The following is a 60,948-nucleotide window of genomic DNA, read 5'->3' as shown; positions in this document are numbered from 1 at the left end:
TTTAAGAGATTAGCCAAACATGGCCATTCTTTGACAAGAACTCTTACGATCAATCTTGGATCCCGAGACTACTACACACTCTAAACTCAAACGGATGTGGTGGATGATGATGTTGGAGTGGTGGTGAAGTGGTGTTGAAGTGGTGTTGAAGTGGTGGTGAAGTGAGAGAGAGGGCTGCCAAGGGATGGATTGCAAATGAACCAATCACCCCTATTTATAGCTGGAAACAGGCCTTTTACACGGCCCCGTGCCCGAAGGGCACGACCCCATGTCCTCTTCTTATATGTCTTCGTTTAATGAGCTGTGTTAATCTGTAATTCCGTCTGTGTTGGATCGTCGTTGACCCTGAATGAGTCGATCAGAAGAGTCGTTTATCTAATTCAAAGGCGGAATCGATGAATCAGACGCTCAAACTAAATATAATGCTTCTTATATTGATTCTTGACAATGTTTACAACCTGGAAGCAATTTGGCAGCACTTCGTTACACTTTCAGATCCGTTGCCAAATGAACTAACCTGTGCACTATATATAGTGGATCTGGTTCGCTTATAGTGACATCCAAATAAGCGAACCTGAGTGAATGATGTGGTTCGCTTATGTGACCATGTCATATGAGCGGACCTGTTGTGATTTGTGTGGTTCGCTTATGTAACGCCTCAAATTTTTCCGCAATTTATTATTATTTTTATAAAAATTCGCGTTCAATTTCTATTTTCAGAATCACAGTTGAAATCAGATCAAGAGATTGATTTAAAGCAGAACTACGCGCATTACACGTTTTAACGCAAACAACGAACGAACATAACTAATACCGAGTATCGGCATCGATTTACGTATTCTGAACCTAAAACGATTTTGTATGGCATTTTATAAAGTTCGGTGTGAAAACAGGTCTTGAAACGCATTTGGGCCACTAACAGGCTTTAGGCCCAACTCACACTTAACCTAGTTATATAATCATCTCTAACCTCTTTCCCCTTCAAAGAGAAACCCTAGCCCCCATGACCCATCCCTGCTCTCTAGTCCGGCGACCGGACTTGACCTCCGACCGACCTCCGGTTTCAGGCAAACAAACACCCACAACCATCTCCCTCACTCAAAACCCCATCTTGGTTCGATTGAACGCTCGACCACCACCTGGTGATGGTGGCGGCGGCGAAAACGCAGAGAGAGAAGAGAAGAGAGAGCAGGAGAGAAGAGAGAGACGACGACATTCACGTTTCAGCAGCGGCCGGCGACGATTGTCGCATATCAGTGACGGCGGCGGCGGAGTTCTGTCTCGGTTTGGATTCCGGTTCTGCAGCGGGTTTGAGTCGGATCGGGATCATCGAGGTTAGTGTTTGGTTCTCGGGTTCCGGTTCAGGTCATCGACTTTTCGATCTCCGGCGATGGTGGCGGTAGAGGTGGTTATCAATCAGATTTGGCTCAGTCTCGAGTTCGGGGCACGACTGTCATGACTCGTTTCAACGCAGCTTTGGTTTGGGTTTGGCACAGACAACGACAGGCGATGGCGGTGGTGTTCCAGCCGCTCTGTGTCAGCTGGTTCGGTCTCGGGTCAGCCGGTTCAGTCTCGGTTTAGTTCAGGTTAGTTCTGCTTCAAACTTTGGTCTTTGTTTCTATTCGAGTCTCGTTAATTCCTTCGTTTTATTCAGCAGGTTCGGATCCTGTTACAATCGGATTCGGTTCGGTGTTCGGGTCAAACCTGGTCAAAGCGGGTCAACCAAGGGCTCGGTGCGGTCCAGTTACAGATTCGGGTTAACCACGAGACGTGATAACTTAGCGACGCGAATGTTTATAAAACAATTATTGTTTTGTATTTGATTATCACGTAATCGTATTAAATTAAATTGTTATGAAAATACACATAAATACTCATTGTTTTATTAATGTTGAATTTTGCCAAAAACATTGACGACTTGTTTTGTCGGGATCGTCCAAAAACAGAGTAAACTCTGCCCGGTTTTCGTAAAAAAATCCACGAAACAATACGTGTTTAATATCAAAATGATTATTATATTGATTCGTTTTCTTTTATAACCAAATCTCTAAATTTATAACATAGATGGATAATTCTTTTTATAACAATAAATTTTTATATACTAAGATAAAATATAAAATACGAAATCCAAATTATGCAAAACATAAATATTAGGATTATTCTTTTTCAAAACCAATAAATAATAACGAATTCGTGATATTTTAAACATCTAGGATAAACACTCATTCGTTCTCTTGAAATTCCGTTTACTTATGCACCATCGTTTGCCCTTATAGGGTGACCTCGGTGTTCCGTCCTCCTAAACTCGTACCCTCATCAACGATTGGATAATCGGAAGAAATTGCAATATTGTGAGTATACTCATATTCCCCCTTTTTACTTTTATCACTTTTGGGGTGTAACATGTTTATCTATCAACAAACTTACACATGAACATTTTGCTTAAACACATGAACATTCCTATAACATGCTTGTATACGTGATGGCTTGATGCTTTAAACTTGGATTTATCTTATGTGTTGAATTTATCATTAACTTCGTACGAGCCAAAGCGTGACATATGTAGCGCTATAGGATTAACGACCCGCCTCTTTATCTTCGGTTATGTCATGAGCATATTGCGTTTCCTTGGTTTGATATGTTAGACACATACCATGTTTAGATGTTTATCTTGAATCACATGCTTGCTATGAGGAATTGTTTAAAACTTATCTTTTGCTATGGATGTATCAAACTTGTATACTCGCCTTTGCTTTTGCATTGAATTGTATTTTTAAACATGTTACAGGTTGATGATGACGATGCTATGAAAAGAAGTAGCGTTGATGCCTAGATACACATATAGACGTTTAGGTTTAATATGTTGTATCAATTTTGCTTATGTTGTTATGTATTACTTTTGGAACTTGTTGTCATTTGAGTTTATGTAATGTTGACTATTTGAAGTTATGAAATGAAATTGGGATTATTTAAATATTGTCACAAATAGCGTTATGAAGTCTCTAGCAATCTTCACACTTCGTCTCATCCCGATGTTTCCGCCATTGGTTGGGGTGTGACAGCTTATATGGACAATGTCCATGTAAGCGGACCTCCTTGCTAAACCACCACTTTTCGTTTCTCGAACCTCGTGCACAGGATATTCTAACCTATCCTAATCTATTACATGATACAAGACGAAGTCAATAGACGTATTTCACTAACAGACTCCCTCTCGGATATTGACGAAGTCTTCAGTGACCATTCTCTGATATGCCACCTCTTCAGTCTTGATCATCTTGCCATCTCGTTCAGATTGTAACAATGTAAGTATCCTTCAACCTTTCTCTTTGATCATCTTCTCTCTTTGACTTTTTCACCAAGATCCCATCATTAGCTCTATCATCAACTTTTCCTTTGTCAGCTAGCTCCCCCTCTCATCAAGCTTCCGTGCTTTTAGGGATCAACACCTAGCTTTCCAGCTACAAGCTCATTCTCTCTTTCAGCTTGTCATCAGACTCCCCATTAGACTCGGCTCTAGGGATCGTAGTCTGGATCTTTCCTGCAATCACTCATACAAATGATAAGTAACAACATTTTGAAACCATTAATCAAATTCTCTAATCTACTCCCCCTATCAATAAACTCAACAGATATGGCAGCATTAAAGAATCCAACTTCCTCACAGTTTATCATCCAAGTCCAAACTAATGACCTTGGAGATATCACAAACTGTTTTTGAACTTTTCTAGAAATTTCAAGTTTCAAATTAATGAACTTGTTTTATTTTCAGAAACACAATCAGCTTACTTAGATTTTGAAACTCAGCAACTCAGACATCGGTTGTCGAAAGTAAAGCAGAAATCAAAATCTTTTTGTATTTTCTGAAAATATAAAGCAGTGAGTAGGGTTCCTACGGAAAGTGTGTTTTTCCTAGAAAGTCTAGGAAGCGATCTTGTCCATCCGATTGGTGTTTTTAAGGGTTGAGATTAAATCAATGGCAATCTTGTAATAATTAACTATATTTAATAGATTGTTTTAAATGAGTAGGGGTAATTTCGTCCTTATGTGTGTTTTAAACCAATCAAAAATAACCGCCAGAGATCACATCTCCTTAATTCACGCCAATTTCCCTCTCTCTCTTTCTCTCTCTAAACCCAAATTCGGAAACCCCAAAATCATACCAAAAATACCTAAAATCATGGATGAAGATAAGAGATTTTCCTTGTTCCATATACGTATGATCAAGCTTTCATTGTACTGCGTGTTTTACAAAGCGATTACGGGTGATTCTTGTTTGTAATTGACGGTATTTTGCTGGTTGCAGGGAAGAGATTCAAAAAGCAGGAAACTTTGGAAAGGATAGATAGCAGCGGAAAAGTTACCGGAAGCCGATCGAAAGCTGGGGCGAAATCTACTGATGTAAAACACATTTGTATGAATCTGCTTGCTGTTAAAACACAGCTGTATGAATCTGAATTGCTGTTAAAACACAGCTGTATGAATCTGAATGATAAAACACATTTGTATGAATCTGCTTGCTGTTAAAACACAGCTGTATGAATCTGAATGATAAAACACATTTGTATGAATCTGCTTGCTGTTAAAACACGGCTGTATGAATCTGAATGCTAAAACACATTTGTATGAATCTGTTTGCTGTTAAAACACAGCTGTATGAATCTGAATGCTAAAACACAACTGTATGAATCTGCTTGCTGTTAAAACACAACTGTATGAATCTGAATGCTAAAACACAACTGTATGCATCTGCTTGCTGTTAAAACACAATTGTTTGAATCTGAATGCTAAAACACAACTGTATGAATCTGCTTGCTGTTAAAACACAGCTGTATGAATCTAAACGCTAAAACACAACTGTATGAATCTTCTTGCTGTTAAAACACAACTGTATGAATCTGAATAATAAAACACATCTGTATGAATCTGCTTGCTGTTAAAACACATCACCAAGAACAAACTGTTAAAACACAGTATCAAGAACATGCTGATAGATTCCAGCAAGAAAACGAAGGAATTATTGATATTACGTGAGATCAGAAATCTAAAATAAAAAATTCCGAAATTTATGGATAGTTGGTTATTGAAGATAATTTTCTAAAATAAAAATAGATTGTGAAAGTACATAAATGCCCTTTTAGATAAAATCCTTCAATGCCACATGTCGCGTTCTTATTGCTTCCTAGACTTTCTAGGAAAAACACACTTTCCACCCAACTCCTACTCTAAAGCAGTAAAGAAATATATACAAACATATTTACAGATAATATTTTTGTTTGAGTATGCGTCAGAGGATCATATCAGTTTTTGACAAGTCACAAGTACCGTTGAGCTTAGTTACACATTAAGAATTAAACAATTCACTTAGATTGTCGATATACTGATCCACTTAAATTTTCATACAAATTTCAACTGATTCAGGATACGAATTAGATGTTTTAAGAACTTAACTCATTCATGTGTCCCACCTCTTGAATATACTCCCGTATCCAGAATCCCAGATATTCAGTCTTACAGGTGAGTATACCACAGATGATATTTGTAAGGGGTTAGGTGCGAAACCATGAGAGCTCAGGTCAGAACTTCCGTTCAGCAGAGAGATGACGGCTCGACTTTTGGTATGTCCCCTTTAGAGGATCTTTTAGTTACAACAGCAGCGACTATCAATTTTATTGTTTCATCAGCTTGCTGAGGGCGATGATGCTGTGTTTCAAGCATTTTGCAGAAAGTATTATTCGGGGACTAGGTCAGTACTTCAATACAGCAGAAGTCCCGGAATAATACCCCAGATATCACTGAGTATAAAGACCTAGTATCTCAGAATATGGGACCTTTCAAACGAGATTTCAGGGGTTACCTATATATTCAAGTAGTGTTCCCCACAAAATAAGCAAGTGTTTGAATTTAGGTTTATATCCCGAAAAAGTTTACTAAGTGTATAAAAACCTATCGACATATCATCAGTGAGACTGTTTAACACTATTTATTCATTACAATTCTTTAGCATACTGTAACTGTCTACTGATGTACTATCATTTCCTCTTTTTTACGCAACAACTCAAATTTTTGAATTTTATCATGTTTTTGGCTTTTTCAAATTTTCTAATGTTTTTGTATTTTCTGACAAATTTTCTCCCCCTAAAATGCAAAACCATTAAAAGAAATTTGACAAACCGATACTGATAGCTTTGTCTCGCCATCCATTTTCTGCTTAAAGTGCTCTGATTTGCAGAAAATCTATTATCAAGTACCCCCATGATTTACAACCCATTGATTTTGACAGTTAGAAAACCGTGCTTCAATCTGTGACAGTAATCATGCTTGTTCAGCCGTGAGGGTTTCGGCGTAGTCCATCCACACTCCCCCTTATAACAAACTATTTCCCCATTATGATTTCAAAACACTTAAGTTTGTTTTAATCAAAATGATTTTTCCGGAAAATTAGTTTTGTGTGTCATTTCACAAATTCGGGGTTCTTTCATCACATTGTTTTCCTTTAATTATTTGACAGAAAGAAAAATCAAGTACAACTTAATGTCCTTGATTAGTCTTTTGTAATTCGAAATATCACCGAAGTGAATTTCTCAAGAAAGATGCCGATACCTGTTCCACACTTACCAACCTGGGAACTCCGGCAAGTCAGAAATTCAACCAACCAATTTTGACACCCAAGCCTGACCAGTCTTAGGCGTATTTTGAGCTTTTCTCTTTTCTTCATAAAATTCTTTTACTCCTTTTTCCTCACCATCAGCCATCTTACTAAAAATATGTTTAACATTGCTATTAAACATTTTTCCAGTATCAACACCTTTTGATTTTCGGTTCGCGGCTTGTAATGGTGGAAAATCCTTATCATTCATTAAAGGAATTGTTTCTTCCTTTTTTATCTCAACTTGTGGCTCATCTGATTTTGTGGAATCAGATTCATTGCCCAAACTTGGCTTGTCTGACTTTGATGAGCCAGATTCATCGCCAACAACTTTCTTTTTCTTCTCTTTTGTCCTCAGATTTGCATCTGACGAATTCGGCTTCCTTGACTTTGCATTTGAGTGAAGCGATTCATCAGTACTCTTATTCAATCTGTCCGGTAAACCCGAGGATAAAATTCTTTCCAAATACTCTTGTGCTTTCTTTCTCTTTTTCCTCAGTCTGTCTTCTTGCCCCTGTGAAAGCTTCACTTTCTTTTCCAGAACCTTCTGTTCTTTGGGCTTGACAATGACTGGTTTCTTCACCATTCTTTGAGATTCAACCCTCGATCTTCCCATCGATCTCCTTGGGCAATCTCTGGCAATGTGGCCTCTGATATTATAATTATAGCATCTTCTCGATTCAAACCTCCAATTCTGACAATTAACAGCAATGTGTCCTCTAACACCACAGGTGTAGCACACTCTGTTATCATACCATTCATTTCTTTCAGTCCAAACCTTCAGATCATAACATTGTTTAGCTTGGTTATACTCATTTCTCCTCTTCAATGCTGGATTTGTCTTTTGAGCACTGTGGTCAAACCTGCACCACTTATTACTAACACTTTGTGAGTTTTTATTTTTAAATTTTTGTGTTTTTTCATAACGATTGGATGACTTATCTGATCAGCTTTTATTTTCATTTTTAGACTTTTTCAAATTTTTATCTTTTTGTTTCTGTTCTGCACTCCTCTTAACAGGTTTTTGCTTCGAGCATTCACCTACTTCAGTAGATTGCAAAACAGTCTTTTGAAAATTTTCTTGTAAATCTAAAAATATTTTTCTTTTCTTCTCTTTTTCATCATCAGATATTTCATCACAATCTTCAATTTTGACTTTGTCAAAATTTGTGACCTTGTCACTTATTGGAATAGAGTTGATTGGTTTTGGACAGGGAAACTTCAAACTATCTGATGAAGTCACAAAACCTTTCAACTTCTTTTCAAGTTCACCAATCTTGTTTCTTGAATTTTCAGCTTCGTTTTCAAGCCGAGATATTCTTTCAAGATGTGACTTGATTAATTTTTCATTTTCAATTTTAACATTTTCAAAAACAGACTTCTCATTTTCCAAAACTCTTATTTGATCTTGAAATTCTGTTTCTTTTTCTTTTAAAAATTTATTTTCTAATTTGATCCAAGAAACCTTTTCATTTTCACTTTTAACTGTTTCTTTCAAAATTTTGTTTTCTGATGATAAACTGTTCAAATCATTTAACAGTTTATCATTTTCAGATTGCAGCTTTTCACAACTCAAGCGTAACTCCAGAATCTGTTCATTATCGGCCTTTTTGCTATCATCATCACACTCTTCATCAGACGAGCATGAATGATCAAAAACTGGAGCTCTTTCTGAATCATCATCTGAAATTTTTCCATCTTTTTTAGATTTATCTGCGTCAGCTTTAACTTCTCCAAAAGCTTCCTTTTTTATATCTTCAACCATCTTTTTCACCCTTTCTTCTGTTCTCTTTTTGAATTCTACCACCTTCGGTAGACTTGCTAAACAAACTTCTCTTATCTTTTTCTCCAAATCCGGCAAATACTCTTTATCAGATAACCTTCGTGTGTTGAAAGTTCCCTCACTTGGAAACAAATTGGTTACCGCATCAAAATCCACTTTTGACGGATCAACTACTGGATTTCCCAGTGGATCCATGTAACACTCCAACTCTTCATTCCATCTATTAGCTCTTTTTGCTTCTTGAAATGGTTCATTCAATTTTCTAATCTCCCATCTCGCACTGTCTCTTCGCCACCAGGCATCATGATCATCATTAGCCATGTCTTGAAATTCTGGAAATACTTTGGCGAAATCAGATTGCACTAATGAGCAAACTTGAACAAATGAGCGGACCAACAACTTTGACCAAAAGAGCGAACCCTTATTGGACCAAATAAGCGAACCTTGTTGAGCTGTTCAAGCGGACCTCCTGATAAGTGTTCGTTCGAGCGAACCTGCACTTGTTCTTTCGAGCGGACCGTATAAGCGAACCGGATGAGCGAATCTAACACTTTACCAAATAAGCGGACCAAATAAGTACGAATAAGCGGACCAAACTTGTTCTTATGAGCGGATCTACTCGTTCAAATAAGCGAACCTAAAGGTTTGTTCGAGCGGATCTAGCTTGTACTGTGACACTAAAAGCGGACCTCTGAAGCAAATCTAGGTAATTTGGAACGAACCAAATGTCACAAAAGCGGACCTTACGAGCGAACCTATCTCTTGTCCGAAAAAGCGAACCTGGAACCGAAGGTTGTTTTGTCCATTTTGTCCATTTTTAGTTCGAATTTTAGTCTGAAAGTTTCAAGGATTTGTTATTGTAGGTCCCCTTGAGTCTTATGGATCTTTCAGAGTCAATCCGATCAAGAGTGCGGAATCCTCTTGATCAGAATTAGCAGAAAACGTGTAGGAACAGAAATCAGCAATCACTTTCAAACCGGACCTTTATTGATTAACTATCAAACTGATTACAATCAATCAAGATCCCTCACAAACCCTAATTTCGTCCAAGACTTATCTCTCACGAAATTCTATCTCTCACAAATACTGTTTTGACTGATTAACTGATCAACCTAAACCCTAAAGCCTAACCTTGTTTATATAACACAAGGTTTACTAATTTGACTAGGGTTTCCTACATGGGCAAGGCCCAATTCGTCCCCCCTACATCCAATTGGGTTTAGTTTAGCCCAAACTCTATAATCTCACTATTACAAAGCTAAACCCGCTAACTGTTTATCGTTTAACTAATTACAAGATATCCAAAGACCAAATCTAAGCTGTTGTCACAAATATGCACCAACAAACTCCCCCTTGACAATAGCTTCATAAAAACTTTGTCTTGAGTCAAAACTTTGTCTTCGGTCTTCTTGCAATCTTCAAGTAGTCTTGCACTGTCTTTGGTCTTTGGATAGCTTCAGCTTCAATAGCTTCTGTCAGCAACAGACTCCCCCTAAGCTGATGCATCCAATCACCAAATCTTCAACACGTTAGCACTTGAGTAAACTCCAGTTTAGCATTTTCACAACAAACTTCAAACTCTTCAATCTTGTCTGCAATATAGAAAGGAGGATCTACCATGCATCCAATCAAACTCTCATCTTCACACTTCACAGCAACTTCTCAGCAACAAACTGCTTCAATCTGTATACTATAAAACAAACATCTCGAGAAACTATAAGAATTTTTCAACAAAGTTAAACAAATTATTATTTTTCAAGAGATAGTGAAACTAAATATAATGCTTCTTATATTGATTCTTGACAATGTTTACAACCTGGAAGCAATTTGGCAGCACTTCGTTACACTTTCAGATCCGTTGCCAAATGAACTAACCTGTGCACTATATATAGTGGATCTGGTTCGCTTATAGTGACATCCAAATAAGTGAACCTGAGTGAATGATGTGGTTCGCTTATGTGACCATGTCATATGAGCGGACCTGTTGTGATTTGTGTGGTTCGCTTATATGGACAATGTCCATATAAGCGGGCCTCCTTGCTAAACCACCACTTTTCGTTTCTCGAACCTCGTGCACAGGATATTCTAACCTATCCTAATCTATTACATGATACAAGACGAAGTCAATAGACGTATTGCACTAACAGTATGCACTCACGGCCCTGTGTGTTAGAGGCACGACCCGTGGTCTTGTACTTGTTGTACTATAGGAGATTTTGCATCTCTGGGAGTTGACCACGGCTTGTGTCCATGGGACACGACCCCGTGTATCTTGTCTGCTTCTGTTTGTCTTTTTCTTCATGTACTCTAGAGTGGGGCATGGTCCCATGCCTTGGTGGCACGGCCCCGTGCTTGTCTTCTGATTTGTTGTTTTGGTCTTGGGGTTGGTCTTGGGGTGAAGCTTGGAGGGTCGGTATGATGTGTCACCTTCTCTTCTTTTGTATTTATGTTGGTTTTTGTCGTTAATTTGTTCCTTTTGTACATTTAAGCTCTTTTAATCATGAAAATCAAAAGCATACAAAGAAACACACTTTTCCAACATTAGTACATAAAATGGTTGATTTTATACCTTATTTGATATAATTTATATGTTGCATTTTGTGCATATCATGGACCATGGCACAACAAGAGAAATCAAAATAAAGGCCAACAGATTATGTCTTCATTGACCCTAGAAGCACCGCGGACATCATCTATGAGCAATGTTTCAATCAGTTCAATCCTGAGGATAAAGCATGCCTTAAGTCGGTTGACTATCAGCTCACAAGTTTTTGCAATGAAGTCGTCTTCCCTCTGGGATAGATCACCTTTGACGTTACGCTCACTAACGGAAAGCATTCAAGAACCGAGGAGGTCACTTTTAGGGTAATGCCAATAAGCTCTAGGCATGATGTGTTAAAAGTAGTTTAACTAAATTAACCCTAAATTAGACACTAAGTAATACTCTAGACTCTCTAAAAACTAAACTACTGACAAGAAAGTGAACCTATCGACCTAGCAAAGCTAAAGTAAGTCTGGATATCGAATCCATGAGACTCCTATTGAAAACATGAACTAGACTTGAGTACTTATCTACACTACTGATTTTATTTGTTTTAATTGTATTGAGGGGGTTTCTAACAATCCTAATGCAATTAGTTAAATGATTAATTAAAGTGAGCTAAGACACGAACTATGACTGTAGACGAGATCAGATGATGGTAAAAGCACTACCTATGTCAAAATCCTACACATGAATTACAAGTTTTCTATCGGTGATGGAACTATTGTGGAACCAGGATCTAAATGTGCTAAACTCAAAGGATTTACCTAAATGATTCCTAAGAGTTGTTAGGACTACCGGTCATGTGGATTCCCTCATGGGTTTCCAACTATAATAATGAAGTACCCGCTAGACAGTCTACCTCACAGCGCAAAAGTCTCAATACACTAGAAGTGCATGAGGTAACTATTGGAATCTTGTTCAGACTTGATAGGCAAGGAATGGCAAGCAAACTAGGGAAATCTCCTCACAAAGGCTTTACTTATAGAAACCTAACAATCAAGACAAACCGACAATCTCTCACCTCACGGATATCAAGGATGGTTGAATACCTAGATCTACTTAGGGGCTGTTGGGCAACTTCTGAATGGTTAAGTCCTGAACCAGTAAGAGGTCTGAACCGTTAAGAGCCAGTATAATGCTTAATCCTTTAGAGGCAAATTCTGACCATTCAGATTAGAGGTCTTAACCATTTAGACTCTCTATAATACTTAACCATTCAAAGGAAAATGTCTGAACCATTTAGACATCTACACACGAAACAAACAGTCTGAACCATTAAGTGATGAACTAGTAAGAAGTCTGAACCATTAAGAGTCTTATTAAGAGGTAAACAAACAGCCCCTTAGCTTATAATTATCTAACCTATGGTTTACTACATCTAGCAAAGCATTTAACAACCTAGAACACAGTAAACGATCTAGCATGCACCTATAATTAAAAGACGTTCAACAAAGCACATGTAAAGTTTGATAATCATACATTGAATTAATCTAAATACGTGTATACATCAAATCAGGAAAACAAAGTCTTTTACTTCACAATTAATAATCCACAAACATATTCCAAAACCAAAAGATCACAAGTCAATAACGTGTATTCATCATAACCTAGCAGTTCTATGAAGTTTAGCCAAATATCATAATGAAAACACAAACATAAGTCATACTAGGTTTAACAGAAATGTTTGAAATCAAAGGAAACACATAAAACAAAGAACCACAGGGTAACATCCGAGGAATCTCGATCCTGTTCCTTGAAATCTCAATCCTAGCTCCCTCGTTCTTCAACATCGCCTCCTAGAACTCCTAGTTCGTCCAGAGTGCAGGTTATGAGCTATCAAACTCGTAATTAGGTTTTAAATATCAAACTTGGAGATAAAACAAACTTTTCATGATTTACAAGCCCGTCGCGTCGCGCGACGGGTGTTACTCAAGTGTGTTGCGTAGCGCGATGACAATAAAGTAATTAACCATAACTCCTTGAGGGCATTTTAGTAATTTTTCTGGTAATTTCTGACTCTCGACGCGACAGGGGTCTTTTCAGCATTTTTTTATTCGTTTAATCTCCGATTCACTCGCGATGCATTCAGAAGCTCGATTTACTTAGTTTTCGCCCATTTTCACTTCTTTTTTCATCCGGCATCTGCAAAACACAAAAGACTAAGTTCCATGTGATATCTCAATCAAAACGATACAAAACTCTTCGAAAATTATACAAACAGTACATTGGAAATAGATGTATTTTGCAATACATCAAATATCGCCACACTTATCTTTTTTTCGTCCCTGGAAAAGAATTATGCTATGGAATCATAACCATGTTTAAATCTGGTTTCAAAAACTAGGTTACTTCACTTTTAAATCTAATAATGTATTAACCGTGATTGCATGTATACTTGTCCACTTAAACCCAAACACCGGTTTGTAGGCCCCTTATCATGTATATTTAGTTCAGATGGGTCAGTCAACCTAGGGTCTCACACTAAGGAAGCCACAGTTCATCCTAATCCCGCCTCAAGCTTATGAAACAAAAAGAAGAATCACTGGACTGTTCCTAACTGTCTTATGTAAAAACCAAAATAATTTAATATCAAATTTTTCTCTTTTTTTTCTGGTGGGACTACAATGAGCACTAGACATATTTTTTTTTCATACCTAACTTAGAGGTTGTTTCGATCAGAGTCACCGTCCCCAAGGGAAACAACATATGCTTGAATATTCTTTCGGTGTTTTTCTAACTTAACCTAGAGGGATTTCGATCAGAGTCACCATCCATGAGGGATATTCCATAGGCCTCGTCATACACATCTAGCTCATCATTTAATGGATCACATTTTTTTGCTAGTTATTGAGTGGGATTATTATTCCACAACACATAGTCTAAGTAAAACTAAGCAAAAGTATAGAAGGATAGAGATACAAATATCATAGAATGTTACTAAGAGAAACAAAACACAACAAACAAAAAAGTACTAATAATAATAGCAGTAAGCAATCACTAGAATAAGGTGGTAAATAAATTAAGATACTAACAATCAAAAGTGCTATGAATCAAGAAAAAGTATCGATAACCCTTTTGAAAATACATATCCACTCACCTAAAAATGTCTACATGCTAAGATAACGATAAGGCTAGTGGGTGCGGAGTGCTAGAGTGGCACCCATAGCCACATTGCCCCGAACACCACCTCCTAGGAGCTATTGAGGATTTCGCCACCCCACTAATGAGCGCCAACAAGTATGAATTGGTAGGGGCCACAATTTGCACCAATCAACATTTTCTTTTTTTTGTCCTCCTTTCTTGTTTTTTTATTTCTCTTATTTTTTATTAACAGGTAAGGGGCTTTAAGCCGCATCATGGTTGTTATGCATATGACTTTAAAGTCGCACTATCTATGTGACATTGACATGGCGCCTTAACTACCTGTGAGACTTTATTCCACACTACCCAGCCCTTTAGAAGTGCATAACACTTAAGAGTCCATAATCTTAATCTCTCTAACCCCACTCACCTAATTTATCATTCAGAAAAGAGTAAATTCCTTTTGGAGACCTATTTTATTAATATATATATATATATATATATATATATATATTAATGTTATGTAACGTTCCTTATTTTTCATTTTTCATGTAACTCGCATTTTTCCATGTAATTCCTTGTAATTCGAGACTTGATCATATCACTTTTTATATTATTTTCACCTAAATATTCTTGCATGATACATAAATAATCACGAATACAAGTTTTTAATTCAAAACCGAGCTATACATCGAGATTATATTTTCTTTGAAATGTTAATTCATAAGTTTTATTATTATACATGCTTACATACACCTTAAAACATGCAAAACATGCTTAACATTGAGCTTATTACATAAAATATCAAACTAAATAACCTCAAGGGCTGAAAAAGAAATTTTGAGGATTTTCATGATCCTTGTGACCGCATACTAAACCCTTTGCGGTTTGCAAGGGGTGTCGCTGGCAGAATGTTCATCAGCTCGCGAAATTTGAACTTCTCCTTCCTTTTAACCCCAACCACCTTCATTAACATCCCAAAACCTAATCCCCGTTATAAATATCAACCCCTAACACCTCCTAAACACTTTCACCACCTCCAAATCACTTCCAAACACACTCAAATCTCCAAGATCTTCAACTTTGGGCAGAAAGTTCTAAGTCCAAAACAGTGAGTTTTGGTCATTTTCTTGCACTTTTCCTTGTTATTTTCTTCTTCTTCCCTACACATGGAAAACCTCGAGGAATATTACCTCTTGTTTACCAAGGTAAATAAAGATGGTAAACCACCATTTTTGAGGTCCAAGTTAGGATCTTTAGTATACTTTTCTTACTTGTTTTTCTTAACTTTGTTTTTAAAACTCTTGCATAACAAACCAAGTCACCAACTAACTTCTATGTTGAGGGGCTTGTGTTGAGGTTATGTTCTAGAAACTTGAGGTTCATATACCTCCATTTATGTTCTTGAAAGCCTCTAAGTAAGCCTTAATAACAATGTGAGTGAAACCACACCAAGTCTCCAAACTCACAATGTTGGAAGCACTCATGTTAGGTTATACCTCACTTGATTACTTAGAAAAATAAATAGTTGACTTATGTGTTTCATTTCTTGTATTCATGACCATTCAAATCATCAACTATGTTGATGATTTTGTGGAATGGTGAAACTCTTGATGTTAGTGGATTATCCTACCTCTAATGCTTGACAAATACTTGACTATACATATAATAACTTATATATAATACTCATCCCAAAAACCAAACCATAATATTAACCAATCCATGGTTAAATGTTATGTGTTAAGGTGGGAAATGTCTTAGTCTTAGATTCCATATTTTTGGACTTATTAGTGTTTAACACTCATGAAAAACACATACTAATAATAGTGTCCAAATAAGTGGCTAAGCAAGATATATTTTATCTCTTTTCATACTCGTAGATTTCCGATAACATTCCAATCTTCTAAATCCATATACTCATACATCTTTGTTTACCATTTTAGGGTGACTTCGGTGTTCCATCCCTCAAACCCACTCACTCGTATTGTGGAAAATTCTTCGCAAACCGTGAGTTCATACTTGACCCTTTTACGCTTTAAACACTATTTGTGTTGCAACATGTATCCATACTAAACACACATACGGACACATACATGCAAACTTGTTTAAACACTTAATCCGTATACGTGCTTATTTGTTATGATAATTGTGATTACATGCTAGATTATGCTTATGCTTAGACATCTATCATTAATCTTGCAAGCCTCCCTTAATATGTATAACGCTATATAACACACCGCCCATTTTGTGAGTCATTGTTAAGTTATTCTTTACGGCCTTACTTACTTCGGTAATAAGGTTACACTAGTGCCAAACTTTAGATTGATATTTAGTCTATTGCATGCTAGTATGTTACATGATTTAGTATGTTATAAACATGTAGATTTGAGACTTATTCTATCTATGCTATGTAGACAAACTAGGATGCTCACTGACATAATTTGTGTTGACCGATATTTTATACATGTTGCAGGAAACGTTTGATGATACTATCGCAAGAAACTACTTCGGGTGGATTTAGATACTCACCTAATTTAATTATGCACTTTGATGTTTTTAGTTATGAAATTTTCGCTTGTTGTATTTCCTTTTTGAACAATGTAACGTGTTATTCACTTATATGGAAATGGAATTTTGAATCTTAATGTATATCGTAATTTAGTGTTATGATGTCTTTGAGCAATCTATTACGTCTCTCCTCGATGTTTCCGCCATCGGTTGGGTTGTGACATATTATATGTATTTTATATTTATATATAATCTACAATATGTAAACACACATTTACACACACATTCTCTCTACCCCTCATCACCACCACCCCCACCACTACCACCATCCATCACCACCACCACCCCTACCATTACCACCTTTTACCGCACCACTAAATCCCCACCACCGCACAACCCACCTACCACCTGCTTACCACCACCACACCTACCACCATCTCCCACCCACCAACCACCACTGGATCAGTTATGGAGACTACGTGTGCGATTACGTGGGTGCTTGTGGTAGTTGTTGCTGTTGTTGATGATGCGTTTATAGATCTGGATTTACAGGTTGCGTTCGCCTGGATTTTGTAGATCTTGTTGTTGTAGGAGAAAGAAGTTGGGCTGGGAGAGATGAGATGAAAGAAGTTGGACAGGGAGAAAGAAGTACGGCTTGTGTAATGAACCTTGAAGCTTCAATTTGTTTGATGGAATGGTTTATTTTTAAGGGTGTAAATAAGGCATAATGGCTCGGGATCTACCCGAAATTGAATCACGAAAAAGCTCGAACGAGCCAATCCTTAATGAGCCCGAGCTCGAGCTTTACATACAAAGATCGTTTAGACTCGTGAACCCAAACAAAATTTATATTATTTTTTTATGCATGTAATTTTGTCCATTTGAACAAGTTTGGTTTTAACCAATAACATTGGCGAGCCAAGCTTTGGCTTGTTTAAGCTATTGAAACGAGCTCAAGTTAGGCTTTTAGCTTGTTTAAAACTGTTCTCAATTCACCTCAAGCCAAGCCGAGCTAAACTCTTCCTCTTGGGTTTTACTTTCGAGCAGAGCTCGTGCCTCATAAAAGCATAATGAACCAAGCGTGAGCCTAGTTAGGATCAAGCTCAGCTTGACTTGTTTACACCCCTATTTATTTTTGGGTTTGCGTGGAAGGTTGCATGAAGAAGACAAGACCAAATATGCGTGTTTGTGTAGCTAGAGGAGAAAGGGACTATAGAACTTCAATTTTTTTTTAATAAATATTGCATTATAGTCTTTTCATAAAAAGTCATAATTAATATTAATAATGTTATAAATTTGTAACTCTAATAGTTACATAATAAAAATTCAGGTGCTTAAATAATTAAAATTTTAAATAGTTAAAAGTAAGAGTAAACTTTCGTTTTGCTCCCTGTGGTTTGGTCACTTTAACGGTTTTACCCCAAACCTTTCAAAATAGCCATTTTACTCCTTGATGTTACTAATATTTCACCAATTTCCTCCCCGCCCTAAACGGCATCCATTTTAGTCGTTAAATTTAGTCACATACCCCTCACATGAGGGGCATTTCAGTCCTTTTCCTTCCAAGATATTTTATACCCTTTATTTTAAAACTCTCACTTATCATAATCTGCCATGAAGACTCAAACAAAACAAAACATATCTGCATCTTGTGGAAGCTTAAAAAAATCCATGGGCACCCCCACAACCACCAACCGTCGCCATCATCGCCATCACCACCATCAACGACTTCCCCCGCCCAGTCCACACACACTCTCTCACCACCCACAGCCACCACCTGCCGCCATCACCACCACAACCCGCACCGCCACCGGAAGTTGCAAATCTCGTGGCCGGAGTTAATACTATAGGGGTCTTCTCAGATCTGATGAAAAAGGGGCTAGTGTATGCTCGATTCCGATTTTGTTAGTGTTGGTGACGCGTTTGGGTTAATACACTTCCGTTTTGTGGTGGCGCGTTCCGGTTCTTCCACCTCGACATCCGGTGCGCGTTCCTCTGGTCATGGCAGTTCACATTCGGGTCCTCACCGGAAGTTGAGATCAGATCCTCGTGGTAAACGTCCCATGGTGATTCAAGATTTATTGAATCTTGGAACTTTTCTTAATAAAAGGTTTTATTTTTGAATGGAAGTTAGGGTTTTGAATGTGATGGGGAAGAAGATGAAAGGGGGTAGCAGATAATGGGTTGTTAGGGTTTTAAATGGGAAAAGACATAATTGCCCTTCAGGTGATTTGCACGTGATATGGTTTAACTGCTTAAATGGATGAGGTTAAGGTGCGGGGAGCAAAATCATGAAGGCCTTCAAAAATCAGGGAGTAAAATGGCTATTTTAAAAAATTTAAGCCAAAACCATTAAAGTGACCAAACCACATAGAATAGAACAAAACGAAACTTTACTCAAAAAGTAAATTTACATCCAATTTATATCTACACAAATGTCAATAAAAAAAGAGCAAGGACCAATTTTACATAACCATATTACCTACCACCTGTTACATTATACATCACCCGATCAACACACACCCCTTTTCGTCCTCACACAAACCCTAATTTAGAAACCTTCAACCTCTCAATCCATCAATGGCGGACAACGACCTAAAACCTAATTATTCCTCTTCAGAAGACGAATCAGAAGAACCTTCCGGCACCGAAGATGAACACTCATCCGATACCGAATCAGATCAACCCCCAAATTCACCACAAAACCCCCAAAAAACCCTAATTTCACCGGAATCAGAACAATCCGGTTCCGGTACCGATTCCGACTCCGATTCACCCGCAGTTGCTGATCCAAACATCAAACCGATCCGTTCAATTCCAATGGAACCAGAAGAATTAGGTCAAAAATCCGAATTGTTACCAGCTCAGGCGAGGAGTAAGCGGCCGGCAGTGTGTTCTCCGGCGACGGTGAACGAAAAGGAAGCGAAGAAACCGAAGAGTAATCATTCGATCGAAGAGGAGTCGAAGAAGCAGCTGTTTCAGAGGCTGTGGAGTGAGGATGATGAGATTGTGATATTGAAAGGTATGATTGATTATAAAGGTGAGAGTGGTGAGAATAATGGTAATGTTATTGGTGATACGGGTGCATTTCATGAGTTTATTAAGAAGTCATTACATGTGGATGTTAGTAGAGCACAGTTAGTTGATAAGATTAGGAGATTGAAGAAGAAGTATGTGAATAATGTTAGTAAGGAGAAAGATGGTAAAGATAGAAGCTTTAGTAAAAGTCATGAACAAAGAGGGTTTGAGTTGTCTAAATTGATATGGGGTGGTAGTAATAATAGTAATAATAACATAGAGGGTAAGAAGAATAAGGGTCAAAAGAATGGGAATGTTGCTAGTGCTAGTGCTAATGGGTTGGATGATGATCATGATAAGGAAGGTTTTGTGTTGGAGGGTGAGAAGGGGTTGGATATATCGCGGTTTGTTCGGTATGGTGGGAGGAATGAGAGTCCGGTATTGCCGGAGGAGATTGTGAAGGCTGGGATGGAGTTGGCTGAGGGTGCAAAGAGGGTGGAGTTGGAGGAGAGGTGGAGGAGTTTGAAGAAGGAGGAGCTTGAGATTTATTTGAGGAAGATGGAGTTGGTTAAAGAGCAAGCTTTGGTAGTTCTTGAGGCTGTTAATACATCAGGAAGTTGAGGTAATTTATGGTTTTATGTTGATTAATTGTGATGTGATGATGGTATTTATTTAATAAGACTTTGTAGTTGTATTTTAGAAATATGTGTTTAATCATTTTTATTTTATGAGTTTTGTAACTTGATTTTAGTCAATTGAAATATATAAAATAACATGTTTAATGCTTCTGTTCATTGTTAGGGTTGTATATTATATCCCTTACCATGATGAGAGTTATGTTGATTTAGTTTAACAATTATGGTAACTAGTGCTACCCACGCGCGTCTCGCGGCGGGGCAGACCAATTTTTAATAAAACCGACGGAAACATATATGGAAATTATTAACCAACCGAGTATTTTATTAACCTACCCATTACCCACATAACCCCGTTTCCTTATATATGTATAGACCAGTGGTATTGGTTTGGTACGGTACCGTCATGTGATATAGCAACCGAAAGTGCAAATCCAAATATTAAAGTCGTGATGTTCCAAAAAAAAGACATCACCATATCTTGTCTAGAACCATACAAACAAACAACGATGTTGGTTATAATAATACAGATACCAGTCCTTCCAGTAGGAGTAAGCAATGGTTTGCAAGGCAATTTAACAGATAATAAGGAGTGAATGGGTCAAATAACCAACTCTAAAGTAAGAAACCAACTCTTCCATGCTCATCAGTTGGTACACCCAAAAAGCTACCACTAAATTCATCAAACAACAACTTACAAATATAGATGTGGAACTTTTAAGTTAATGTCTACTGGGAATTTTATCCGATTATGTATGAAGTAAGAAATCATAACTCCTGGAACTAACATATCATTAACTTGCTAATTCATACATAGTCATGAAGCCACTTCCATCTTTATAAAAAAAAAAAAAATTCCAAAGGCTGCAGCCAAACTTAATTTCCACTCATGTGCAAAGTTTCTGCGATCAATAACCAAATAGGAACAAAACAAAGGTCAGGCATACTTGCAAACTTTACTATACATGTAGATTTGTGTATATATATATATATACACACGAAATCAAAGAACTATATTTAACTGAGGATGCCAGAAGAACTTAATCAAGTCTTGATCTTACCAAGGAATTAAAACGGATTCAATACTCAATCGATCAATTCAACATATGAGTAGGGTGCGGCTGAGTTAAGCTCCCATGTTAGTGACTTCCAACACCTTCAATTCCATCTTTCGGATCAATTTTGCTTCAAAACAATATTCTTTGCAATGCATAAAATGTGAATCTAACATTCTACTCTCTCTATCTCTATCTTTATCTGTTTTTCTGTATGTAGTCTAAGTTCTTTGAACCAATTCATTTGTTCCTCTTCCATTTTCCAATATGCAAAAAAAGAAACAAAGTGAGGTCTTTACATGATTACGATGGTTTACCGTCGGCAATCATAATTCTGGAAGATAGTTAAACGGTAGCCATGTGTTTCGTGAAAGCAAAGACAATATATTGGTTTATCGGACAACAAAGGATCAAAATAAGGTTTATCTTGCATAATTAATGATTTGTGTTAGTATAGGCTTATCTGTAACAGGTCAATTAGACGATTTTCCTACTTCAATTGTGCCAATTCCATTAAAGCAACCACCTTTCATTTGTCACCCATTGAAAAAAATACAAGCCATTGAAAAAATATATATGTATTATAACACACTATTTAAATAAACCGGATGACAACGCTTAAGCGTTACGAGTCAGGTAAGAAGGTACAAATGTTACCTAAGTGACGGTTATCTGAAATCAAAGAATATCCCAAAACCCATTTGGCAAGTTAACTATGAACAGAATCATGATAGAAGATTATTTCCCAAATAGAAGATTATCTGAAATCAAAGAATACCCCAAAACTCCAGGCGTTCCCTGATTATGTACAAAAAAGGGACAAGTACTTGGTTTTGTCGGTGATCATGTAAGTTTGTGATTTACATGTTGACCGAATAGTAGGTAGTTACTAGTTAGTGTGTCTATTACCAAGACACCCACCTGTTAGCGTTGTAACGTGTAACGGGATGATGCGTATGTAGCGATCAGTATTACATTAAACATGCTCTATACATTTAAGGTCTAACCTCTCGATTAACCACTGTTTCTTCAGTACGTGTAATTTTTAATAAATACGTATGAAAATGACAAGATGGGTAAATCAAACAATTATAAAAATGGGATTTGAAAACCAAATTCTGAATGTGAATTGGTGGCTAACCTGAATCAAAAAGATGAAAACCAAATTCGATTTGGTAACTCATTTCATATAGAATACTGTTTTTCTTTCAAAAATGAAACTTTTGAAATATTCAGTTGTGTTCCATTGAGAAAATAAAAAGTTTTTGAGACAAAAGAAAGGAAAAGAAGAAAACAAAATAATTAATTATTCTCGGATTTGGAGAGAGGTTCAACTCATCAATAATTAATTAACTGTTCTAATGTAGAGTAAAAGTAAGCTTTTTCATTCAAATAAAAAAGCAGAAAAAAAATGGAGACAGGTGAAAAAGAAAAGTTCCTCTAAAGTTTTAAGAGTTAAGAATAATACTAGTTTAGTGGGTTCTGGTGAACTAAGATTTGAGGTAGTAGGAGGTTACCCATTCAAAAAAAGAATGATTTTAGTTAATTTTATTTTATAATAATAATATACAAGACGATAATTCAGTCACTTAATATCTTCGTAATATTCATTTTAATTAACTGGTCGTGCCATGTGTCAAAATTTTGTGAGTCAAAGATTTTTTTTCCTGCAACTCTTATTTCACAAATTCGTATTTTATCTCTTAATTTTAGAAACTGTTAATTAAATACTAAATGTAGTAACTTATATGATATATTTGACTTCAAATGACCCGTATCCTATTAGGCGATCGGATGTACTCTAACATTTAGAGTGTTAACAATGACATGACATACCAATGGGGTGGTGGTCTATTGGCAAATGCAAAGCCTTTAAACTTATTGGGAGAGGGATGTCTTGGGTTCAAGTCTCATAAATGACATGGAATAAAAGAAATTTGCCGTTCAAAAAAAAAAAAAAAAGAAAAAAAAACAAGAGTAAACTTCAATTTTCATCCTTGTGGTTTGCTAAATTTAACACTTTCAGTCCAATAGTTTAAACATTACATTTATCATCCATTAGTTTCCTGATTTTAACAATTTCAGTCCACACCATTGTGGACTGAAACTGTTAAAATCAGGAAACTAATGGACTGAAACTGTTAAAATCAAGAAACTAATGGATGATAAATGTAATTTATAAACTATTGGACTGAAAGTGTTAAAATCAGCAAACCACAGGGACGAAAATTGAGGTTTACTCAAAAAACAATGACATGACATGTTAACTAACATTGAAAACTACTCCCTCCTTGTGTTAAAGAGCATTAAATGAGTTATGTGTTAATATGTTAATCCAATGTAAGAGATTGAATTAATTATTCTATTCTTTTTTAGACCAAAAACCACTAAAAGATAGGGTTACATGAAGTTAATGGGATTAAACCGTTTCTTTGAAGTGAGGCAAAGTTAAATGAGGAAAAAAGGTTGATGCGACACTAGGGTTGACAGTAGATATCTATATAAGACACGATTAAACCTGTTTACTGAAAAAGAACACTACTTGGAATACAAAGTGATATTCGTGTCGTCACATACCTGTTAAACCCGATAAGACACGATTTGCCAGCCCTATGCGACACTTAGGTGGAGTTAAGATAGGTTGAAGTATATCCGAAGGCCTTAGTGTCCATTTATCCAACCCACTGAGACTATTTAATATTTCTTTTATCTTATTCATGGAAACTATAATACACAAGTTTGTAACCTAGTTAAATAGTATATGAAATTTAATTCCATAAATACAAATACAAACAAGGAATACAAAATGAAAATATCATAGCTGAATTAAAATTTGTTATCTTTGTCTAATTTAACCTAAGTTGTTCAGAATTTTAAAGTGAATAAACTAACTATGTATCAAATGACATTTCTCCAACTATGTTAGTTTTCGTTTATGATAAAAATATATATTTATATTTAAGGTCTTGAGAATTCAATAAAAACCTGTGTATAAATGACTTATACTAATAACAATGCAAACATTTTTGTAACAATTTGTGTATAGATCACATGAAAGGTCATTTTAACTAATTTGGATTTGAAATACATAACGTGTATGTTACGATAATGTGACACTAAATCAATAGAACAATGTAGGGGCACCGATTATGCTTTGACGAATTCATCATGAACCTGTCACAAGTCCCAAATTAATTTCATTAATTTCGCTTCAAATTTGTTGTCAGTTTTACATAGCTCGGGTCCTTTGCATCAATCCACCTTTAACATCAACCGCGATGGGAACTGACTGCGAGAACCAACATTCGACTCGTAGGGTCTGAAATGGTTGCGAGTTTTGACGGATCTTGAATGAAAAATCAGGTGGGGGCGGACTCTCAAAATCTAATAATTTACACTAGAAAAAATTAAGCGGAACAATAAGGGGAGGGGGACCCCTGGCCCTAAGACCATGTGTAGTGGTGATGTCCCTACCCTTGGGCGTCTTGCGTCATGTAGCCCAGTCAGCAATGGGGCGTTTTCTAAATGGGTGTAGTGGGGATGTGGGGCATTATGTTAAAAGGGGTGTTAAACAATTAAATGAATAAAAAACCATCAAAAAAATCTTATTGGCCAAAAAAAAGGAGATTAGCTGTGATTGGCCACTTTTCATCCCCTTCTTCGGTTTGGAATAAAGCACTCTCCAAACGATTTTTGCAATAAAAACGCCCACGGGGGCGGCTTCCGGGGTGTGCTCTGGCGTTTTCAACCAAAAAAGGCCCAATTTTCAACGAGTACGGATGATCTAAGGAAGCTTTACTAGTAGTTGTGACCACAAGTAGTCTTCGGGGTTTAGTACTTGCAATGTGAGTACAACGATATTGGAGTAGAAAGAACATAAAGACTAGAATGGGGTGGTAAGTTAACAAAATTTTAAATCGTTTATCCATCTCAGGGATCAAAAGTGTGACATGTGATTCAACAGTTACTGGTTAACGCACGCGTAAAATGACACGATGTTTTCTTTTTTTTTTTTTTTGTTAAAAATGCTAATATAACACACAAGAAAATCATCTAATATACTTTCAATAACAATACAAAATAGTTACAAACTAGCAAACAACTGCATAAAAAATTTACACATCATTCACCATTGCACAAAAATGTACAAAAATCATACAACATTTTTTTAACACAACACAACACAATTCTGAACTTACTACATTGTGCACATGAACAACAACTGCTAGTTCAAAATTCAAATATCAATCCAGCAAGCTTTCTTCATCAGCAGGAATCACAGCCAAAAGAGAGAACTTTGCGCGTAGCGATATCTTACTTTTATCGACCATCAACCGAGCACCCGACACGACCCAATAACCGGGCAAATCCTGTGGTCCCCGGACCAGTTCCGATGTATCAACAAACTTCAAAAGCTTCTTTCCTTGAGCAGTCACTGGAGGCCCAATAGGTAAAGCCGAGTTCAGTATAATATCTTTAGGCTGTGGTGTCGGTTTTTGAGCACTCGAAAACCGAGTAGAGATCAGGGTTGAAACAATGCCAGATTTCTGAGTAACAAGAACAGGTGACCCGTCCCATTCGGGCTGTCTAACCACTGTGGCCCCCACGACTTTTGAGAACTGCAGGCGTAAGAACAGGACTCGTTTTAGACCGGAATCGCTTACTTCGAATTCGGCTCCTGTCACGATGGAGTGTTCGTCGTCAGACTCCACTGGGGCCGTGCAGATGTGTGAAAAGCTTTTCCATTGAACCTTTTCGTGGTACCTTCGGTCTTGAGAATGTGGGCTCAAGGAGTTCTTGATGGGCTCAGCCACCAGTTTAAAGCTTTTCGGCATTGATGAAAGATGCTGTAAATGGATCGCTAAACAGTCGTTCTTTTTTCCTTCTAAATAAAGCCGAAGGCCCGTTACTGGTGTGTTACCGACATCCACCTGCAGTTTATTAACAGTAAAGATAATCAGTATTCTATAACAACTAAGGATAACGGGCCGGTCAAGATGGACAATTTTGTTACGCATCGGGTTGACCCGAACGCTTTTTGTCGAATGATATGATTTAGAAGGTTTTATGGATTAAATATACAATTTAGGCTTTTAATGGACTTTTGACCCGTTTGACCCATTTGATGTTTAACTTATTATTTTGCCTGTTAAAGATAAAACATTGCCTGATTTGTGTTAACATAGAGCTTGGGGCCCATAAATCTGAACTGTAACGATGCACTGTGGTTCTGTTTCCCCTCGGGCCCGACTGCGAGCTCACCGAACTCTGGGGCCCAACGTGTCGGAAGCTGAAACTCTAAAAATTGCTGCAGCTCTTCAATTGGCGGTTTAACTGCAAAACAAACATAGCCCGGTTTGTACTAAAGGGTATTTTGGACATTTCTACAACGGGTTAATAAACGGAAAAATAGGGACGTGTTTACTCACAGCGGATATAAAGATTGATGGCATGAGTCAAGAACCCGTTGCCATCGATTCCACTTAATAAAGATGTGATTGGAATTAACGACATTGATATCACTTGCGGTTCAAGTTGAACCGTTTGACACCATGTGCGATGGTCAAGGTTTTTGCCGTAACTTCCTCCTCTCCTCCTCCAGAAAACAGTTATATCCTGCAATAATACGGTAAAAACAACGCAGGGTAGAATCTCAGTCTTAGTTTGATCATTGCTTCCCAAGGGCAATATGGGAAACGTGTACGCAAAGTACTAATAACGAGACGATATGAAAGATCTAACCTCGACTGCAGGAACCAAGTTTATCAAGCCGTAGTCGTTCCTTTCAAGCTGAAACAAAAACAATAATCTAAGCTCATAAATTTCATAAATGTTATTGTGTATTTTGTCATTTTACATTTTCAAGATCATATGCTAGTGGTGTAAATCGGTTGGTGGGTTGAATCTTTGAATCCGACATGATAAAAGTCATGTAAAAGACATCAAATCTAACCCAGCCAGACTTAAAACTGTGAAATCCAAACAAGACCTGTTTAACCCATTTTTCCAACGATTCGAACAAATTGACGTCTTGGTGGATTTTGATCAATTTTTAAACATGCTAAACGGGTTGGAGGATTGTACTACATGGGTTAAACAAACGCTTACACAACAACCTATTTATTTAAACGAGTTGACGGGGCGACCTGTTAAAGTAAATGGCTTAAACAGGTCAACCCAAAAACGATTCGTTTAATTAAACGCGTAAATACGAACCCAGTTCTTAAACAAATTAGATATGACCCCCGAAAACCTGATTGTTTCTGTATCGTGTTTCAGGTAATGTCAGAAATTGTCACCCATGGATTCTAGATTTTATCAAATGAGATTTAAATCTGGAAACAAACATTTTAACCATGAACATTAAGCAAGTAAAAAATAGTGTTCACAAAGCATAGGCAAGGATGTCAAACCGGATCCAAATCATTGTTTTTTCTCATGCTATCGGAAGGTTGTCCGCTAAACCTCTTTTCCGCTACATCCTTGAGCTTTCTTAGCACCTCGTCAGGTGGAAGAGTTGATGAATGTTGTTGCTTCAAATACACAACGTCTTTTCCTCCCATTTTGATACCCGCGATTACATGTGTACCATACTTTTGAATAAACCTATAAGCACATAAACAATCCAAACAAGAACAAACTTTAGAATTCTTGAATGTGTAACACATTTAGAAATCAAGAAATGCAGGTTTAACTTACTTGGCTAATGTTGCAGGTTCCCATGACGATGGAACAGCATTCTTGACATGATCACATAATGCAATCTGGGACTTTTCGAGTGTGATATTGTAAAGCGTTATGAACACACCATCTAGCGCGAGTGCTTTCGTGTTCATAGCATCTTTTTGCCATGATCCTGTGAACTCAAATGCAGCATTAAACTGTCCTGTTGGGATTCTTCCTGAAAGTTTAACATCCTGGTTGAACTGCTCAGCCATCTGCAAAAACAAGAGATCAATTTACACAAAAGCTACTCGTAGGGTCTGAGGAGGGTAGGACGAGGGCAAGCCTTTCCTCTACCACAAGGGATAGAGAGGCTGCTCCCACTGAGACCCCATTTTACTTGTAACCACCAATAACAAAAAGTGGAGAGAACACTATGTTAGTAACAAGGAGCAAAGAAACAACGAAAGTAGTGCGAACCCACTTAAAAGTACCCTAAGGCACCCGTAAAAAAGTCTCTATGTCAATCTAAGGCAAAGCTAAGGCGACAGTACGGCTAAGGCAAAGCAAACCAAAAGTGTAGGAAAACGCTAAGTGCACACAGAAAAGTTCTCGAAGACAAATCAACGATAAAATCCATAAACCACCCCTAAAGTCCTTAACCTTTATCCTTCGTATCCGAAAACTACTACCACCAATTTGTCATCATGACTTTTCAAAAAATAAAATACTTCTTGAAAAATATCTTGATCGGAATTCGACACCAGAAGTCCATAAACCCCATCGAAAACCACCAGTCAACATACATATCAACAACACCCAAAAACATTCAAACCCACAAGATCCAAAACACCAAATAGTTTCCACTTTCTAGTTTAAGAATCAAATACCTGTTGAAAAGACAGAATATCCGAGCTGAACCGCATCCGTTCACCCTTATCACAATTAATCGATTTCGACACATTCTGAATCAATATCCCACCGGGGATCGCAATATCTCTAACCTGTTCATCATCTATACCAATCAACCTCGACTCGGGTGACTTCCCTTTACAATATTTCAATCTCAAATCCTCTGTAAGATCATACCCCAACCCAATCGCCCCGATCGCCTCCTCTGCAGCCGCCTTCAGCCGTAACACCACCTCCTTATTACTACTACCCATCAAAACTAATTGAAAGAGTGATAATCACAATCAAAACTGCTAAATCTGAAGTGGTCAACTCTGCTTCTTGAGGTTATTTTCACTGTGAATTAAATAATGTTTTGATGAAATATTGAAATGAGTTGTTGTTGTTGTTAGAGTTTACATCGATCGAAGTGATGGGTTTTGGATGTATTTTATTGGATTGTTGTCGTGTGAATTGTTTGTATGGTACGCGGAATCAAAGTCAATATAGGAGTGCGGAACTGTGTTTATGAAAAAGCGCTAAATGTCAAATGAAGTTGGTTGGTTTAACGCCGCCGGATGCTGGCGGGAAAACAGTTAATTGGTGGTTGTACCGAATAATAATTTGGATGTTTTTTGTTGACTTTTTGACCTTTTTTGATTTAAGGTTATATAGGTTTGAATTTGATCATTCATTCTCAAAACCCATTTCTTGTTTATTCTCAAGTGAAGTTTGCTTATTTTGGCTGGCTTCCTAATTGGATCTTGCTTATTTTGTACGTGGTGTACGATTCCGAGTCTATTCGGGTTCTCGTTTAGGGACATTTTGGATGCTCTTAATGGTTTATCGGGTGTTAGCAAAGATGTTTTGCAAGGTGTTTTTATTATAACATGTTTGAGTATTTGGAAGACGTGAAACATGTTGAATTTTTCAGGGAAACAATTCAACATTGATGAAGGTTTCAACGAGATCCGTTCAATGGGGTATATTTGGGTGAAGAATAGGTCTAGTTTAAAGCTATTATCGTGGGAAAATTGGTGTAATTTTATAATTATGTAGTTCGGTTGTTGTGGCTTGCTACCCGATTTTCGGGTGGTGGTGTTCCTTAATGAAGTTTTTCTTTCAAAAAAAAAAGGATGGGGCTAACAAGTTTTTATAAGGTAATTATGTGAATCTCCATAGCTATGCTATGGTAATTACTTTCATTTGTTGTTTACATAGTTTGATTTCTATGGCCCTTTTTTTTTGTTATGGTGAAGCATACATATCTAAAGCTAGGTTTATGTAGTGTGAAGTAGGTTTATGACATTAAAAGGTGTCTAGTTGGATCGAAAGTATTTTACTCCATATATAGTCATATTGTAATATGCACTCATATTTTGATTACAATAAAGATATAAACTTGTGGCACAAATATACACACACATGTTGGTATCCTCTATTTTGATACATCTCTAATGGTTCATATCCAACAACTAAAGAAATGAGATGAGGGTAAAGTCATCATCTCATTTAAGTAGCTCCAAGTGATTAGAGACTTAAGAGTTGCGATTTAACCATCCAATAAGGAGAGAATGGATCATAAGAAAACTAGTTTAAATGAGAAAACCAAAAAACTAACTAAAAAAAGCCTAAAAACATATCATTTTTTTTACAATTTTTTATAAAAAAAAATCGCTATTTTTTATATATGAAAAAAAATTTCAAAAAATTTTTTTTTTACTGCACATGTACACTAATACGGAAAGCCTAAACCACTTAACCCACCCCACCGACACCCCCCAAAAACCTAACCCCCACCCCCCAAAAACCTAAATTCACCCTTCCACCAAAAGCCTAACCCCCCCCCCCCCAAAAAAAAAAAAAAAAAAAAAAAAAACCTAAACATAAACCCGAAAAAAACCTGAATCTATTACAAATACCCACATACCTAACCTAGACAACTAGTTATTTTTTATGCTTTTTAGTCAGTCTTATAAAGTTTTTAATCAGTGAATTGTTATGTTATTACAAGTTTTATATTTTCTAAATTAATTATAAATTTTTGTATTAGTTTTGTTACAGGTTAATTACGTTATTAAGAAAATTGTTTAGACTCGTCCAACAACCCCTCCCCCATGTTGATTTGGATTATCGGGAGTGCGGTTAACACCATGTTGTCCCTTGTGATGTCATTGCTAGTGTCCTCGCTTGGGGTGATGACATTGAAAAACTTTCTCCTCTCCCCGCTAGGTCCGCTTTTTCACTAAACAACCACCAGTGACGGTGGAAGACAATGGTGGAGTGACGGTGGAAGACAATGGTGGAAGTACGATGGTGGTGATGATATCGTCCCTATAAGGTAACCTATCTTAAAAGTCACGAAAACCCTATAGAAACGACATGTCGTCTCTATAGGGTGATCTATAGAGAGGACCTATGTTGTCCCTATAGGTGTCGTCCCTATAGGTGTTTTTTCTTGTAGTGGATGTGTAACCTTAAAATTATAAAAATATAAAAATTATGTAAAGTATTAAATTTAATAAGTAAATAGTTTATTAATAAATAACATTGGTATTAAATAATTAAAAAAAAGTCAGTAGATGAAAGATGCATATGTTCATTGTTGAAAGATGTACGAGGTTGGTAATGTGATTCTAAGGTAGCACAAAGTGGTGAATGATGGGTATACCTTATGGCCTTAAAGCATCTCCTACGTCATTCGAAATTGGTGCTTGGATCCGACGTGGTGTATGAATGGTAGAGAGAGATGAAATGAAGAGGGAGGGGTTCGTCAAGAATTCTGGACGGATGTGGAGGCGTCCGGATGAGTTTTGTTTGGTGGGGGGGAGGGGGGGGGGGTTAGAAGGGAGTAATTCCATGATGGGTAACCTCCTATGGAATTTCCACTCAAGTAACCAAAAAAAATCTTTGAGCTACTAATGAGCAAAACAAACAATCGGTTGGTATGAGAAGACAAATGTTACATATTAGTTCTATATGTACTTTTTAGAGATTATGTGCTAACGCATGGCTGGCCTTGCAAATGGTTTATCCTCGAAGACTAGATTCTTACTAGTTACTAATACTGTTTTAAGAATTTTGATTCTCGCATTTGGCCTTAACAATTATGATCTTTATATGGATTAATCTTGAGGACTTGATTCTTACATCTTTTTTGTACTGTGCACTATGATTTTCACATAATTTGGTTTAATGACTTCAATTTACACTTAATTACTATTGTGAACAATTACTTTAAATAAGAAATTGATTTTCACATTCATGCTTATTTAAAAGTTTATGTTGGTTTATTTGTGTTTGTACAAGCAGCTTGATATTTTCACTTTAATTACATACAGTCAAATATTTGCTAGTTGTTTATGAGTTATTTAAAATAGTGTGTTTTAAAGTGTGCTTGCATGTTTATAAGACTATCTCTATTGGTGATCAAACCTAACCCAACCTTTTATTAAAAAATTAATGTCTCTTTCTTCCATTACACAACCCAACCTTACTCAATTTTTAACACACATTCACAACCCATCCCAACCTAAAAAATATGTTTTTTTAACGAACTCGGTTTCTAATAAAATTTATATTAGGATGTTCACAAAAACAAAAAAAAAAAGAAATACCATGTATTTATTTTTTTTTAAATGTTTGAATATTATAAGTTATTTGAGTAATTAAACTAATAGGGGAATTAGTTTGGGTTGCAAGTTGCAACCAAGGTTGCTCCACCAACTTGGTGATATGGATAAATGATCAGTGGGCTAAAGGGCAGTGGATAGAGGTGTTATCAGTGGATAAATGTACAACAGGGGTTACTAATAACAGTGGATTAGTAGCAACAGTGGATCAGTAGCAGAGGGTATTAGTAACAGAGGTTAGCAGCAGGGGTTGTTAGTGGTGGGTGGTTACAACAGGGGTTGTTAGTTAGTTGAACGGTTGTTACAAAGATTGTTAGCTGTCAGTTGTAGGGTTGTTGGGGTGGGATTATAAAAAGTAACAGTTGTAATAGTATAGGGTATCTTGTGAAATAATAATCAGTTTCCCTCCTAAATTCTCTGTTAACCACCATTAACGTACTTTCGGAGCTTATTCACTCATTGAGTTCCCTGAGCGTTAATAGAACTTGACCATTGTTACTCAATCTCAAGTTCATTCACTTTCAATCCTTATCATTGGTATCAGAGCTGTCTATCCTTGGACACTCTTGATTCAATTCAAACACAATCCCTAATTCAGCCAATTGGGGAAAATTGCAGCGTTCAATTTCAAAATCTGAATTCAATCATTGTTTCGGTTGAATTCCTTCATTTGACGTCCGTTCAATTCAATTTCCATTGATTTTTGTTCAGATCAATTTCCTAAATCAAAATGACGAAGAGACATGGTCATAATGATGCTGATGATGCTGAAAGCAGTCAGCAGATGAATAACAGAATCGATGAAAACACGAAAGCATTGGAAGAAATGAGAAATATGGTGACAGGATTATCTTTATAGTTGACTCAAATGGTCAACAATCAAGGCAATGGAAGAAACCATCAAAGACAAGAGTTGCAGAATGATGGGGAATGGTTCAATTTTGCAGCAAGATTGACCAAGATTGAATTTCCTCGGTTTAAAGGTGATGATCTAACTTCATGGTTGTTTAAGGTGGAACAATTCTTTCAGTTGGATAGAGTGTCGGATGAAACAAAGGTCAGATTGGCGGCCATTCATTTTGAGGAAAAAGCATTACAATGGTATCAATCTTTTACTGGTCAAAGAATTGAAGGTGAAGTTTTGACTTGGGTGGAATTGGTAGAAGCTTTGAAGGTCAGATTTGGGAAGTTGTTTGATGATCCTATGACTGATCTTAAGAACTTGAAACAAACCACTTCTGTTCAAGAGTATCATGACAAGTTTGATGCCATTATCAGCAGACTTCAACTGCCAATAGAGTATGCTCTGAGTTGTTTCATGGCGGGGTTAGAAGAGGAGATACAATTGCAGGTAAGAATGTTCAACCCTAAGAATATTCAAGAAGCCTTCTGTTTGGCTAAACTGCAAGAAGCCACTATCAAGGCTAAGAGGGGAAGGGTTGGGTTCAAGCCACCTATTCTACCTAACCCAAGTAACAATAAGCAACCAGTTTCCTTTAGTAAGTCAGTGGGTCTTGACTCAAAAAAGAATGTGATTAGGAAGACCTTGACTAAAAGTGAAATGGATGAAAGAAGGTCTAAGGGCTTGTGTTTCAACTGTGATGAGAAGTATTCACAAGAACATATATGAAAGGGTAACAGGAAACCTCAGCTGTATCACATAGAGGTTGAATGGGTAGAAGAAGAGGTTGAAGGGGGAGAGGATGAAGTGGTAATGGAGTGTGCTCAAATCTCAGTTAATGCAATGGAAGGAAATGACAGGTATAAGTCCATTAGGGTTACGGGTCATTATGGAAAACATGAATTACAATTGTTAATGGATACTGGAAGTTCACATAATTTTCTAGATATTGCATTAGCCAAACAATTGGGGTGTAAGATGGTTAAGGGCCCAGCTATGTTAGTAAAAGTGGCAAATGGTCATGAAGAAATTTGTGATCAAATGGTGAAAGGATTTTCTTGGATCATGCAAGGAATTCAATTCACAGCGGATGTGTATGTAATGCCCTTGGGGGGTTGTGATTTGGTTTTGGGGGTTCAATGGTTTACAACCTTAGGAAGCATCAAGATGAATTATAATGATAGAACCATTGCTTTCAAGTTCAATGGTCAGAAAGTAGTTTTGAGGGGGCAATATGGGAGGAATTTTTCTCAAATTACTAAGGGTAGCTTGAAGAAAATGGAGTTACAGAGAGCTGAATTGTCTATGGTGCAGGTATGTGCCATTGAAGGGTATAGTACAAATACTTCAATGGTAGTGCAGAAAACTCAGCAATCCAAGGAACAACAACAGCAGTTACAGAAGCTGTTAGAGGATTTCGAGGATGTCTTCCAAGACTTAAAGTCTTTACCACCATCTAGGGGCCAGTATGATCACAGAATTCCATTGAAATAAGGAACTGATGGGGTGAATTTAAGGCCTTATAGATATCCTGTGGTGCAAAAGGATGTGATAGAAAAAATGACTAATGATTTGTTAGAACAAGGGGTAATTCGGTCCAGTACCAGTTCTTTTGCTTCACCAGTGGTTCTAGTCAAGAAAAAAAATGGTACATGGAGGATGTGTATAGATTATAGGAAACTGAATCAGGCTACAATTCCTGACAGGTTTCCTATTCCATTGGTGGAAGATTTGATGGATGAATTATATGGTACGAAATTTTTCTCTAAATTGGATCTCAAGTCTGGGTACCATCAGATCAGAATGGATGATGCAGACATCCATAAAACAGCATTTAAAACTCATAATGGTCATTTTGAGTTTTTGGTCATGCCTTTTGGGCTGACTAATGCACCATCTACCTTTCAAGGTTTAATGAACCAGGTTTTTAAACAGTATCTGAGGAAGTATGTACTGGTTTTCTTTGATGATATATTGGTGTATAGTCCTTGTTGGGATACTCATTTATCTCATTTAAAAGATGTTCTATTGGTGTTAAGGCAACATCAGTTGGTAGCCAAAAGAAGCAAGTGTGAATTTGGAGCCACTAAGCTGGAGTATTTGGGTAATATAATATCTCAACAAGGAGTGGCAACTGATCCAGCAAAAGTATCTGCAATACAACAATGGCCTGTACCCACCAACATTAAAGAATTGAGGGGATTTTTGGGACTCACTGGTTATTATAGAAGATTTGTGAAAGGGTATGGTAGCATCACCAAACCCTTAACTCAATTGCTTAAAAAAGACTCCTTTCAATGGTCTTCAGATGCTCAACATGCTTTTGAACATTTGAAGGAGAGTATGAGTCAACCTCCTGTATTGGCATTACCAGATTTTAAAGAAACATTTGTGGTGGAAACAGATGCATCAGGGTTCGGAATAAGTGCTATTCTAATGCAAAAGGGTCATCCTATCGCTTATATCAGCAAGGCCTTGTCTCCAAGACATATGTCTTTGTCCACTTACAAGAGAGAATTGTTGGCCATCATATATGCTGTCCAAAAATGGCAACCATATTTGGCTCATGCTCATTTTGTGATCAAGACAGACCAACATAGTCTGAAATATTTGTTGGATAGTAAGATTTCCACACCTTTCCAGCAGAGATGGTTATCTAAATTGATGGGATTCAACTTTGAGATTATGTACAAGAAAGGTGTAGACAATAAAGTGGCTGATGCATTATCGAGGGTGACTCATGGGGAAGTGTTGCAGTTAGCAGCATCATCTGTTCATATAGACATATGGACAGCCATTAAAGAAGGATGGTCTAATGATGGAGAGTTGTTAAAAATCATTCAAGACCTGCAACAGAATCCTATGTCTCATTGTCATTATAGCTGGTCCAATGGAGAATTAAGAAGAAAGGGTAAGTTGGTCATTAGTAATTCTACAACTTTAAGGGAGCAAATATTGCAGTAGATGCATGCTTCAGTACAAGGAGGGCATTCTAGCATTCATGCTACTACTAGCAGAATTGCTAGATTGTTTTATTGGCCAAAGCTGCACAAAGAGGTGAAAGCTTATGTTAAGAATTGTATAGTTTGTCAGCAGTGTAAGTCAGAAACAGTGGCTTATCCTGGGATGTTACAACCTCTCCCAATTCCTCAAGGGGTATGGGAAGATATAGCGATGGATTTTGTTGAAGGGTTGCCTAAATCCAAGGGTAAAGATGTCATTTTGGTGGTGGTGGATAGGTTAAGCAAGGGTGCTCACTTTATTGCTTTACACCATCCTTTTACTGCAGTTGATGTGGCTCAGCTATATTTGGATCACATATATCGGTTACATGGCCCTCCTAAATCAATTATATCTGACCGAGATAAGGTGTTTATTAGCAATTTTTGGAAGGAACTGATGCTACTGCAAGGGGTAGAGCAGAAGATGTCTAGTTCATACCATCCCCAAACAGATGGTCAAACAGGGGTACTGAACAGATGCTTGGAGGGTTATTTGAGGTGCATGTGTTTTGAAAAACCTCATGAGTGGGCTAATTGGTTACCCTTGGCAGAATATTGGTATAATACCACTTATCAGTCAGCTATCAGGTGCACTCCATTTGAGGTCGTCTATGGTCAGCCTCCACCTATACATTTACCATATTTACCGGGAGAAAGTAACAATGAAGCAGTGGATAGAAGTTTGGTCATTAGGGAGGAGGTGATTAATATTTTGAAAGAAAATTTGAGGAAGTCTCAACAACGCATGAAACAGTTGGCTGATGCTCATCGAACGGAAAGGAGTTTCCAAATAGGAGACTGGGTATATTTGAAGTTACAACACTACCGACAGCAGTCAGTGACTCAGCGGCTCAATCAAAAGTTGACAGCCAAATATTTTGGACCATATTTGATTTTGTCTAAGGTAGGAGAAGTAGCGTACACGTTGCAGTTACCAGCTGGGTCTGCTATTCATCCTACAGTACACGTATCATTGCTAAAAAAGTATTATGGTCCTGAGCCCACTTCAACAGCGGTGGTTAATGAGGAAGTTCTGCAAACCACTGTTAAGGAACCTGAGAGTGTGGTGGACACTAGGGTTCTTAAAAAATTCAATAGAATGTTGGTGCAATGGCTGATTAAATGGAAGAATGTGGGGGTGGAAGATGCAACTTGGGAAGATGCTAAGTTGATGATGCAGAAATTTCCAAATTTTGATCCTTGGGGTCAAGGATCAGGTTATCGGGAGGGTATTGATATGGATAAATGATCAGTGGGCTAAAGGGCAGTGGATAGAGGTGTTATCAGTGGATAAATGTACAACAGGGGTTACTAATAACAGTGGATTAGTAGCAACAGTGGATCAGTAGCAGAGGGTATTAGTAACAGAGGTTAGCAGCAGGGGTTGTTAGTGGTGGGTGGTTACAACAGGGGTTGTTAGTTAGTTTAACGGTTGTTACAAAGATTGTTAGCTGTCAGTTGTAGGGTTGTTGGGGTGGGATTATAAATAGTAACAATTGTAATAGTATAGGGTATCTTGTGAAATAATAATCAGTTTCCCTCCTAAATTCTCTGTTAACCACCATTAACGTACTTTCGGAGCTTATTCACTCATTGAGTTCCCTGAGCGTTAATAGAACTTGACCATTGTTATCAATCTCAAGTTCATTCACTTTCAATCCTTATCACTTGGTTGCCAATTTTAATTTTATTTTTGATTTTATTAATTACTCAAAGTTTTGTCTTATTAGTGACCAACCCAACTTTAGGTCACCAATGGACATAGCCTAAGTTGTATATGTTGACTACTGAGTTCCTTTTAAAAAAAATACATAAGTCACTAAAATGAGTGACTTTCAAAGCGTGCCCGCGTTTAAATGTTTTTTTTTGTTTTTTTTAAGGTGGAAGCACTATAGCCGTATGATGTTGAAGTTAGTTTGATTATTTGGGTCATGTGCTTAGCTACTTTTTTTTTCTTTTTACGGCTAATTTCTTTAATCCTTTGTCGTCTGTGGTACCTGAACCCAAGACCTTCCCCTTCCTAACCTATGTGTTTTTAAAGGCTTTGCCTTTGCCAAGTGTGCTTAGCTACTTAGCTAAAAAGTTAGTTTCAATCTATCTATACCTATATCTATTTGTATCTATATATCTATCTCTATCTATACTTTCTATAAAAGGAGAAATCCAAGTAACATAAGAAAAGTTGATGTGTCAGCAGGAGAGGGTGTCCAATAAGGCTTTTCTTATCTCATTATTACATCATAAAGCCTAATATTAAAAGATTTTAAAATTCAAAGTTGGCCCACATCAAACCACTGCCTTGGTCTGCCTTATACTCAAAGGTCTGCCCTGATCGTTTATATTAAAGTACTGATGTTAATTAAAAATTAAAAAAAACCTCTTCTCACGTTTAAAATTCAAAATTCTGGCTCTATATTCAAAATTTAAAATTCAAACCATATATATTCTAATTCTAATCCTATAAATAAGATATAATTATCTGGCTCCACATTCAAATCTCTCTCGCTCATATCTACATATGAATTTGGCTCCACATTCAAATTTCAATTTATCTCTCTACTTTATATTTGCGATCATATCTCTCTTACTCAAATACATAGCTCTCATGATTGAGCCGGTTAATCTTCAGATACAGTTCTTTGTTCCAGTGTCATTGTTCCAGTATCATTGTTCCAACATCGTTGTTTCATGGTAGTTCTGTTTCACACACTCGCCTTTGACCTTGGCTTTGCGGGTTATTTTAGGTTTGTGGATTCTTTTAAACTGTTGATTATGTTGATAATATTTATTTTAAGGTGTTGATATATTTCAGCTTTTTTTTTTCCGAGCGAGCAGTGGGAAGTTCTTCTATACTGTTTTTGAAGTCTGAAGTGCAGAAAGTGGTGTACTTCTTTATGATAAATGAAGAACTTAATGGTAATTATGAGAATCTGTTTTTTTTTCTAATTTTATTTTTGTTCTTTCGTTTATTGATATTTAACATTTTACTACGATTATGATATCCTTCTTTTACATGAGTATAGGGCTACTGTTCAAGAACTGAGGAGCTGAAGAGGTGTTTTGGTGATGTCTTTCTGCACTTCAGAATTCAAAAACAATGCAGAAGCTTTTCATCACGTTTTACTACCATTGTATCCTTCTTTTACACCGAGTTGAAGAAATATACAAGTTAAAAATGTCACCATATCCTTCTGTAGGTCTCTTATGATTTAAAGTATTGCTTTTCAAGGAAGTTGAGGATCAAGTATATGAGGATAGGACTACTGTTCAAGAGCCGAAGATCTCTGGAATTTCGTTTTTCAGTTCTTAATGTAATTGTTGATCTTTGTAGAGCCTTTTATTTTTACTGATTTGAGCATCAACAGTTGTTAGTGTTGATATCTGCTATTGTAAATGTTGAGTTGCTATTGTTGCCAGCATCTGTTTAACAAAAGATTTATCCACTGTTTAAAGGTATTGTCTGTTCTCATAATTCCTGTTTTTTTGTAACGACTGTTGAGTTGCTACTGTTGGCGACATCTGTTATTCTCATTAGCGGTTTCTAAAGGATTGTCAACCATCAATCCAATAGAAGTTCTGAACATTCTTAAAAAATAGGTATTTTGAAAAAAATTGACAAAAAATCTTCAAAACAACTGTTTGGCAAAAGATTCATCCACCGTTTAAAGGTATTGTCTAATCTCATAAAATGTTGTTTTTTGTAACGACTGTTGAGTTGCTACTGGTGCGAACATATGTTATTCACAACAGCAGTTTCCAAAGAATTGTCAATGATTAACTTTATAGAAGTTCTGAACATCTGTTATTGCTCAACGTCTTTAAATGAAGACGTTTTTACCGCTGTTGATTTACCACTGCTCAACAGTGTTGAACAACTGTTATTGGTCAACTGTTATCGCATCTCACAGTTGCTACTGGTGCGAACATCTGTTATTCCCAACAGCAGTTTCCAAAGAATTGTCAATGATTAACTTTATAGAAGTTCTGAACATCTGTTATTGCTCAACGTCTTTAAATGAAGACGTTTTTACCGCTGTTGATTTACCATTGCTCAACAGTGCTGAACAGCTGTTATTGGTCAACTGTTATTGCATCTCACAGTTGCTACTCGTGCGAACAGATGTTATTCCCAACAGTAGTTTCCAAAGAATTGTCAATGATTAACACAATAGAATTCTGAACATCTGTTATTGCTCAACGTCTTTAAATGACGAGGTTTTTTTACTGCTGTTGATTTACCATTGCTCAATAGTTTTGAACATCTGTTATTGCTCAACTGTTGATTTACCATTGTTTGCCATGTAGATTATTGTTGGTCTTTAAATGAAGATATTTTTTTATATTTCTATTGCAGAGGTTTAAAATTTGTCCTTTCAGTTTCTTGATATTTAATTTTATAATTTTCACATGAAAATTTATTTTTTAAATGTTTTGCATTAAATGACTGCTGATATTTAATATCAATTTATTCGTTTATATTAAAAGTCTGTTGAAAGGACTGCTAAGTTACTATTGTTGTATAAGATCTGTTGTTGCCCAACAGTGGTTTCCAAATATTGCTGAAGGGTATTGTCTGTTCTCTTAACATCTGTTATTGGCCAACAGTGGTTTTTACAACAACTGTCAACCATTATCAGAGCAGAGGTTGTGACGTGGACAGATGTTAGCCATCAGATCTTTCTAATTTCTGACACGTCAGCATTCACCTTTTCACTTTATAAACCGCTGTTTCATCCCCAAACAGAGGTTTTACTTTCGTCTGGAGTTTAAAATTCAGCAGTAAGGTTTCCACCTTCTTCTTCAACACTTCTTCGTCAACCTCTCGCAACTTTCAATTCCAATCATGACTTTGGTGATGAAAAAATCGCATAACTACGTTGTTATTTTTGAGAAAACCGAGAACAATACTCTATATAATTTGATGATTGATATTCTTACATCATCAAAATATAAGGTCATTCTTACCGCCGACGCACCCATTTTCCAAGAGACGCTTCGCGATTTTTGGGCTAATGCGAATATTGAAGAACAAAACAATGTGGCTGTAAGTATAACTTCAAAAGTCGGAGGTGAATCGGTTGCTATTACCCCCAGCACCATATCAACAACATTTGAGGTATACGACTTGGCAGGTAAGACCTCTTTGCCGAAAAATGAGATTCAAACATACTTAAGGGGAGGGGATATGATGGAGAGTTGAATAAGGCAACTATGTTTAAAGGTAATTTTTCGCCGCCAATGAAATTCCTGTTCCATACTCTCTTAATTTGTCTCTCAAATAAAACTACTTCTGTTAACGAAATACCTTTGAAAATTCAGTCATTGGGGTATGCAATTTTGACAAATACTGATTTTAACTACTCCCAAGCACTGTTTGCTGATTTGGTTGCAAATTTAAATAACATTAAAAAGGGCAAAATTTCTGCTATTAAAAAGGGCAAAACTGCTGTTATTAAAAAGGGCAAAGCTGCTGCTATTGAAAAGGCGAAAACTGCTGGTTTTCTTATGTTTCCTAGACTATTAAGCTACTACCTACAGAAACATGTTTCTCAAAAAGCTTTTGAAAAAGGTGAAGCTATTAAAATGAATAGTCTAACTTTTACTCGCCTTATGGCTAAAGAGTCAGATGTTTTCAAAACTGAAGCAAAGGGGAATGAGGAAATTTTAGATGAGTCTACAACTACTCCTCAAACGTCTGTTGTTTAGCCCACTGCTCTTGGTGATCACAACACTACAACCACTGCTGTGAAACCCCCACCAACAAAACTCAAAAAGACCAAAACAAAATCCAAAAAGCCCACCGAAACCAGCAAAACGGGTCTTCTGGAAGATGAGATCCCAGAGGTTAACCCCGTGACAACACAGATGTCACTACAAACCACTGTTGCTACTTCCTCACAACATGTGGAAAGATCTCAACCCATAAACCAAACTCCTCATGATTCCTCACAAAAGGAACATGTTGTATTCACAGGGACACCTCAATATGATGTCATACCCTCATATGAGAGTATACTTAAAAGCCCTTCTCTCGCGGCAATGTCTCTTTCGACAGAAATCCCTTCATCTTCCATTCCAGCAAAGTTTGTAACACTGCTTCAAGCTATTGACATTCAGAGTGATAGCAATCCCTCTTACAAACACTTTACTGAGAGTTTAACTTCAACAATAGCTATGTCTGAACCTTTTCAATTACCTAACCCATAAATAGTTGAGGAGGCTACACCTCTTGAATTTCAGCAAATTCTTGATGGTATTTCAAGTGGAGCAGCTACTACAAATGTCAAATCCACTGATTTACATTTGGACAGTAGTTTCATCAGTCAGACTCCCTTGAAGGCAACCACTGCTGTGTCTATCAAGGTATCCACTGGTGAGTTCAAGTTAACCACGGGTGAGATCACTAAGGTAACTACTGATGCAGAGGGAAGTCCCCAGAACCAAGAACAAGGAGCATCTGCTAATGAAAATTTGGAGATACCTCCTCTTTCAAAAGCAGATACAACCACCTCTGGTGGGAATTCAGATGATCCTATTAAGTTAGGTGATGGATTAAAAACCAGGATTTGACGGACAGGATATCTAACTTGGAAACAACTGTTGCTGATATGAAAGATCAATTGAAGCAGTTGGTGGATGCTTTCAAAAGTTGACCTTCTCATTAGCAGTTATGCCAAGAGCTTTGGAATTCGGTACAACCCATTCTTGCAGCTCAAAGGGAACTGGCTGAGATTCAACTTAATTCCCACATGAAGCTAATTAGAGTTATGGTTGAAGCAAGATACAAAGACACACAGGCTGACATCAAGGGCATAAAAGAATGCATTGTAAAGTTAACTGGTACTACCCCTACACCTATGTTTGAAAAAGAAGATGAAGATGATGCTGATAAGAGGGAAAATGATTCCATGAAAAACTTTGGCAAACCAACACCAACGAATCAGCCAAAACAAAATCCAAAGGCTGCCAAGCAAACTTCTGCAAAATCTCCTGGAAAATCTGATACTGGTAAGTAAAAGGGAATTGATGATTCCGTTAACAAACAGACAGATAAGGAGATTGAACGAAAACAGAAGAGGAAGCATACAAAAGAGGAAGATGAAGTGCTCAACATTGGAACTTCAAATAGTAGAAAATCACAGAAAGATAACGAATCACCACCAGAAAAACCAACTACTGCTGTGAAACTCAAAACCACTGCTGAACCTAAGAAGTCAGATTCTGATACACCTAAAACAAAACTCTCACCACAAAAACCACCTGTCAAAAAGCAGAATACAAAATCCTCATCACCACTGCCAACCTCGACTGAAACAATTGCTGATGCAACAAATGTTTCAGCATATGTTAAGACAACAGCGGTTGAGACACCAGTTGTTTCAACAGTTGTTAGTCAATCCACTGATTCTACCCAACTTTAATTTCCACCACAATCAACCCTTACAGTCATGGCACATTTTTCTTCCCTAACTCCTCCTTCTCCAAAATCAGTTTACACAAGAAAGAGAAAATTCATGGTGTATGAAGAAGAGAAGGAAGATATACCTGCACCAATTCCGTTATCAGCTACTCCGTTCATTCAAAGTTCACCTAAACCATTCGTCCCACCTTCATCAACAAAGATCAACCCATTGGCAGTAACTTTCCCTCTGGAACTGCTTGCAGTTCAAGATGAAATGACTCAATTTTACACAGAGGATGATCCATTGAAAAGAACCTTCCCATCTCATCAGGGATTTGAAACTCCAAAGAATATTTATGAATATCTGAAGCTAAAGGGCAAGCAAGCAGAAGATAAGGCAAATGAAGAGTGTAAAGGGCTAGGAGACATTAATTTAACAGCTCGCATGCAACATTGGCTTGGTGAAGTCAAGAAGCTGGAAGATTTTGCTAGAGACCTGAGTAAGAATATGTCAAATCTGTCACCAAATGCTGAGCTAGAAAAGACATTAAGAAATGAGTTATTGAACACTATCATGGAAACCAAGCCCTACGAAGCCTACAGATCTGATTTCAAAGACTGGCTCCTTGAGGCTCTTAATGAGGAAGTTAATAGAATTGAAAAGATGAATAAAGATCCTCAAATGCCAAAATCTGCTCCCAACTGGAAACAATACAAAAAGGTTGAAGTGGATGAAGTGTTGAAGTATAAGAGAATGAAGGCAGAACTTGTAGCAGCTAAGGTTGGGACTGCTAGACATATTGGAAAATGGACTAAGCAGTCTATTGATCTAGCTTACAGTAGGTTAGAAGAGCGAAGAAAGACAGATCCATCCCTTCCTAAAAAGCCAGTATACAAAGATGAAACGACTGTTATACGTCGGCAGACCGTTACATCTAAAAAGTTGTTCTCATCAGCAGATGTATCCATTGCTGCCTTGAACCAAAGAAAAAGACAACAACTGATGGATGAGGAAGATGAAAATAGTTATGCTGAGCACAGAAAAGAGTCTATCAAAAATCAGTTACGATATGGGTTGGATGATGCTTCATTGAAATTACAAGCTCAAGTTGCTCAAACACTTCAGAAGTTGGCAAGCAGGCCTCAATCGCCAAACTCCTCTCAAATAAAACTTCTCCCAAGAAACCCATCAGACCCAAAGATACTCAAGTGGAAGTCTGACAAACAGACCCATGAATTGACTTTGATGAAGTCTGATGGTAGTGTTGAAAAGATATCAAGGGAGAATGCACTTGGTCTGAATCCAGTTGACCTCCAAGATCTTATTAACCTTCAACTTGATAGGGATGAAGATGATACTGATTCTTTGGATTTTGAGCTCCAATTCAAAGGGCAAATCCGGGAAATGTTGATGAGAGAATAAAGAAAAGCTGATTTCTAAAATCTGCTGATTCCTTGATTTAGTTTTGCTGAAAGTTGTTGAGGCAGGTGATTATGTTTTTGTAGTTAACGTTTGTTGAACTTTAAGTTGTATTCAAATTCTATGAAGTACGTATGTCTATAAACAGTTTATATTGTCTTTTTGGGTAAACAGTTAAATTGTATGTAATTGATATATTAACCGATAATCTATGTTTATAGTTGTCTTTTAGCTATAATAGATAACACGTTTTGGTACAATATCTATGCACGTATCTATATGTTTTATTAATATGTGTTATGCATGCTTGTCTAAGAAACGACTCGTGTTTGCAGCTCTCATTTTTAATGAGAGTACTAAATTCTTTGTTAATAACATTATTCTCTTAACATCTGTTTACACCTTTGTAATTTCTGTTGACTTACCTTTTTAACATAGGTTGACTAACATGCATATCTGTTTACTATCTATCCATCTGGCAAGCTCTGTTGGAGATAATGGATAAAATTTTTTAGTAAAGTCTGTTGGAAAGCAACAGAGGTTTTTAACAGTTAATAGACAACAGTAGTTTGCTATCAAATAATGGAATTGTTGTTGAATAAACCTATTGACCATTAGTGTATATCAATTTTATAAGTCTGCACTAATTATTTTTTTACTCTCTGTCAATATGGGCTATGCATGGTTTTCTAAGAAACAGATGTTTGTGCTTAAACAGATGTTTGGTCATAAACAGATGTTTACCTTAAACAGATGTTTTGCCTTAAACAGATGTTTGGCCTACTATATCTGATATTTGGACTTAAACAGATGTTTGGCCATAAACAGATCTATGGCGTTAAACCAAACATCTGTTTCAGGTCAACATCTGTTTGACTATTGGTCAACATCTGATTAACTTTTGGTCAACATCTGTTTTAATTTTGAACAACCTATCATTAAAGTAATTTTGTAAAGTAGTTTGCTCTCAACATAATGGAATTGCTGTTGAATAAAGCTATTGATCATTAATTTATATCAATTTTGTAAGTCTGCAGTAATTATTTTTTTACTCTCTGTCAATATATGTTATGCATGTTTTTTTAAGAAACGACCCGTGTTTGTACACGGGTCTTACCGCTAGTATCTATATAATAAATAAAAATTTTAAAGAAACACATGTCACAATTTTTCCGACTGTCCTGTTGATATTAAATGGTTTACTTTTAGATATTTAATATATATTTAATTATGAATACTTATAAATTAATTATTAATACTTATTATTTATATATACTCTATGGCTAGGAGTTGGCCAGAAAGTCCAAATTTCCTAAAAAGTGTAAAAATTCATAAAACACCGTAATGTCAACCATAAAACACACCAAAAACCCACAAATAATATGATGAAGATTACTAAAACATCATGTATGTGGGTTTTGTGTTGTGTTTTAGATGTTAAGGCTCTGATTATGGAATGACAAATATTATTGTGTTTTATGTTGTTTAGCATTTTGTGTTTTATATTCATAGTTATACGATGGTGCATTTGAAGTTTTTATGGACTATTAGAGTTTGAATATGGTGTTTTAGTAATATTCATTCTATTATTTGTGAGTTTTAGGTGTGTTTTATGCCTGAAATTATTGTGTTTTATGACTTTTTACACTTTTTAGGAAACTTGGACTTTCTAGCCGAACCTCACCCTATATACTATATAATAAATTATTATTTTAAATTATATTTTATTTAACTCGTTTAATATATGTGTTATTTTAACCCCTGCAATACATGAGTTTTTTAAAGATGTATCTTTTTAGAATATTATATTTATTTTACCCGCGTAATACATTAAAGAACCTTACATATTTTAATAGATGGAAATGTGCTAATTTACATGTGGTCTTCCAATCCCTACAAATCCTCTCTTTGACCCATTTTCCTTTGTCCATTGCCCATGCCTTCTCCATTTCACTTGCCTTCTCCCTAGCTTGTTTTGACCATTTTGTCTTATTTTCTTTTCTTATGTATGCCTATATATAGATAGGTGGTATGTAGCTTTCTAATCATCTTTTTCAATAGTTCTTTTACCATAATAAAATTGTTATGGTATCAGAGCAAACACACGATCCTACATAAAACAAACCCCCCCCCCCCCTCAAAAAAAAAAAAAAAGAAAAACATTGGTGACAAAATGAGTACCGCTAAAGAGGAAGAAACGCCGGTCGTTAACATGGCAGGTAACATCGACCTTGGAGGTAAATGGGTTGTTGATTCGGGTGCCACTGAAAACATTACTTGTAACGACTCTATGCTCGAGAATAAAACAAAGAAAAACTATGAAGCACCGGTTGTCATACCAAACGGTGATGCCATAGCCGTAAGAGGAAGAGGAGAATTCACATTACCTAATGGCATGAAAATAAAGGATGTTCTCCATGTTCCCGAATTCAAATGCAATCTCCTATCTGTTAGTAAACTGACACGGGACCTTAAATGTGCTATAACCTTTTTTCCAGATTTTTTTATCATGCAGGATTTGAGTACAAGGACGTTGATCGGAATGGGTGATTGCGAGAACGGTCTATACAAGATGGGGATGACGGGAGAACAAAGAAGGGCGATGGCTACCACGGTTGATACATGGCACAATAGATTGGGTCATGCTTCGAATTCTAAACTTACTCATGTTGATTTTCTTAAAAACGCCCATTTGAACCAAATGTTTTTTTGTGATTCTTGTGTTAAGGCTAAGTTTGCAAGATTACCGTTTCCTATCAGCCCTACAAAAACCAATGCTTGCTTTGATCTAATACATTGTGATGTATGGGGGAAGTATCGCACACCTTCTCTTTCACGAGCAAGCTATTTTTTGACAATCGTAGACGATTTTAGTAGAGCTGTGTGGGTCTTCTTGCTAAAACACAAGTACGAGGCAAACACTTGTCTCATCGCTTTCCATAAGATGACACAAGTGCAATTTGAAAAAAATATAAAAAGAATCCGATGTGATAATGGGGGAGAGTTCACATCCACTCACATGCTCAATTTTTATGCAAAAGAAGGAATTGTCTTAGAAACAACGTGTCCACACACACCTCAACAAAATGGCGTGGTGGAACGGAAACATCGACACCTTTTGGACATGGCTCGGGCCTTAAGATTCGAGTCCAACTTACCAACAAGGTTTTGGGGCGAATGCATTCTTACCGCCACATACATCATAAACTGGTTACCATCGGAGGTTATTGGTAACAAGACTCCTTACGAGATTCTATACAACCAAAAACCCGATTACGAACATATGCGAGTTTTCGGTTGTCTAGCATACTATAAGAGCACCGAAACATTTGGTGACAAATTTGTTGAAAGAGGCAAACCGGGTATTTTTGTGGGATATCCACCGGGCACAAAAGGGTATAAAATTTTTTCGGTCAAACAAAATAAAATAATTATTTCAAGAGATGTCAAATTTGTTGAAAACATTTTCCCTTTCAAAAATGTCACTCTTGAAGAAGAAGAAATCTTTATACCCCCAAAATGGTGGGATAGTGAACATGTGAAACAACAAAGAGAACCGGATATTGAGCTAGATCCAACTGGGCCTCTTTTAGACCCAGAAACTGTGCTATCTTTACAACCACAAAACACCGATGAAACCGATCCCACAAGCCCAACTGATTAACACACCCAAACCGAGCCCACTAATCCCACCGAGGAACAACACAACCCCAATCCTATGGGCCAAGTTGGTACGACCCATGATCAAAGTGTCAATGTAGAAGGCTTGCATGAAGCTTTCGAAACCGTTGAACCACAAAGAGAAAAAAGAAGCAGGTCACGTCCCAAGCATCTCGATGACTATGAAGTCCGTCTCCCCCATCCATTGACCATGAGCAATCCACCTCCAATCAAGAGTCCTCAACGGTACATCCACTTGCACATTTCATTTCCTATGATAAGTTTACTAACAATCATAAAGCCTTTTTGACGGCCATAACTTCCAATCATGAGCCAAAATGTTTTAGCCAAGCGGTGAAGGATCCAAAATGGGTCGAGGCCATGAAGAAAGAGGTTCAAGCACTCGAAGAAAATGGAACATGGGTCCTCGAAGAGCTTCCCGAAGGAAAGCGCGCCATCGACTCGAAGTGGGTTTACAAGATAAAATACAAACCCAATGGAGAAATTGAAAGGTACAAAGCGCGTCTCGTGGCAAAAGGCTTCACCCAAACAGAAGGCATCGATTTTCATGAAACTTTTTCACCAGTAGCCAAACTAGTCACGGTCCGAACCTTGTTAGCCGTAGCGGTAAAAAAGGGATGGCACATTCATCAACTTGACGTCAACAACGCCTTCTTACATGGAGATCTTCATGAAGACGTATACATGAAAATCCCACAAGGCTTTGTGAGACAAAATGACCAACGTGTTTGCAAGCTCAAGAAGTCGCTTTATGGTCTTAAACAAGCATCGAGGAATTGGTATCAAAAGTTTACCAAGTCCTTACTTGAAATCGGTTTCCGACAAACGGGGGTGGACCATTCCTTGTTCCTATTGAAGACAGACGAAGTATTCATGGCGGCACTCATTTATGTTGACGATGTCATACTAGTTGGGAATAATATGGAAGAAATGCAAAATGTCAAGACCTTCCTAGACAAACGATTTAGCATCAAAGATCTAGGAGTATTGAAGTTCTTCTTGGGTATCGAGGTAGCTCGCACCAAAGAAGGCCTTGTGCTTAGCCAACGCAAGTACATCTTAGACATCTTGGAGGATACGGGAATGACTGGTTGTCGTCCGAGTCAATTCCCAATGGAACAAAATTTGAAATTGGATAAATGTGATAAAGAAGCTCAAGTCGATGCAAACCAATACCAACGATTAATTGGAAGACTCCTTTACCTTCAGGCTACTAGACCCGACGTTGCATATGTCGTCAATATTTTGAGTTAATTCATGGGTGACCCAAGAGTTAGTCATTTAGAGGCTGCCAATCGAGTCATTCGCTACCTCAAAGGCACTCCTGGACAAGGGATTCTTCTACCAAAGCAGGGCGGCACCAACCTCATCACTTACTGTGACTCGGATTGGCTTGGTTGTCCTTTCACACGCAGGTCACGAACTGGGTACTTACTTCTCTTGGGAGGCGCTCCTATATCCTGGAAATCAAAGAAACAATCGGTGGTTTCTCGATCTTCAGCCGAAGCTGAATACCGGGCCATGGCGGCTGTGGTTAGTGAGATTATATGGATGAGATGGCTTTTAAAAGAACTTTATATCCCTCAAGAAGGACCGACACAATTGTTTTGTGACAATCAAGCTGCAAGGCACATTGAAAACAACCCCGTGTTTCATGAACGCACCAAACATGTTGAAATGGATTGTTATTTTGTCCGTGAACGTGTCGAGTTAAAAGAAATTCAAACCATGAAAATAGATACAACAATGCAGCTTGCCGATCTCCTCACTAAACCGTTGGGTACCAACCGCTTCCGCACTTTACTTGGCAAGTTGGGCATTACGGATCTCCACGCTCCAACTTGAGGGGGAGTAAAGAACCTTACGTATTTTAATAGATGGAAATGTGCTAATTTACATGTGGTCTTCCAATCCCTACAAATCCTCTCTTCTCTTTGACCCATTTTCCTTTGTCCATTGCCCATGCCTTCTCCATTGCACTTGCCTTCTCCCTAGCTTGTTTTGACCATTTTGTCTTATTTCCTTTTCTTATGTATGCCTATATATAGATAGGTGGTATGTAGCTTTCTAATCATCTTATTCAATAGTTCTTTTACCATAATAAAATTGTTATACATGAGATTCTAACCTTAGTATATCATATGTGATGTATTTGAACAACTAATTTTTATAGTTTTGTAAATAATAATCCTTTTATTATCTTACTAGGTTATAGACCCATGTTTTACATGGGTTGAATAAATAAAATATCTTAATAAGTTAAAGATGATAAAATATTATATAAAAATTGCTTAAAACCACTCATAGTCAAGAAAATGTCAAAGTTTTTTCTTTGAAATTTAGAGAAAAATATAATAATTTTAAAATAAATTTACACATATTAAAAGACCAATATATAACAGATAATTATTGCTAATTATTACTAAATACATAAGTTAAAACTTATGATTTAGAAATTGAATTCCCGCCGAATCGCACAGGGATTTCAGTAATTATTACTTCAAATTATATATTTGTTATTGTTAATAACTAAAGCAAATCAAATCCTGGTTAGTTTATTCCGCGATCAGATGTAAACTCAAGATGCTATATAAATAGCATCTACAATAATTACAAATAACTTAATTATTATTGATCATAAATTAAAATATAAGTTAAGGATAATATAAAAATTAATTTGAATACATATTTAATTATTTATTAATTTAATTTACATATTGGTTTAGTTATTTATCTGTTTATAATTTAAATATTTTAATGAGAAAAAGAAAACAAAGACAAAATCTATGTAATCTTTAAAAATAAAGTTAATGAAATTGACGCAAAGATAAATTGAGATAATGTATAACAATTATTTATATTTATATATTATTAGATACATCAATAACTAATAGTATTAGAGATTAATCTAATATATTAATATAGTATTAATTTAATTTAAATACTCATTTAATTATTTGTATGTTTATATTTTAAATATTTTAATTAAAAAACAAAGACAAAATCCATACAATCATAAAAAAAAATAAAGTTTTAGAAATTGAGGCAAAGATAAATTGGGATAATGTACAATAATTATTTATATTTATATTTATATATTATTAAATATGTTATATTATATATTAATAATTTTAGAGATTAATTTAATATATTAATAGTATTAATTTAATATATAAATAAATTAAATAAGATAATGTCACATGGCATTAGATAAAAGTAAATGAAATGAGAAATTGCCATTTGGCATTAACTTCATTCTTTTATTAGTATTAGATTAGATAAATATTTTCTGAAATAAAAATTGGGATCTTTTTTTTCGTTTAAAATCTTATTTAAGAAAGGTTAAAAAACTGTGGTGTCACACATTATGACAAACCACACATCTTGTTGAATTTAGGTCTATTCACCTTTGGTGTAACTTAACTCTCATGGGCAACCGTCCATTGAAAACTCAAATTGATTTTATTTTTGTCTTTTTTGTAGGAAGGAGACTGTTCATCTACCTAGAGTCCTAGACAATGTCAACAATGAGGATGTTGATGTCATAACACTTTTTACATTAGATGACTCGAGGGTGCTACCACAGGACCACAGGCACCTCACGCTCACAGTCCACTAATAAGATTGGACTCTTGCAATTGATAAAGTTTTGACCCAATTTGATTATAGCCCATTTACAGGCCCAGTTAAGTTAAATGCATGGGTAGGGTTTCTTAAGCCCAAATAAGTAAAGATTAAAATGTCTCAAGTTAGTACGTCCAGTTAGAGTTGTACATACCGGTTAACTGGTTTTCTTAGGCCATGTGTAGTGGTAGAGCCCAATAGTGAGGAGTTACGTTACAAGTGTCAATTGTGTAAGAAAGGGGGGTTATGGGGCTTTATATAACCTGAGTGTGTAGTGGGGAAATATATGTATGAGACTTTATATATATGTGTGTGTGTGAGTGGGGAAGGAAGGGGCATGCCGTGAAAATTTTCGCGAGGGAGAGGCCACACATGGCGCCGGCCGTAATGATGTTCACCGGCGCCATGGGGTGTTATGAGAGAATGAGGCGCCATATACAAGGTGGTCTTATACATGTAATTAACCAACTAGTTATTGGCTGACTTGGTCAAAACCAGTTAGGCCCCTAACCGATTCAAGAATGCCTAATAAACCTAACCCATATAGCCGATTAGGTTATTAATCGAAGTATCGAACTAGTTAACCAAAATGAGCGTTTTTTTTTAAGAATTTAAAAAAAATTAATTAAATTCTAAATATATAAAAAAAAAACTCAATAGATCTCTTTGTTTTTATTTGTTTTTGTATTTTAAGATTAACTCACAGAGTCACAGTCCCCAAATGATAAGATAGGACTCTTGTAATTGATCAAGTTATGACCCAATTCTAATAGCTCATTACCAGGCCCAGTTAAGTTCAAAGCATGGGTTGGGTGTCTCAAGCCCAAACAAACAAGGATAAGCATGATCCATACGTCAATCTAAAAGCAAATGTCTTAGATGCTAGCTACAAGAGGTGCACAAATGATAAAAACCAGTTCCGAGAATTGCTAGGGACTGGGTATTGTGGAACCGGTTTCATACCCGACGCTAAAAAGAAAAAAAAAAAACAGAAACCGATCACTTCTTGTTGACTAGAACCAAAACTGGTTCCAACCCGGAATCAGTTTTGTGCACCTCTAGACGCCACACAAATTAATCTCTTCTATGATTAATCACCAAACGCCTAAGCTTTGTTAATGTTTTTATTTTCATCTCCTTCCACCGTTAATTGAACTTTGCTTCACATGTTTAATGATTTTACTCTCAAACTCAACTATTTTGTCATCTCCGCATTCTAGTTGAATAGTTTCATTTTGGCTCTTAATTCTTTACCTATGAGACATGCAAGTCTCGCACTCATTAAACCCCGATGGGTGACGATGTTGATTAAATTTGTAAAACCCGAAAGCCTAAAGTCAGGGCTTGCCTAATAACCTTGCATCTCAACTTAAAACCATGGTGAAAGATATGTGTATAATTTTCAATATATGTATTAATATCAAAACACTTGATTGGTGTGTTAAACTTTGTTATGTGATTAATATACAGAAGGTAATGTTTAGACATATACAAGGTCTCTATCAGTTTGATGGAATTCTGCGTCTCATACGACGAATCAGATTCTCATCAGTTCGCCCAAACCTTAGTATACTGATTTTCGTACAATGGATTTAGGATCTTGCTTCAATAGCAGATAAAAATAAAAAACTAGTAGGAACAAAATTGATAACTTTCTTAATAATCATATAACGTGTCTTAAAAAAAATTTGTTCGCATAAAAACGCTTTCAATAAATGAATCGAATCCTATTACATCTCTCCGAAGTAACCCACTTGATCGGGTTTTACATTGTCTTAAAAACATTTAAGGGTTTCTTCTTAAAGAGCCTAGAATTTGGAAACCGAGGAGTGAGAGTGGGAGAAGAGAAGCAAACGACAATAGCAGTGAGATTATCGGCTGAGTGAAGGCGCGAAGCTTGAGCAACGAGCTCTTTAGCACAGCGTTGAGGGTCATTGTGCTGAGTGGTCCAATGTCCGTATGACTTCCAGACCTGATGCTTGTAGTAGACTCCACAACCTTATTACTCTTGATACTAATAGCGTAGCTTACAGCCTAAAAACATATAACAACAATATGTCATGTTTAAGTTATCTCATAATTTAAATATTTAAATAACCATAAAAACCTATCTATCTATCTATCTAAGACCGTGTATAGTCATAAAGCCTCTTACGGGACGTTATACGACAAGTGGCGGAATGCGTAAGAGAGGGATTTTATGGGACTTTATATCACAAGAGGATATAGTGGGATTATATATGTATGGGGCTTTATATATATATGTATGTATATATATGTGTGTGAGTTAGTATATGAAATAATCCCCCCTCAAGCCGTTATGATTTCACGGGAAAAGGAAAAAAACACCTCATAGCGCCCGCCGTAGTGGTATTGGCGGCACTATGAGGGCGCCATATACCATTTTAGTGTGATATAACGTGCCACTACAGGTGCCCTAATAGAACAAACCAATAACTAGATAATTCTAAACATTGTATAATAGAGTTATACATGTTGAGAGTTGTAGAAAAGAGGGAGGGATATCTAATTTAATTATAAAATATAAGTATGTGTATGCTATATTTAATTAGACTTAAATGCTCGGATAGTCCCTGTGGTTTCGTCTTTTTTACCTTTAGTCCATAACTTTCTAAAATTAGAACTATAGTCCCCAACTTTTTCAATTTCGTTCCTGGATGGTCCCTGACGCGGATAGAGGTTAGTCTTTTCAGTTAAGTGAGTGTGAAATGACCTAAATACCCTTACTATTAAAAAATAAACTTTAAACCAATAACCACCTTCAATCCAAACACCCCACTTCTTCCTCATATTCAGATTTATCTTCAATCCAAACACACATCTTCTTCCTAATTCTTCACCACCACCACCATCTCCACCTTTCACCACCACCACCATCCACCTTTCACCACCGTACCCCACCCTTCACTCCGAATTGCCGCTACCCCGTTTAGGGACAGATTTACCGGTGTGTTGTCTCCGACATTGTCGGAATTGAAATCTTTAAGGATTCTCACCTTGTTTAGGGACAGATTTACCGGAAACATTCCACGAAATTTTCAAAAACTCACATCAGTGTTAGTTCCAATGTCTTATCGTCCACTCACTATGTTTAAGTGGATTTGTCTGTCATTTGATTTCTTGATTTATCGAAAAGCGAGTTTAAGGGGCAGTTTTCATCATCTTTGTTCCAGTTGTGTAAAAATAAAGTTCATTTCACTGTCACATAACAATCTTTGTGATACAATTCCAATTATCCTCAACAGTTGCTTGAATCAAGAAGGGTTTGATACATAATTCAACAATTTTAGTGGTGTGAAATCCCAGGTTTAGTTAGTTTACCTGTTTTTAAGAAACAATATGTTAAATGGAAGTGTTGAAGAACAAATCTCTCATAGGCAAAGATTAGAACTTTTGGTCATGCCAACAATCGGTTCACTGGGATTCCCCCTTTTCGTGTTCTTGAAACAACAAATCTGAGTTGTTTCCATATTTCTCATAACGGGTTTGAACTGCAAATTCAAGTGATTTAAACTTGTGGTGAAAAATTGCAAGGCAATGGTCTGCAAGGGAGATCCCTATGAGCATAGTTACACAATGCAACAGCTTGAAGGTTTTAAAAATATGATCTGTTAGAAATTGCAAAGGTTGATAAAAAACAATACGAATTCCATGTAATCCGCATCAGTTTGGCGAACCTTTGGGCAACGGTACGTTGCTGCGATGTGACCTGGTGGTCATAAGTTCATTTCTTGAAGCAATTGTAGGTCTATAACTTTCTAATGAGGATTTTCAGAATATGATTGAAGAGTATAACAAGGTAGCAGCAATTCGGTGTGAAGGGTGGGGTACGATGGTGAAAGGTGGATGGTGGTGGTGGTGGTGAAAGGTGGAGATGGTGGTGGTGGTGAAGAATTAGGAAGAAGAGGTGTGTTTGGCTTGAAGATAAATCTGAATATGAGGAAGAAGTGGGGTGTTTGGATTGAAGGTGGTTATTGATTTAAAGTTTATTTTTTAATAGTAAGGGTATTTAGGTCATTTCACACCCACTTAACTGATAAGACTAACCTTCATCCGCGTTAGGGACCATCCGGGAACGAAATTGAAAAAGTTGGGGACTATAGTTGTAAATTTAGAAAGTTAGGGACCAAAGGTGAAAAAAGGCGAAACCACAGGGACTATCCGAGCATTTAACTCATTTAATTATTTATAACTAGTATATAATCACGTGTATTATACGAGTTGATAAATGCAATGTTATATAACATTGTACGTTAACTTTCCCGGGAATATACTATTTATATTATATAACATTGTACGTTAACTTTCCCGGTCATGTATCTCTCGAATACAAATGATCCGCAATATACTCCGAAACTAACCCGTTTTTGTTTTTGGCCAGAAGATATATGACCGAGAATCTCTCTTTAAAGGTGGACTGGCCAATCCAAATATCTTTCCAAAAACGGGTATTAGATCCGTCACCCACCGAAACTTTGAGTTTCTCCTTGATCCCGAAACCTTCCTTAGCAAGAACCTCGTCCATCGAACCAATATCCTTCCATATGCCCAGAATCGTTTTCTTGACTGGAACCATTTTACTGTCAGCCTTCATCTTGTGAATGGAAGAAACAACCCTCGCCCAAAGCTGACTCGGGTCGTCCTTTAGTCGCCACCACCATTTAACGAGTGTAACACCCGTTCTTATAATCATTGTTTAACGTATAGTTTATGAAAAGGATCATGTAATTAAGTTTACATATACATCGGAAATACGGGTTTATTAAAACTTTTACAATTTAAAAGTTTACAACGTATTAAAACTTTTACAATTTAAAAGAATATACAACTTAATGTAATTGAATTTGTCGTTTAAAAGATACGACGAAACACCGTGCGGAAGCTTGTATTTTATCGTGTTCGGTTCCTCATCGAGCTTGATCTTCATCCAGGCACTCTTGACATTCACCTATGATCAAAACCAACTTAAAAGTTAGTTTAGATAGTTAAATAACAAGTTTAAACATGTTATGTGGGTCAAACAAACAAAATTAAACAATTTTGGGATTCAGGGGGGGCTAGACGCCCCACCTAGGGGCTAGACTGTCACACCCTGATTTCCACGTGTTTCACCGGTGGGCCCGGTGGGGGATTACCGTGACGTAGTTGGCAACAATATAGTCAAACCACACAATATATGAATGCACAGCGGAAGCATAAAGATAAATATAGTTCAACCATTGAATGTAATATCAAAGTATCACAATCGTCGAAATATAATCCACAGCGGATCAAAATAAAATATAAGTATTGTTCAACAGACGTAGGCATCTTAGGCTTGCGAGACTCTTTATTGATGCTAAGGAGAAATATCCAGCCAATTACGCTTAGTACCTGCATTTAATCTTTTTGGGAAAATACGTCAGTTTACACTGGTAAATACATTCAACCGACACTTTTGAAAAGGTTTAATAAAATTGATTTGAATGCACAAGGCACAAACTCTTTATAACTTGGGAGAATTTATAATTAAATCTTGTAAAAGAATTACATGTTTACTATGCGTTCGGTCGCCCGGGTCGTGCCGGGTTTAAGGTTAATAGACACACCACAAAGCATAAAGCCGTGGCGGGAAAACCAACGGTTATACCTTTAATAATATAGACACATTACGGGTGTACGCCTACACCCGTGTGTCGGGGTCGTGGCCATTTCGTAAAATGATGCCAAGGATATCCGGGACATGGTCATTAAGCTCCCAAAGGCGTAAAGCCAACAAAACGTATTTAAACGGGCCGATTAAATTATTCAATTAACCACCATATGATGGAAGATTTAATGCCCGAACAAGCGGTAATTTAAATACCGTATCCCAAGCCCGTATAACGGAAAATAAGTTAAAAGTATTTACCTTTGCAAGTAATATCCTCAATCAAATAAATGCAAGTATCTTTTACTGGTCTCCTATTCTGGAACGAAGGTTTATAACAACCTATTAGAATCCTAACGGGTCTTTAATGTAGCCTTAGCTAGACCGGTTGGTTTCAAAGGATAATTACGGCTTAATCGCGTGAAAGGCGAAAACCGGGAATGGAATGTGATTTGGACCCAACAAGTTTGAAGACTTGTTTCATATGGGTAATATAATCACACTCTGGATTTTGAGGTGAAAACGATAAGGTTTGACCCGTTTCGGCTAGTTTATGTAAACTAGTTACATAAACCGAACCGTGCGCGCAAAAGGCGTAACGGGTAACCGTAAGAGTCCTACACAGGTTTCCTAAGTCAATGTGCTTTAAATAGGTTGTGGTATCAGTAGGATACCTTCCATAATGCCCGTAACGAGTTTAAATCCATTATATGCCCCGTAGGAGTATTTCGGTCATTTTAAAGATTATAAAAGAGGTTTCTGAGTTCTACAGGAAATCTGAGTTTTCCGAACAGTTTATCAAGTCCAAAATACTTTATTTATTATTTAAAATCAGTAGCAACTGGAATCGGGTCAAAATACCTTGTAGAACTCAAGTTATGCTCGAAAAGGGTATATTCGGTATTTACTGAACCGATGCCATAACCGCAGGTTATGAGCAGGTTAAAATTTATTAAAAATCTTTAAAAGTTCCAAAATATTATTTTACATCAGTGTGTAAAAAGTTTGGTGTCGAAATCTGGGTTTAGATAGGCATTATGCTAATTGCGCCATTTAATTACTAAAGTTTTTGTAATTGCGCTATTCAGCATAACTCCCATTCTAGACCTCGGATTGACGTGAAATTTTAGGGACATGCTTAGAAATCAGTAACTAATATTATTGTCCTTTCACATGTCCAAAATTCTTGTTTTAAAGTGAAAAGGGCGTTACGGTCAACTTTTAAGCATTTAACAGAAATGTGTTAAAGACTTGGACAAACAACGAACCGGTCTCAGAGGGTTATACCATCATGTAACCTGGTCCTAAGAGAGTCCTAAGGCATATCTAAATCATACCATAACGGGTCAGAACTGAAGTCAAAGCAAAAGTCAAAGTTTTGCGACTTTAGGTTCCGAACCGGGTCAAAACAGTAAATGGTCGGATCAAACAAGCTTAGACTAGTTAATATACTTATTATCATGTTATATGAGTGTTAAAACAGGTTGCACGCTATCTACATTACCGATTATGCATAAAATCGCAAAATGGCATTCTGTTGACTTTTTCTAAGCAAGTTTGACTCGACAATCGGACTAGTTAGAGTGGGAATCAGAGGGTGCCCTTTTAGGGGTTTAAAGCCCACATGATTACAAACATATAACTACCTTTGATTCGACAAACCACTGGACCATTTGTGATTTATCGCTAAGTCAATCGTTAATTACGACGGATTGACTTTTAGGCTAAAACTATGCAAAAACTAAACCACAAAGGGTTAGGCATACTTACAGAAGCTTGGTGCACGACCAGAGATGTTAGAAGAATGCTCTTGAGCTCCAGAAGTGATCAAGAAAGCAGGTTTGAGGTGTGTTTCAAATGTGTGCACTACATGGCCTTTTATAGTGAAAATTTGAGCACAAGATCATCACAACTAAGTCTATAATTGCTCATGGATGATCAGCAGCTGTCCCTGAGTGCTAGGGGACGTGTAGGGGGCGCCCATGCTGCCATAATTGCACCCAAGGTCGGTTAAAACAGCAAACAGTGAACCTGTGCACGTTTTCTGCATCTGGCACCTTGATGCGGCCCGCATTAAGGATCAGGCTACCCTTACACGAGCCGCCTGGATCCTCTTGTCAGGCAACGAATCTGCATATGGCTCGCGGCCCGCGTGAGCTTCCATGTTTCTCTAATGCGGGTCGCCTGAGACCTGATTTTCAAGATTTTCAAATCTTTTGTCATAAATGCCCTGGCCTTTTGGTTTTGAAGGGGTAACTTTGCGTTTTGGGCCTCGTTTATTTACTAATAAGGGCCTCGTGACTTTTACCCGCGCCGTTAAGTCCCCGGTTAGTTTAATTACTATCCGAAAAGCCTTAACTTTCATTGTTGACGCTTCTAACCCCTCGCATACGAAATTGATCATAACTTTCTCGTTTTAGAACGGAACTTCGCAAAATTTATATCGTATATTCTAGTGAGCGTAATTTACTGTTACAAAGCCTCGGGTATGTTAAAGGGTCACTCAGAGGTATAACTTAAACATGTTGACACAATTAACCCCTGTAGTTTGTAATCTCTCACTTTCTTCCGCGTTTCGTTCCGTACGATCCATGATTTATCCGTTTGAAGGTACGAGCATCATTTAGGGTTACCGTATAGTATATTTATCCCTCGTTGACATTTTTAACCCTCGAATTTACATACTTTCAATGTTTGTCAACTTTCGTCCTTTATTCAGTATTTAACACTACTTGTAAACTCAAGACATGTGTCAATACATTATTGGACGCAAAATTTCGAGGTGTTACATAGACGCCCCACCTAGCC

The 60,948-nt window shown here is 36.9% G+C and overlaps 2 protein-coding genes across 2 annotated transcripts; one reads left to right on the top strand and one right to left on the bottom strand.

Moving 5' to 3' along the window:
- The first annotated feature begins 19,025 nt into the window (after positions 1 to 19,025).
- On the top strand, positions 19,026 to 20,324 carry LOC110875230 (probable transcription factor At1g11510). Its single transcript, XM_022123429.2, has one exon. It carries the CDS (start codon positions 19,147 to 19,149, stop codon positions 20,203 to 20,205), a length of 1,059 nt encoding a protein of 352 aa, XP_021979121.1. The 5' UTR covers positions 19,026 to 19,146; the 3' UTR covers positions 20,206 to 20,324.
- A 4,984-nt stretch (positions 20,325 to 25,308) lies between these two features.
- LOC110875236 (MACPF domain-containing protein At4g24290) lies at positions 25,309 to 29,289 on the bottom strand. The gene is made up of 7 exons (XM_022123437.2): positions 28,828 to 29,289; positions 27,974 to 28,212; positions 27,688 to 27,880; positions 27,017 to 27,064; positions 26,704 to 26,890; positions 26,442 to 26,608; positions 25,309 to 26,205 (listed from the first exon to the last, which is right to left on the bottom strand). The coding sequence occupies exons 1-7, from the start codon at positions 29,101 to 29,103 to the stop codon at positions 25,519 to 25,521; spliced, it is 1,797 nt and encodes a 598-aa protein (XP_021979129.1). The 5' UTR covers positions 29,104 to 29,289; the 3' UTR covers positions 25,309 to 25,518.
- Between the last annotated feature and the right edge of the window lie 31,659 nt (positions 29,290 to 60,948).

This window comes from Helianthus annuus, chromosome 1, assembly GCF_002127325.2.
Source record: "Helianthus annuus cultivar XRQ/B chromosome 1, HanXRQr2.0-SUNRISE, whole genome shotgun sequence".
Classification (NCBI taxonomy): domain Eukaryota; kingdom Viridiplantae; phylum Streptophyta; class Magnoliopsida; order Asterales; family Asteraceae; genus Helianthus; species Helianthus annuus.
This window is presented reverse-complemented; position numbering and strand designations above follow the sequence as displayed.

Excerpts from the sequence above, each read along its gene's own strand:
- LOC110875230 (XM_022123429.2), top strand. The coding sequence starts at position 19,147 with ATGGCGGACAACGACCTAAAACCTAATTATTCCTCTTCAGAAGACGAA.
- LOC110875236 (XM_022123437.2), bottom strand. The coding sequence starts at position 29,103 with ATGGGTAGTAGTAATAAGGAGGTGGTGTTACGGCTGAAGGCGGCTGCA. Across the intron at positions 26,891-27,016 it reads ACTTGGTTCCTGCAGTCGAG|GATATAACTGTTTTCTGGAG; the intron begins GTTAGATCTTTC and ends GTATTATTGCAG. Across the intron at positions 26,609-26,703 it reads CATCAATCTTTATATCCGCT|TTAAACCGCCAATTGAAGAG; the intron begins GTGAGTAAACAC and ends TTTGTTTTGCAG.